Genomic DNA, 53,816 nt, shown 5'->3' on the forward strand with positions numbered 1-53,816 from the left:
GGCTAGACGTACGTTACAGTACTCAGCCTCAGGACGAGAGGTACCAGTCAGATGTTTTTTAGTCGCTCGAGGCCTTTCTACATCTTTATACCCCCTTTCATAGCATTCTATCTTCTCTCTCTTCCTTTATCTTCATAAATCGCCATACATTACCACCCGTTCATTTCGTGCGTTTATTTCATATTCCCTTTCCCATCTCTAGTCCAGTGTTGTATTCGTTATTTTTATACTTCTGACTGTAATATACGGGTAACACTCGCCTTAAGACGAGTAACACACCCTCTAATAATAATAATGGTTCATGGCAATTTTTCCCTTCAACTAGTGTAATTATAAACAATTATAGGGTTGGGCTTAATGGATTCTATACAAAGTGTAAAAAAACAAACATCACAAATCAAATCAATCATTCCATTTGAATTAATTCGATGTACTTCTTTTCAACTTTTTATGATATGTGTTTCGTTATCACCCATGGATTTATATAAATACTTGGTGGAAATTGGATTTATAGATAATACCTATGCATCTATTTGTAAGAATTGCAAAGGACAGCTTAGTATAGTAAGTAAATTATTTTTGTTACAATGATCAGACATTAATATTTTGTTGATAGATTTCGTTTACCAATGCCATTGACGGTATTATATTCAAATGTAATCACACGGTTTTTGCTGATGGTAGTAAAATTAAAAGGAAAAAATGTGACAAAAATATTCAATTCGGACTAATTCTTGGTTTTTTGGGTCCCATTTAACTATTTTTGAAATATTATCTTTAACTTACTACTGGTGGCACGAATTGCCTCTTAATTTCATTGTACATGAATTGAGTCTCGGTAGGTTAATTATTATACAATACTTTTCTACTGTATTACATTATACTGTTTTTGTTTAGCTCATGGAACTCCCATTGATTGGGCTAGTTTTTGCCGTGAAGTAGCGGAGGATATAGTAATTAACAATTCAGAGAAAATTGGAGGAGTTGGTGTAGAAGTAGAAATTAATGAATCTAAATTTGGAAAAAGTATAGTGTTATATATATGTTGTTGTCATTTGTTTGATATAATTACATACATCTTTATATAGGGAAATATAATCGTGGAAAAAGAGTTGATGGTGTTTGGGTTTTTGGTGGAGTGGAAAGAGGAACAGGAAGGTGTTTTCTAGTGGTTGTTCAAAATCGCACTGCAACCACTTTGCTAGCTGTCATTAAAGAGTGGATTAAGCCTGGAACCACCATAATTTCTGACTGTTGGAAGTCATATGACATCATCCAGTAATTTCTATTTATTTTATAATCGATTTTAATCATGGTTTTAATTACATTACTTTACTATATTATACTTTACTTACTAGGGATCATAATGATTACAAACACCTTACAGTAAATCACAGCGTTAATTTTAAGGATCCGATTACTGGTGCGCATACCAATCAAATAGAAGGTATTATCCTTATTAATTTCATAGTATCAAATAAATTAAGCAATTTTCTATTAGGACTATGGAATTTAGCAAAGAAAAGTTTGCCAGAAACTAATCGAAACAAAAAAATGTTTGCTGGTTATTTGGCCTCATTCATGTTGCACAGTAAGTGGAAAAAAGAGGATGGATATTCCATGTTTATGAATTACGCAGCCAAACTATATTCTAAAGATGAAGAAGATGATATTGTTAAACGTGCAAAAAAGCTATAATATATTCCAATAAACTGTATGCTTCAATCTTATTTTTTCATAACATTACTTTACTTTACTTAACTACAGTAATTTGAAATTCAGCAATGTTTATATTCATTGCTCGAGTCAAAACTTGATTGTGTTGTACTCTAAAATAATTTAAGAGATATTAAAGTTAACACTTTTTATACTAATTTCAAACTAATTATTTCACCTGACTATAATATAGTTAATTCATTGGTATAATGGTGTTGTTGTTTGTTTGATTTGAAGTATCATCAAAAAGTCTTGGCGAAGCAATGGATAAGCAATATGTGACTTCGATCGCCTAAGAAAGTATAATTTAGTAACGTACAAGAATATAAGAAACTAAAAAGAGAAAACAAACAAAATTAGTAAAAAAAGAGTGTTGATTTATTTGCTTTAATGTACTTGTTAATTTTCTGCATTTAGCAAATCTATAAACATTTCCCACGCAAAAAAAGAATTATATATATTTTTCTTATTAAATACTGTTCAAATAATCGCAAAAATTTAAATAATAGAGATTAAGATTTAAAGAAGATACGAGTAACCTGAGCCCCGTTCAAATCCGGGGAACTTTTGTCTAGCGTAAAGTCGGACTATTTTGCTATTCGCTTTTTTGTAGCTTATTCATCTGCCCGTAATAGATTTTATCGTGGAAAATCTGCCCAGTACCTTACTTGAAGATTTTGTCATCACGGCGATGCTATAGAAATCTGGTGGTGATGCTGGTTGTTGCGTCATCAAAGATTGCGTCATCACGGCGACGACATCTGGTGGTGATTTGTTTGGGCATGTTTGGGCATGTTCCATTTTGGGGGAGGAGCCTGTGTTGACACATTATGCGTGGCATGAATAAGCCCCTCCCCCAAAAGCTTGTTCTTTTATTATATATGGATTTTTATTTAAAAAATTTAATATACTATTGTGTCCATGTGTTCGTTGCAAATGTGCCTAGCTGTGGATGGAGATGAAGTGTGTAGTGGTGTATCATTTAGGAGTTCATGCAATTCGCTATCAAGTTGTTGTTGTCTATTTCTTTCTCCATTTATAAGAATCTGTAGATGATATTTAAATTTCAAAATATAATAAAGTTAGTGGTAACGATAAAACACTTACTGTATTTAGAGACTCTAACTACAGTAAGTGTTTTATATAGACACTCTAACTTAGAGTGTCTATAGTTGTAACTACTTCCTGAATTGTTTTAGGAGGTGTATTTAAAGTTAATTCATTCAGATGTTCGCTCACTAATTCTGTTTTAGTCAGTGCATCAATTAATTTCTATATTAGAAAAGAAGTATAAAAATGAAAGAAATGTGTCAAATTATTGTGACAAATACATGTACTATAGCCATATATTCGGTTCTCATTGTACACATTTCAGAATTTGCACACTTTAAACTTTCTGTTAAAAGTCCGTTTTCAATTCTCAACATACGTACTTCATCATTCAATTTAGTTGACCAGTGTACCTTTTTTTTAATTCTAATCAGATTTGACATTTTATTTTAGGGGTTGAGGCCTATACTGGTTACTATAAAAGAAATAACAAAGCACTTATTATGACATCTAGTGGTAATATAAAGTACCATACATGTTATTGTCAACACTATCAAAATTTATGTTTTTTAAAAATACTATTTTCAACTTTCAACAGTTTTAATTGTAAATAAATTTGTCTTTTGTTATTGAATCACAAATTGTATTCTTATTAGATCAAATGCAAATTGCTAAATTATTTTTTTTAAAGATATTTTTTTACTGTGGTTATTGAAAAATATAGTTAAAGCCCTGCTGATTTTTGCTTCCAAATTTGTGGTTGTTGATTGTGGTAATTTCATCCAATGCTTTGTTAATGTATCTAAAAAATAGTTGTTACTTCTAATCATGTATATATAAATTTATGTATGGATATACTTAAGACAAATGTGACAAGTTTGGGCTCCATAGCTTCTCTGACGATACTTCCTTTCTTCCCACCTTGTGCAGATTTCTTATGTTCTTTTGAAAATTATTAGATTGTTATTATTTATTAAATATTTATTTAGATTATTGTTATCGATTAGATATTTATGGGTGAAGGTTCCCAACATGAATTCATTCACAGACTTGTTGATGCTGTATTTTTGATCTCCAACATTTCCTATGTTGAGATTTTTGTCCGATAAAGTTTCATTAATTTTAGTCTTGATGTCAACAATCAAGATTTTGTTAACATGAATTGGGGATTTGTTTGGTTATAGCTAGATATTTTATAGAATAATAATAATTAGTTCCTGTTTAATAAAATTTTATAACTTATGATTTTTACTTCTCTCTCGTTAACAATGGAATGACTTTTGATTTTATCACTTGACAGTTCTTCAGAATCTTCAAAAGACTGTTATGCAAATAAAATATGTATGCTTTGTTACTTTTTATTAGATATTTATTTTAATTCAATTACCTTTTCAATTTGACTTTGTGACTCGCTTCCTTCTTCCCTGGACTTTTCATTGACTTTTTCACTTGACTTTTTCATTCGACTATTTGATTCTTCAGAAGACTGCTATATAAATAAAATATTTATGCATTGTTACTTGATATAACATATTTATTTTAGTTAAAGTACCTCTTCAATTTGACTTTCTGACTCGCTTTCTTCTTCTCTGGACTTTTCATTGACTTTTTCACTTGACTTTTTTACGCTACTATTTGACACATCAGAAGACTGTTATGTAAATAAAATATTTATGCATTATTACTTGTTATAGATATTTATTTTAATTGAATTACCTTTTCAAATTGACTTTCTGACTTGCTTGCTTCATCCATGGATTTCTCATCTCCCATCTCGTCATCTGAAATATAGCTTGTATCTGCAACCAATGCATTTAAATCAAGATTTTCCACCGTACTGCATGACATTGAACTTGCCTGTAAATATTTATATTGATGTTATTAAAAGATAGGTTAGAATAATAAAATTTATTTATATTACTGGTCTACTTGACGCTTGATCATTAAATTGCTCATGGTTGGATTGCTTGAATTTTGGATTCAGCATTTCTTCAATTACAATTTTATGACTGGCCTACACAGAAAAGAGGATACAAAATATAGTATCCTCAAAATCTTCAAAGCAAAAAAAATATTTTACCCTTTCTGCTTATAATAGAGCTTTAGATTGAGCCAGATCTGATTTCAAGTTCTGTAAAGAAAAGTCAATTTGATTTGACATTAGATTAAAATTAATGCTTACATTAATTTCAACGGATACTGTCCTTTTATAAGCCATAAATCCTTTAACAAGTTGTTTTTTTGTTAGATTCATTAGCTTTGATTATTTAGTAAAATTCGTTCGACAGAACTGTGTGTGACCATTTATATTCAACATTTTTATAGCAAGCCTGACTTGAAGTACGGCAACAGTGCCATACTAGAGAAAGAAAAGGAGGGTGTGGGTGAAGCCTATGAGGTTCCAAACGCGCTTAAACTATTCAGATCTTTTTTTTTTGCTCTAGCATAGCAAGCATGGCTAAGCATAGTAAGTCAAAGCGTTCTCGTAAGTCGAGTTCGAGTTCCGACTCTGACTCATCTTCGAGTTCCGCATCATCATCTAAATCTTTCTCAAGCACCTTTTCAGACATTATTAAGTTAAAGTCGAAAAGATTTGAAGTTAGCAAACGTAAGTCGTCGGTCCTCGCCAATTGGATTGTGAAGGGCATAGGTGAGAAGAACCTTAAGGCGGCTAGAGAGGCGTACAGGCCTGACGTCAAGCGTGACAAAAAGGCTAGTGTCAGTGCCTCTGAGCTGTTCACGAACCCGAAATTGGACGAGACTTTTTACGCGGCCCTTAAATCTACAAAAAATTCGAATGCATCGATGCCCAACATTGATCAGCTGGAAAAAGTGTACCGGAAGCAGACGGACGTCGTCCTAGACATGGCTAAACCTCTTCTTTTTCTCCTTGAGAGGAAAACTAAGAGAAGCGACAAGGACACCAAAGCATTAAAGACGCTGTCACTACTCTGGGCCCATCTTTTCCGTGAGATTACCCACTCCAGACGTCTCAACATCCTCACCCAGACTCACCCAAACCACATCGGCCTACTCTCCCGTGTAGCAGAGAAACTTCCTGTTGGCGGCGAGGACCTTTTTGGAACAGAGTTCGTGAACGAACTCATCTCCCAAGTCAAAACTGCTTCTTTGATGAACAGTTCTACAGCGGGGCCATCAGCTACTTCAACACCTGGAAAACGTAAACGTTCACCTCCCCCTCTACAAGACTCTCGCAAGGATAGGAGTAACTACAGCTTCGACCGGTATGTCAAACCTCCCTTTATTTCTAAAATTGATTTGCCAATTGCCGGTCGCACTGCCCATTTTGTTGATGCATGGGCCCATTTGACTAAAGATCCGTGGGTTTTATCTACTGTTGAGTATGTATTTGAGCTAGAATTTATTGCCGAACCTCCCTTTCAACATAGTATACCGCCGAACGCATCAATGGATGCCGTTCAGCTAGACCTTTGTTCAACTGAGGTGGAGTCTCTCATAAAAAAGGGCGCGGTAGTAGAGACAGAGGAGAAAGGGGGCTACGTCAGCCGATACTTTCTTGTCCCAAAGAAAGGACCGAACGAATGGAGGCCCATCATTAACCTTTAAATCAGTTTCTTTCTTGCCGCCATTTTAAAATGGAAGGGATTGCCACAGTTCGTCACACGGTGAGGCAGGGGGATTTTTTGGCTAAAGTCGACCTTACTGACGCCTACTTTACTATTTCGATTTTTCGAGGCCATCGGAAATATTTACTCTTTCGTTGGGGGCGTAAATCATTCGAATATACATGTCTACCTTTTGGTCTTTGTGCTTCACCTTGGGTTTTTACTAAACTATTGAAAGTGGCCGTGCACTTTTCTGCTGAGCCAATAACGACAATTTAGACGCCGTCATTTATTTGAATAAAATCGGCAAACCTCTACTTCTCTCACGTCCGGATATGCGCTTGTCCTCCGACGCTTGCCTCTCGGGCTGGGGGGCAGTTTGTCTCGACGTCAAGACGGGTGGGCCTTGGTCCGGTTCCGAAATTGCTCGCCATATTAACAACCTAGAGATCCTTGCTGCCCTTAAAGCCCTCGGAGATCGACAACACCACAGCAGTTAGCTACATTAACAAACTAGGCGGATGCCGGTCAAAGGACCTTTGTGAAGTCTCCCTACGCATTGCCAATTTTTGTGAAGAGAGGAAAATCTTTCTAACCGCCATTTTTGTCCCCGGCACTGCGAATGTTCTCGCGGACGCAGAATCAAGACGCTCCCTCTCGGCGGGCGATTGGAGACTCTCTCCAACAGCTTTCATGTCCATCTGCCTTCAGTGGCCAGTCCAAGTGGACCTTTTCGCGTCAGAATGGAACCATCAACTGCCACGGTTCGTCAGTTGGTTCCCACAACCCAAATGCTGGAAGGTAGACGCGTTCAGCTTACCATGGAAAGGGCTAGGCGCGTTTTGTTTTCCCCCGTTCAGCTTAATTCCATTCTGTCTGTCGAAACTGATGAGACCCGTACTGGCCGAGCCAATCATGGTTCCCGATCATAATGGACCTCGCCGTGGCCGTTCCGCGACTATTACGCCCGTCGCCGGACCTTCTCACATTTCCTCTGGGAGAGAGTCATCCGCTTGTACAAGACGATTCCATCCGCCTGATCGCCTGGAAACTCTCAGGCTCCGCTTTACTGAGAGCGGAGTTTCAGAAGACGCTTCAGCCCTCATCCTCTCCGCAACACGAAAAAATACAAACGCTGCATACCAGAGCGCTTGGAATTTTTTGAGAAATTGGTGTGCTACGAGGGAAAAGGGTCCCTTGTCTCCTAGCCCCGCAGATATAATTAATTTTTTGGCTGAATATAGCGTAGGAAGGAGCTACAGAACAGTCAATGTCGCCCGCTCTGCTCTCTCTTCTACGCTTGCTGTAAACCCGGGTAATGTTGCCGTCGGTGCTGACCCTCTTGTCAACAAACTACTCAAAGGCCTATACAACAAATCCCCCCCGACTGCCAGATATTCCCAAACGTGGAATCCTGACACCGTCCTTTCATATTTTGATTCCACAGCTGGGGCGACTCTTTCTCTCCTTGAACTATCTCGGAAATTATAGTCACTTTATTGGCTCTCTGTACGCTATTAAGAACATGTGAACTTTCTTCAATATCGTTGGAATCGATCGTCATTTCCGATACCAAAATGTCTTTTTCCCTGAGCCAACCAAGAAAGGCTCAGCACTCCGGACCCCTTCATCGAATTTCCGTCGACGCCTGGCGTCTTAATGTTTCAATTTGTCCTGTCAAATGATTGGAAACTTATTTAGACCGTACTGCAGCGTTGCGCGATACAACAAACTCCTCCTCTCTCTTGCTCAGCAGCAACAAACCCCATGGCCCGGCCTCTGTAGCTACAATCGGCCGTTGGATTAAAGAACAACTCAAAATAGCCGGTATCGACACGTCTATCTTCTCAGCACACTCGACTAGAGGGGCAGCAGCATCCAAAGCGGTCTTATCTGGTATACCGATTCAAACTGTCTTAGACGCCGGCCATTGGGCCAGGGAGTCTACATTCAAACAGTTCTACCACAGGGAGGTGGTCAATGGACCAACCAACCTGATCACTAGTTCCGTCCTTCAACCACCATCAATTTAAACGCCGGTTAACCCTCTGCTGTGCTGTGGTTTTCTCGCCCTTCTTTTCGTAACTCGTCATCATCTTATTTTTTCTTTGGCTTTGAATACACAGTCGAACGAATTTTAATAAATAATTGTAAAAGTGTTCGAGCGCTAGCGTTGAACGATTAGGATTATTTAATAAAATGAAAAGAGAGACAGAACTGTCTCTCCCACCCACCCACCGCTGCTTTTCATGTTTATTAATATTCGAACTCGTTTTCTGTTATTTTTCAGTGGAAACAATAACGGTTACCGCGGCCGGAAGAAGGGACGAGACAGCAACAACAATTCAGGCAACTTCAATAACAACGACTCAAGTTTCAACAAGAAGTGATCATGTTTACCTTCGTCGTTGTATCTCCTCCGTGTGGCTTTATATCCCCGTGCTTCTAAAATCTGAATAGTTTAAGCGCGTTTGGAACCTCATAGGCTTCACCCACACCCTCCTTTTCTTTCTCTAGTATGGCACTGTTGCCATACTTCAAGTCAGGCTTGCTATAAATATGCTGAATATAAATGGTCACACACAGTTCTGTCTCTCTTTTCATTTTATTAAATAATCCTAATTGTTCAGCGCTAGCGCTCGAACAATTTTACAATTCTGTTAGATCGTTCATTTTTGACATTTTTGAGCAAGATAGTGTAGCAACTCACACAAGTAAAATATGACTTAATTTTCAAAGAATTAACGTCTAAGTAGTGCATTACGGATTATTTGTTTAAAAGAAAATAAGTCAGTGCTCACAGCAGAAAATTGAATAATCTTTATATGCCAGTAAGAATTTTATGAATTATTAATCAAATTTGTTATCTGTGTAAGGATTCTGAGATGCGCCTTTCTATTTTTGATCTGGGTCAAAGTTGATCCAAGTGCCTTTCTCTTTTGTGACCTGTTGTGACCTACCAATTTCCCTTTCTCTTGGCCTATTATTTCTCACTTTCCCTTTACTTGTTTTTGGTATAAAACCCAACGCAGAGTCTCATTCTTTAGCTCAGTCTTTCTGGCTCATTCTGTAGTTCAAGTTGACTCTGGTTATGTAGACGAGATGAGGCCCCAGTCAGTATACTCTGGGATGCTATTCCTAGTCTATGTAGCTATTGGAAACTTACTATGTTCTATACCTTTTTCTTCATTAAATGTATTGATTATTATTTGTATGTCGGCTTGAAGAGCCTAAGTACCATGTTGGCTGATCAACTTTCATGTAAGAACAATACAAACTAATTACTTTCAACAAAGGATCTTTTAGTTGACGATTGAGTAGAAAAAGCCACACGGCCTATCTGCTTGATTCGTTACATCTGTAGTTAAGTTGCTTTGCTGATTGATCCAGAGCTAAGTAAGATATTCATGGGTTTAAATTTAGTAAAGTAATGTGTATTTGAGCAGATTTTGTATTAATTATACTGTAATTACACTATACTGTATTGCGGTTATATATTATTGCGGTTATATATTTTATGGTATTTTTGCTTTACTTTATTATACTTTACCCACCCGAAACCCCTATATTTCCTCGCTACGCTCAGGCTCATTCCCGTTAGGTTACTTAACTATATTACATTAAGTAAAGTAAAAGTAAAGTAAAAAGTGGGTTGTTAAAATAGACTTTTACCCTTTATTCAAATAGCAACACTCAAAAGACATACTACAATTGCATAAAGAGATACAAGACTCTCATTTTCCATTCAATGGAGAAATGCTGTCATAATGCAAATGGCACAGTGGGCTAAGAACAGTTCTCCAAATACTAATATTGCTACATCCTATTGACGACCTTTACCTGTATCTGTATGTTAAGGAGGGGAAGGGGGATGAAATAATCTATTTGTCGAAACGAACTGTTTAAAACAGATTCAATTTAACTCAAAATACGCAGTTTTAGCATAGAAGAAGTAGACTTCCGACGTAGTAACTAGAGAACTGACCGTTACTGTGATGAATAAGCGTTGCCAGTTTGATATAAACAAAAACAGTGATTTATAAAAAATTCAACTTGTTTTTGTAAACAAAAATTACTCGACATTGTGTGCGTAATTTTTAATTAAATTAAATTAAAATAATTTTCGGAACAAGCATTGTCGGTAGAGATGATTGTTGGTAAATAATTCAAGGCAGGAATCGATCTCGATAAGAGTAAGGTATCGATTGCAAACCCATGGTGGCGCAAAGTTGAAACTAGACCACAGTAAAATAAAAGCAGAGATATCTGAGTAAACTCAATCAGTCAGACTCAGAACTCTCAGAACTTGGGAGTGGACATCACCACGCAGAACAGATGGGAAAGGAACGAAAGTAAAAAATAAGAAAAGCAGAGAAAATGTCATGGTGTTGGGAGCGGCCACCCCCCGTTGAAAAAAAAAAGTAAATTTGATGTGAATGAGCTGCAACTTCCGGTCCGTCTAGACTAATCGCCCAATAGGGTAAAATATTAATCTAGCGATCAATCGCATTGAAGATTAGAATTGTACTGCAAATTCACATAAATGGTCAGGTGGGACGTTTTCTTCATTTCCTAGAATTTTGAAATATTTCCTTTCTTTCTAATCGACTCTAATCAAGCAGGGACTGTAGAAATGCATCTACCAATTCTACACTATAGCGTTACCCGATAATCAAATGTTTCTTTCACAAATCGACCAGAAGAAACGTCATAAGAAAAGCTTTCGGGGATAATTGAAATAACATTTTGTTAGTCGAGGCGCAAGTGTTATCACTTTTGTATTATACATTTTTTTTAAATATGAAAATAACTCACGTTTTGTAGGGTAGCTCATTTTTATTGATTTGATTGATTTTCAGATTATTATCCAGTTGGTTCCACTGCAAAATTTTCTTCCGGATCAGATCACCAGCGTCTCTTTTACGACGAGGTCCAGCTAGAGCTACTGGACGCAGAGTTCACCAGGGATTCGTGCATTCATGCAGGGCACCACATAAGCATTTGGCCACAACTACCACGTAACCTAAAGTAATTCAACCTTGAGTTGGTTATACAAAATGAAAATAAATCATTATTACAAAGATGGTCTAATTACATGGCAGGACTTCTAACACACCTCTTCCATCCTAGAAAAATCTTATGACGTTCAAAAATTGATGGAAAAAACCATATACAAGATAAGATAAGTAAAAATTCGTGTCGTGTAAAATACTTGGTCGAAAGAATGCTAAAGCATGAATGCAACATGACAGGCATCGTATGCGACTGCGCGCGCGCGTTAGGAGAGAGGCTGCCGATGGGACCAAAGTGTCTGAAAGTGGCAACCAGAAACAAGTTGGTGCCAAACCGGAGGATATCGGGACCGTGTCCAAGGGCTCCTACTCGTTCACGACTCCCGACGGCGTCGTCCTCACCGTCAATTGGGTAGCCGATGAAAACGGATTCCAGGCCACCGGCGACCACCTCCCCACTCCTCCACCCATGCCCGAGCACGTCGTCAAGATGCTCGCAGATCTGAAGGCGGCCGGACTACTGTAAATAATTGCACATTATTTTCTTTCAACCGGATGTACATAACGCTCACATACCCCAAGAACTTTGACACGAGTTGGTCTTGAGTCAACGACAAAATTACTTTAAATCAAACGAGAAATGAAACTGTTATTTCTTCTTGGAAAATTTCAAGTTAATTTATACAATATCGTTCCTGGAAATTCAAAGCCCATGGTCAGGTCTAAATTACAAAAATTACTTTAGGGCGAATTCGTTTAACTGTAACGGTAATTTTTTTTATTCAATTGAAACATACGTATCGTAATACGTTAGACAACAGAAAAATTTCATCGTCAGTGGAGTGCGAAAGAAGTGCGAAATAAAGTTATGCAACTTCACACATGGCATGAAACCAGCAAACAACAAATATTTATAATATTTGATGAATATTTATTGCGAGCCCGAAGGGCGAAGCTAATAATCGCATACGCAGAAAAAAAAAAGCCATGTCACTTTGTCTGTATGTATGTATGTATGTATGTATGTAACGCTCCATAGCTCGGGCTTTTTACGACACATTTCAGACTTTTTGGTCTTGAAAATTAAACAAAAAATATGCGGTGCGACCAGAACAAAAATAATTCCATTTACTTAATTAGTTCTCCTGTAATTAATGAAAAACTGCTAAAATAACAGCTTAATGACTAGTGACATCTGGCGGTGGCGACTACAACTTTCTTACTTTAGGTCAAAATAAATCACCACCAGATGTCCATAGCATCGCCGTGATGACGCAATCTGTGATGTCCCAACCATGACGCAATAACCAGATTTGCATTTATGTTTTGCAGTAATTAAACTAAAGGGTGGTTATTTATAAAATTATTTATTATTTATTTATTAAATTTCAATCACTGAACTTTATGTGTAAAAATAGGAAAATATGAGTTGAGCAAACTAAACGTAATTAACTTGCAAGGATATTGAACAGTGACGGAAAAATCCCGTTTTAAGACAAAAAGTCTGTGAAGAAAAGTGTGTATAACAGATTCACAACAGATTTCGGACTTTTTGGTCTTAAAAATTACACAAAATATATGTGGTGCTGCCAGAACAAAAATAATTTTATTTACTTTGATAATGGATCGAATTAAAATACGAAAAATAGATTTTTGGTTATAGCGCTGGCTTGATAATGAAGAGGGTCATGGTTCAAGTCTCATTATAGATTTACTTTTTTTTGAATAAAAATATTTTTTTGACCCATCCCCTTTCTTAACCATGACTTAGACAAATCAAAATTTCCCGATAGAATTTTTTTTCCAGAAAATTTCAGAGAAAAAACATAGAATTTACAGAAAAATTCTGAAAAATTAGGAAGGCATTTAGCAAAAAGTCAAACTTAACAATAGGCCCTGAATTTTTCTTTTAAGACAGTTTTCAACTGGCTTACGACTATCCCTTCGCGGCGAGCTGATAAGCTTGCTTTTCTATCTTAACCGCATACGCAGAAAAAAAAAAGCCATGTCACTTTGTATGTATGTATGTATGTGTGTATGTAACGCTCCATAACTCGTGTGTTTTACGACAGATTTCGGACAATTTGGTCTTAAAAATTACACAAAAAATATGCGGTGCGACCAGAACAAAAATAATTTCATTTACTTAATTAGTTTTCCCATAATTAATGAAAAACTGTTAAAATAATTGCTTAATGACTGGTGACATCTTGCGGTGGCGACTACAACTTTTTCACTTAATGACTGGTGACATCTTGCGGTGGCGACTACAACTTTTTCACCTTAGGTTTAAATTCCACTTTCCATTCTTAACGTGCTTGTCATTTACTTAACGTTTTAAGTCTAAAATAACGTGTTAAGTTTAAAATTAATTCTTTCTTGTCGAATATTTTTTATTGAAATATACCAAAAAGTATGTGAAGAAAGGTGTGAATTGTGAATAAGTCCGACTTAACAATAGGCCCTGAATTTGTCATTTAAGACAGTTTTGAACTGGCTTACGACTATCCCTTCGCGGCGAGCTGATAAGCTTGCTTTTCTATCTTAATACGAGTAACCTAAGCCCCGTTCAAATCCGGGGAACTTTGGTCTAGCGTAAAGTCAGACCCTTTTGCTATTCGCTTTTCTGTAGCTTAATCATCTGCCCGTAATAGAATTTATCGTGGGAAATCTGCCCGGTACTTGAATCTGCCCGCTGGTTGTTGCGTCATCCAAGATTGCGTCATCACGGCGACGACATCTGGTGGTGATTTGTTTGGGCATGTTTGGGCATGTTCCATAAAAGCTTTTGGGGGAGGAGCCTGTGTTGACACATTGTTGACACAGACACAGGCTCCTCCCCAAAAATGTCCGTGACATGAATAAGCCCCTCCCCCAAAAAGCTTGTTCTTTTATTATATATGGATTTGATGAAGGTTAGATGGGTGTTTTACCCATCTAACCTTTGATGTGGTTAGAGGGGTAAAACTCATGATCTCCAAATTAAAATTCGTTGATGTAATCGGAAGTAACTGAGTTGACAAAAACATGAACTTTCCATAACGCAATATTTATCTTGGAAACGAAAGTGTATCGTATCCCGATAAAAAAACCCTGTCCATCGACGAAATAAAGAATAATTAGCCTATCTGCTAAATAATAATCAATTATCTGCTCGAAATTTTACTTGAAATCAGTCGGGAAGTTGGGAATACAAAGACAAACACAATTTGTTGAACGAGTCAAAAACGAAGGAATCGTTCACTAAAGACGACGAGGAATAATAACAGTTGACACATCTCGAGTGAATCTTATTTCATCGGTTTGGCAGTTCCATTTAAATGAATATGCGCGCATGAACTGGGTGGAAACCGGCTATAAGTTAATAACTCACTGGGTTCTAAGTTTTAAGTGAACACGACAGCAGGAATCCCACCACACTGCATGAAGGTTGGAGAACCAGCATCTTTCCAGCACCTAAATATTTGTAAGATTGGGTGGTGCAACTCATGAAAATCGCAATCAGTTACAGTAACGGGAAATGTGTGGACAGGGATTTTGATTTTCCTTGTTGGTAACTCACAACCTTCGTAGTTCACACCCACAAAATCCAAATGTTTCACGAAAGGAAAAAAAAAAACACTAAATCAAGAATGGAATATCTCATATTCACTAACATTTTGGAACAAAAGAGACTAGATGGGGCATGGAATCAAATTGACGCGTTCAAAAATTTCAGTTCCCAAATTTTGATGGCAAAAGAAATTTGATTTTTTTTTTGGTACAGTTGTCAATTTCAGCGTTGAAAAATAAACATTTACAACAGAAGTCTTTTAAGTGTGAAACGTATAGAATCACTCGACTCCGTCGCGGTAGACACGGCTCGAGAGACCGACGCCAATTAAGTTATAAATAAAAACGGACGAGAAATGTAATATAAAGACCTAAAAAGTAAAAATGGATCAAACTTAAAATTGGCCCGGCCTGTGCGTTGAAACTGGGCGCGGGAACCTTTCTATTTCAAAGTCGTAAAACATGGAGGGATTGAGTTATCGGCCTGTCGGAAAAGCGTACCAATCTTAAAAGTCGAGAAAAATGTTGAAATCGACCATTATAGGGTGTAAAATTAATTATGTGTGAAAAAAACTTGAGACGCCTGATTCAAATCATACTAATATACGTAAATTGTTCGGCATTTCTTTGATCCCAATTGAAAACTTTCGCAATTTGTACTAAGCTATTATCAGCACTTGTCTCTGTCACTATCTAGGTTGTTTCCGATTAGAGATGTCTTTAAAGGTGAAAAGCTACTTGACGCTAGCTACATTTAGTTGATTAACTTTCAGACTAGGACGTTGTAATACTAAAATCCTCACCAAAGAATTGCCAAGTAAGTCATTTTCCAGTACATTTTGCTTTGACCGAAAAGATTTCGTCACGTTATTACATTTAATTTGATAATTTTTTTCTTTCTATGGAAATAAATTTAAGGGCAGGAGTTTCGCGTATAAAAAAATGAGAAATTCTTTTCCGTCGAAATGGATGATAAAATCCCTGATTGCATTTCTTTTACTTTGTGTTGGAGTTTTCTGCCAATCAGACGAGTCGACATCTTCGTGGGCCAAACTCCAAATTTCACCCAGCGAACTCTGTTCAATGCCCCACGGCAGTTTCAGAGTCAACATTTACGAACACGCAAAAAATCACAAGGCAACGACGACAAATGCAAGTGCCAAAAAATATTTTTACGCCCCCGTCGCCATGCTGGACCACAGAAGCGCAGCGAGTTTCTACAACAACGTCACGAAACAGCCCGAGGTCCGTTTCCGCATCGAAATGTGGAACCCAAAAGTCGAGAGCAAAGTCGTCAATTATTTGACCGAATTTCTCCGTCAGCCAATCGATTCCCATCAGGTTCAAGTCATCCCATTCGATAAAGTAATCCTAGCCAGCACGTCACCGTCCACCACCTTCTCACTGAAATCAAATTGGCTCCCGTATCAACTGGACAAGTCGCTCCAGTTGACACTTTCCTGTTTCCACCAACGGGATTGCAACCAACTGGCGGCCGCTATGCGGACCAAACCTCAGCAATTCAACGACTTCAAACTCCTTTTTAGTTTGTCTTCGCAGACGTCGCAAACCAAACAGACGGTCATCCGCATCGACAGTATCGTCTCCGGACAAATGATGACGCAACTCTTGCAGAAATTCGACGAAAACACCAAAGAAGCTCTGCTAACGGCCACCGATGAGAAGAAACTGCTGACGGAATCGATGACCAACGTCTTGGTCGATACTTTCGACGACTCGGACGTCGTTTCCCAAAATTCAGAGTCGCAAATCTACAACATGTTGAAGAGTTTGCTCGTCTCTTCGAGGACGACCATCAAAGAGCAAAGCGACAAAATGTGGGACTCGGTTTTTTGGAACGACGACAACTACCGACCGGACAAGACATCGAAAACTATGAACGACATTTACAACAAATTGGACAAGGAAGACCAGAAAAAGTTGATTGACACGTTCCAAAACACCGACACATTTGAATTCAGCACAGGGGGTAGTGTCATGGGCATTGCTTCGATCGAATCAAGATTCAAAACTGAAATTTCCCGCCACGGTTCGACAACAAAGGAAGACATCAACAAACTTCTCCAGGAAAGTAAAAATCACGGCGAATGGGAGGGAGAGAAATTTGTTCCCAAAGCGCTGGACCTCAGCAGAGTCAATTTGGCGCAATTAAGAGACACGCAATCCTTCCAGGATCGCAAAGTGAGCGTCCGTTACTCGACCGCCGTCCTGTCAACTCCCATCCATTTCATACAAAACTCTGAGCTGACAGCCACGGATGAATGGCAAGAGTTGAAAGACGAATTAAAAGGTATTTCTATGAATATTTCTGTGTAAGATTCGATTAATTGTCGTTATTGATAAAACATGTTTTGCAATTTTCCACAGAAACACAAAAGCGTTTATCATACGCTTTGAAACTTTTAACAAAGAGGCGCATCACTTTCGAAAAATTAGAAAAGCAGCTTAACAGTACAGATTACAAATCAAACGACTTGGAAAACAAATTTGAAGGTATTATTTGTGTTAAACAGTTTCTAAAAAAATTAAAAGTTGTCAACGTTTGACATTTACAGCAACAAGGCAAGATCTGGCAAATTCGAATATTACGATCGCAACAGTTAAAGCAGCTTTAAATGGTTAATATTAACAATAGTAATAATTTTTCGATTACTTAACATTTTGAACATAACAAATTTGTTTCAGCTTTACAGACATCAATGGCAAGGCTGGGCCTGCAATATAGTTGCACTAAGAAATCGACAAGTTTTGAGTTAATGGGAAGAGGAGAAGGTGGTGTGGTTTATCTTGATCGGCAAGCCGTTGGGTGCGATTACAACGAATTCATCAAATATTTCAGACCAGAGCATAATAATAATCGAGTCAGATATAACTACGAGTGTTGCAGATATTATTTACAAAAATAAATCTTGACACTATGCTCGGAGCACCAGTGACAATCGCAGATTATATGCAATAGAATGACTTCCCTCGACCTCCTTGGTTCGCTAGAGTTTGTGTAAAAAGTCACTACAGTACTTGTCTGCATGCATCTGATAGTCAAAGAAAATCCATTGTACGCACATTTTATGATTCTAATTCAATATTATTTTAAGTCTAATTGGGAATGCACAATCGGAAATGGGACCGATTCTTTGATCGAAGAATAATGATCGATTAATATTATCAATAAGATGCCAACGTCGCAAAACAGCGGTTCTGGCTCAAAAAATTGTAGATCCGGGCATAACTTCATGATATAGAGAAAAGATGGACACGAAATCCAACACAATTTAGTAAAACTAATCTATCCAGAAAACAAGCCAATATACCGAGTTCAGTATACTCTTTGACTTATTGCAAGCAGCACCATAGGCATCAAGAAATCGAAGATTTAAATTCTATTATTTATCGAACTAAAATTACTCTTTTTTTAGGCATGAGACATTGAGAAGAATAAGAGGCTCGTGATAATCGCAATAAATACTATCTTTGACTTTCTTCCTACCTCCGTGTCGCTGTTCACCCATCAGCAAAGAATACGAGAATTGATGGCCACACATTTTATTCATCCAGCGTCTAGGGGCTTGGTAGATAAAGATGCTAATCAGATAAATTTGCGTAGCTGCACTGGTCGTAGTAATATTCGGAATTACTTCAAAGTTAACTCTCTCACACTGCAAACAATTCAGTCAAATTGGATGTATACTGGTCGTGAACTCCAAACTCGTGGTAGTAATTGGATTTAACTGGTAGCTGAGCCTTAAGGTAACTAGTAACTGATTCAACGTACGTATCACTTTCGAAAAATTAGAAAAGCAACTAAATGGTAACATTTAAATGCGACTACATAAAATGATTGAGAAAACTTTGTAACTACGTTAAAACACCCTAGACATTTCCGGTACAAAAGTCAAAGGGTGAAGGTTTCAAGAAATATTTGCGATTTAGAAATTCCGCGTATTGTATGACATTTTTTAAGCAGACACGAATACATAAACTGTTTAACATTTATATCCTTTTTTAATTGGAATCAACCTTTTTGCCCATGAAACAAACGAGTGCCATTGTGAACATTGGTTAAATGCCCGCGTCCTGTGCCGACCTCCGAGAAATATCGGACACATTAAAAGCGGATTCTATATTCCATCATGGGGAAACGCAACATGGAAACTGTTCACTGCAACTTTGCGAAGCAACACCACGATCCGGGTAGGCCTACAAAAATAATTTTTATTCATCGTCTCCCGCGTCCCGTCCCATCCACATTGAATTGTTTTGTAGATTTCCACAAAGTGATCGGCATCGTCGTTGTTAAATCAGGACCCATTTACTTCCACGCTCAATCAACGACCAGAATTAAAAGTGATTTATCAACTACAATTCCCTTTAACCATATGATACAAAATATGGGCAATGCCATGAGTTCGAGTGGATTATTCGTAGCTCCGAAATCGGGAAAATATTTATTTGCTTTATTAGGAATAAGTAAGTGGGATTCTTTTGCTCGAGCTGAATTTCAGATGAGGGCTGGTGTTACATCGAATTGCATAAAAATAACGGAATGCTATTAAACGCTGGCGATAGAACTGCTCCATCAACCAAGACGGATCAATGAAATTTCTGTGATAGGGACGAATAAGTTAAATGATGAGCATTGGTGTGAACAGTTTCATCTTTGAAAAGATGTAGAAGAAAATCTCATCTGGGCAGAACTTGTAAAAAAATCAAACGACAAGCATCTTTCCCAAATTGCACCATGAGAAAGAAACGATATTTGTGTGACTTAATTTTCGATTAAACAGAAAAGGATTTTTGGATGGGAATCGTGGGATGCAGTCAATATTTCCAATAAAAAACTACTTTCTTTTTTTACTTTATAATCTATCCCCTCCTGTTTTATGCCAAATTTTACGACTTAGAAAATGTAACCTGCATCATTCCATTGTTAATAAATTGAAGTAGGCTATGGAGAGAGGAACGTACTAACACAACAAACATCTATGTAGATTAATGCTTAACATTCCTGATTAAACAAATAATTAAATCGACAAGATTATTATTACCAGTGGCTTGGTGAATGTCTGTTACTTTCACTTCAATATGAATTTTTTATGGTAATCTGCACCTAAAGGTTTCGAAAACAAATAATACATAGCAATTAAAACAAATTTTATGCCAAGAGAAAAAGGTAGTCTTCCGCCAAGGCATAAAACACCTGTGATCTTTGGTGGGCAGGCAGATTCTAATCTTCCTAATTCCTTATCCTAATTCCTTTTTTTAACGCTGACAAATCAGGTTTTCTTTTTTAACTTTCTTCCATGTTCCATCCAGGTTCCATCCATCGACAAAGATGAAACAGTTTGGCGGAGAAAATTTATTATTCGTTTATCAAACAATGTGCGCATACATGTGCTGCCGAGTTAAAATGTACAAATTGTCGATGACGGTTCATCGGTTTTACGTTGGAATGAAATTACCCACATCAAAATGAAATGACTGAAATGATTTACAAAGATTAATGAATTATTTTGAAATTTGAACGGAGAAAAAATAATGTCGGAAAAAAGAAATAGTTTTAAAAAGAATCAGGGGAAGTGTATGTACAAAATTCCGGAGAATAGAAATGAAATTCGATTAAATTTCAAAATATTTCATCGTTTTATCAAATCGTTTAGTAATAATGAGCTGTGAGGATCAATAATGAGGAGAGAAAAATGCTGAAGGGCGTCGTCGACTTGCGACTGGTATTAGGTAGGGCGTCGGCCGACAGATGGCTCCCGTGATACATCAACATGGGCCGTGATTTGACGTTGACTCCCGGCTCGGGACTGAGCGTCAGAGCCGTCGAGCTCCAATAGACGGAGCCGACGGCGGCCGTGCAATTAAAAACAATGTCAGCAGCGTCGGCTGTTAACGATTCTCCGTGAGCTCCGCCAGATGGCAATTTCCAAACGAGTCCCAGCACGGACTTTTCCAGCATTGTCGAATTGTGTCCATCGTCGTCGATAAACGGGGCGTACTCCATTAAATGCTCTCCCTTCACCTGTTTATATTTTTAATTCATTTAATTATTGGAATTTTTATATCACAAATTATTGGATTTTAATTCACCTTGAAACCGTTGACGTACCAATGAAGTTCGGCGGCCGCACAGCAGCGGCAAACTACTTAATTTGACCCTTTTCAGTAGTTTAAAACTGCTGTATTAATAAGTAGTTTAGGAAAAGTAGGATTTATCCTACTTAACTCGGAAAATGCCTACTGAATGGTGATTCTTCCTACTTATTTTTGTTAACATACTTAAATTTGAACAGAAAATTAAAAAAAAAAGTAGTTTACCCCAATTTAAGTTACTTAGAAAAAAAAGTAGTTTTGATATGCCTACTTATTTCAAATTTTCATACTTTTTTTTTAAATATTTAATTAGTTATAGCAATCCAGTAGTTTACAAACTAAACTACTTAAATTATTCATACTTATTTTATTTTTTATATTGCAGTTCAGTAGTTTGACTACTAAACTACTTAAATTATTCATACTTAAATTTAAAAAGCTACTTTTTCCCGTTATCGATTGATAAGCTAAGAATTGATTTGTGGACTTGGTAAAAAATACTCAAAATTATTTTGTTTGGATCAGGAAGCAGACAACGAGACTTGCAGACGAGTTACTCAGTTGTTCATTTGTGTTTATTTGATAGATCATTGAGATCATATCACCACTTAGACGGAACAGCTTCAGCTTACCAATTAATTCTCCAAGTTTTTAGAAGAAGGATTTGACTTGGCTAGTCAACAACACAAGCCAAGGTATAAAAATTATTTACACGATAGTTACTCAGTTGTTCATTTGTGTTTATTTGACAGATCATTGAGATCATATCACCACTGTTAGACGGAACAGGTTCAGCTTACCAATTCTCCAAGTTTTTAGAAGAAGGATTTGACTTGGCTAGTCAACAACACAAGCCAAGGTATAAAAATTATTTACACGATAGTTACTTAGTTGTTCCTTTGTGTTTATTTTATAGATCACTGAGATCATATCACCACTGTTAGACGGAACAGCTTCAGCTTACCAATTCTCCAAGTTTTTAGAAGAAGAATTTGACTTGGCTAGTCAACAACACTCCAAGGTATAAAAATTGTTTAGACGATAGTTACTCAGTTACTCATTTGTGTTTATTTTATAGATCATTGTATTCATATCATCACTGTTACATGGAACACCTTTAGTTTTTGTAAAGATGCTGCCAGCTATCCAGCTAATGTTGAAGGCATGCAGTCTCAATCGATCATCATAAACTAGTTAGCTCTGCCAACATCAGTGATATTGTTTGTACCAAACACACTCAGGCATGCCTTAGTGTGAACTGAGTTCATTGTAAGTGCCCCTCCAATAACTCAGTGCAATTTTAATGTGGTGATTTTATACTTTTTTAATTAAGTTCATTTCTTCATTTGTACTTAAATAGGAGTTTTTATTTTATTTATTATTTTGTTATTTCACATTTTCATGACATGGCAACGTCATGAAAATTTGCACATTTCAAACATATCGGCAACGTTTAGAGTGTCGAAGACGCTCATTTCTCCTAGCACTTCACGAGAGCACTTCTCTCGTGGTGAAACCGTGAAATAGTGTTTTATTAATGTGAAATAAGAAGCCGTCAAGTCGATATTCGGTAAGCAGTCTTATCTGATTCTGTGCTGGTTACTTAAATTTAGCTTTTGCTTTCCTTGTAGAAATTTTCCGTCACATAAAAGTTCCAAACTCTTCATCTATGCGATGGAAATCATTCAGTGGGGTGCTTCTGAAGTTAGGCAAGCTTTGGAAGCAGAAGGATTTGAGTTGGATATCTGCAAAACTTTGTGTGAGTCTTTAATTTACTCGTAGTGAGTCTTTCAATTAAGCTGCTGTATTTTTCTAATTTCAGGTACGCTCAGAGAATCTCAATCCAACATGTTCAAGTCAAGCTGAGACAGTGAACACCAATGCTGGCAAATCATTCATTTCTTAAGATTAGTAGACAGATTTTAAGTAGGTAAAAAAGTTAAGTATGCGTAAATAAATAAGTATGGTGAAATACAGTAGGAGTAAAAATAAGTAGCCTGCCAAGATAATAAGGGAATATTTCAGTAGTTTTAAACTACTTGTTAAACTACTTATTATAGAAGATACTTTAAAAATAAAGTATGTTGATGAAATAAAGAAGGGAAAAAAAATAAGTATGAAGGGCCTACGATTAAGTAGTTAGAATTAAGTAGTTTGCCGCTGCTGTGCGGTTTGGAACGATTCGACGTGCAATTGATTTGAATTTCTTCGTCGTCTGCTGTTGCAGATGACGTCATCCTTTTCGAATAATAGGAATGAAGCGATCGGTGATTGTTGTTGCCATTTTTATTAGCCGAATTTGAATCGAATGAAAAAATTCCTTTCGATGTGATCCGGGGCCCAAATTCCGGCAGAGCTTAAAATAATAAAATTAAAAATAAAACAATTATTGATTACGTAATTAGAAAAAATATACTGATTGATTCATTTGTTTCATTTCTCTTTTAGAAATAAAAATAAAAAGAAGATTTGTATTACGTCCGTCTGCTCTGCGCTGTAGGCCTAAATAACAATGGGCGGGAGTCGGAGCTTTTACACACGCGCGCCACATCATTACAAAATGGGAGAAACGTACATATAGAGAAAGCCAGTCATGTTGTTACACATTTCCGACCGAAAATTATAGAACTATAGTTGGGGGGACACGAGATTTTTTCGGGACAAAGTGGCGACTCACTTGACATTCCGCGTTTCTCTCTCCTTTCTTATATAGAACTGTAAAACACCGTCTGGCCCGAGGGCCTCACGTAAAACGGATCACATTATGGATAATATTGCGGCAGCCCTTGTGTCACTCTCGTCTTCAAAATGGGCCAATTAGGCCACAAATAACTGCCATTAACTTTGATACACTCTCGTCCTTTTTTAGGCTACATATTTGTAGCTGGTGTACAAATTCGTCTTTGTACACCTTTTGTACACCTTTTGTATATACTGTAAAGGAAAAAACGATTTGTACGCCTCCTTTACAAGTATGCAAATTAGGTTTTTTCGAGTTTTTCACTCTTTAAGCGAAAGGAAGAGACCCAAAAATCTTTTTTTCTCTCTTCGTTTCTTCGTTTCTCTCCCATCCCTAACCGCCCTAATCTCAAGTTCTTTCTTGAAAAGCCGCGCGATGGAAATCCATAATGGCGGCTAAAAACGAAAAATGTTTCTAAGTCCCATCACCGAAATTCAATGGTGCTTTTAGATGAAAACTCGATAAGTTGTTGGCTTAATATATTGTTAGCAAGCTCTTTAATTCAACAATGATTGCAATCAATAGCAATCTTGAAATTAGAAGTTTCTTTCTCTGCCCTAAGAATTAATTGGTATTACAAGCTTCCCAACTTGATATCAATAGCTGGTGGCACAGCGGATAAATACTGGCTAGTAAATCTGAGGTTCCGGGTTCGACTCCCGATAAAAGCAAATACGTTAATGGCAATTGGTGAAAGACATTAGAAAGCCATAAATTACAGATTGAGAAGGAGGAAAATATGAGATTAAATGAAGTAAAGGTTAATAGAGATAAAATAGAGGGAAGCAAAAATTTTTTCCTTTCATTCTTGAAAGTGGGGGATGGGTGAGAAAAACGGTGGTCGCGCGAATTTGATAAAACAAAGACGTTATGACCTCGTGCCGGGTATACAAAAGGTGTACAAAAAAAATATGTACACCTTATGTACACCCGGGTGTACAAGCTTGTACCCACTTTCATTTAACACCAAGTATGTACACCCTTTGTACGCCCAAAAAGGACGAGAGTGTATGTACGCCAATATAGAAGAGTTAAATACGTAATGTGTTGTGTGCTATGTACAAAGAGCTTTGTGCGTCAAACTGTGACGGCCTTTTGCTCCAAATCCAATCGGTGCTCTCCCCTTTTACAATCTGTTGATGGATGTGTGTGTCCAGTTTGTTCCTTCCTTTATGACGTCATATCATCGGCAGACACACACGCAAAGGCATTTCCGTACCGCTAATTGTAAGCCCTTTTGCTTATTCTTGATCTGCGCGACTCGTGAGTTTTGATAAAATTAAACAGTGAACCAGAGCGCAACCAGAGTTGACGCGACGACCATAAGCCTATTTATGCAATTTTTGTTTTGTTTTGCCTTTACTTTTTTGTTCGTGCAGCCAAGTATGTTTCCAAAAACGCTATCGTTCCGTTTTTTTTTAGAATCTTATTAAACTTCGTCTCTTTTTTCGAAACTTTGACACAAAAAGAGAAAGCAGACGACACTAATATTCTAATTAGTCATTCTTAAGAATGGATAGAAAAATCGAGCATCCCCCTTTAAAATCCAAACCGCTCAAAAAATGCTCAAAGCCTCAAACGTTATAAATCCAATGATAGACTATTTTGCTTAATGGATCAAAACAACTTATGCTAAAGAGAAGGTGCAAAGGTAAGACAAATAAATTTCGATTGAAAAATGTAATTTTCAAGTACATCTCACATCTTGAATCTTACTTCACCATAGCCTACTTCAGTAAGTTCAGCAATACAACTAATAAGTAACAACATCCCGGAAAAAGGTACTGGCCCTCATCAGATCCGAATGGATGGCGTGAATTCTTCGACAATGGAACAATTTCTTCACTTCATGTACACGGGCGAGTTCACCTTCAACACTAGACAACGAATAAGAGCTGCTCAAGTTAGCCGAGCATTAGGCCTATCAGCTTACAACTCTGACTAGCCTGTGCAAAATGGCGCTAAAGAAAAGCGATGACGCCCTGCAGATGGTGAGCATCGTGAAAAGTTTGCATAACGAGTGCGATGATGGAACATTGTCTTCTCCCAAAATCAGGTTCGTTCTCCTTAAAAAGTTAGACCCTTAGAACAATATTTGTATTAATTGTTGTTCATTATTCTCGTATTTGATTTAGTCCTAAAAAAGACACGGAAATATTGTTTAATCGCACGGCGTCTATACTTTCCGGTGTAGGCCTATTTGGAAATTTCCCATGCTTGAATCGGTCAAACCCAGGCCAATTACCAGAACGAGAGACTTTTTTTCGCTTACGTCATCCCTAAACCGATGAGTGATGACATTCACTTTTCATGTGCTAAGCTCAGAAACCCTGGCGTGAAGGTGGAGGATATTTATACCGGTTCGTTGGTGGCATCCGCCAAAAATCAGCAGCTTCTACCTTTGGCCACAATGTACGAAGTGGAGACTTTGAAAAACGTCTGCCAATATGCTAATCGTCCTCCTAAAGATGTGGAAGATCTCACCAACTCTCTGCTAGAGTTGGTGTAAGTAAATTCGGTTTAAGTCGTTACAATTGTCTATGCCTGTAAACAAACTATTGTTCAAAATCAAATTACTCAATGTTACCGAACTTTTGTGAATCTTTGTTGCGTTACATCTCGCGGAATTTTCAATACAGAAACATAATTTTTGAATGCCGTTTACCTGTTTATTGAATATTCAGGACATTATGTTTTTCGCTAACTTTTAACGTGTCACACTAAATTAGTGAGAAACACCTATCGGTAAAAGGAATTAAATTGTTCTTATAGTAAAGTAGTAGCCAGTTGTTCAGCGTTGAGTATTAGATTTATGTTGTGACAGAGTTTTGAACCATATATTTAATATATATTTAAAAAAAATTCAGAATGTGCTGTATTCATTATGAGATATTAGATCATGTATCTGTTAGTGTTATAAACCATTGCGAAATAAATTGAAGGGGTTGTATCCGGGTTGTATCCCTCGCATGTTCTTCAATGTTGTGAATTGGAGCCGACGCTATGAGAAGAAGGTCATAGGCGTCACAGCCGTCGATTAGAGGTCGGTCATTGTGACTTGATGAAATTCACATCGAGATGTGCACTCAACGCTCAACGGTCATCATCTTCGCATCTCACCAATAAGACCCGTGTTCGATTCCCACCCAATTGTGTAATACTCCCATTGAAATCGTGTATATGATGTGTGTCTTGAATGATATGAATATGCTCTTCATCAATATACAGTCTTCAATAATAATATACGAGTCAATAGTAAACAAATGAATTAATAAATTAATCTCACTTCTAAACTCACCTCCCGATCTATTAGACGCCCTGTTGCTATAAAGGACGTCTATCATAAGGATCGTAACCCCAGCACAAAACCCCGGTTTCTCGACTTGCTGGTCACAATCTGAAGTTGTGTCCGTTAGTCTTACGCTTAGCCCCTGACGATAGTCGACGGTTGTCGTTCACTCGGTAACACTAGATGGTCGAATTAAGGCCCTGTAGGCAGCCAATGAAGTAAGAGCGTGACCTCAAGTTAGTTACCACTCCCAATACCTTCCCTTTTAAGGTTCATTCAAATATTTTTTTAACCCCTTGGTTTCCACGTGCATAACAATTTTTAAAACAGAGAGAATTGTTTTTCTTTGATGCGCATATTTGTTAAGCTAAAATTGCCTGGAGCGGTGAAGCCACAGCAGAAAAATGTTACGTTCTGTTTGTCGTTTCTTGCAATCGATGAGGTAATGTTTACCTGCTACTTTTGTGCCACCTACTTCCAAAATATAGAGTCACAAACTTTAAATATTGTTGAAAAAAAATCTGCGCACATCACGACTCTCAGCGCGTCAACAGGTCTTCAATCCGCAAGATCCCTTTAAAAACTGGGAGGATACGGTCGGGATAGAAATTCAACACCATTAAAATAACATTGCCGTTTCAGTGTTTGTCAAAGAATTCTTATAGCCTCAGACTAGTCAATTTAATGAGCGGAGAAGTGTTCGGTGTTTGTGTTCCACCACTAACGTTTCAAATTTCTTCTTCAGATTCAGAACTGACCACTCACATCGCAGGGTCCGACGCAGCAGAAATAACCTGGTTCAATGAAAACTCTTATTTGGGGTCCAAGAGATGTTGTGGCTAAATGGCTAAATAAACTCTCGTAGTGAATTTGGCTTTTTTCGTTTGGTTTTCCAACGCTTTTCCAACGAATGTATAGTCGACAGTGAAAACATTGTGAGAATTAATTAGTAACAAATTTTATTCAAAAATTATATACAGTACTAAGCCCTAATTTTATTCCTCTTTCCTTTTTTTTAAGAACCTGAAATAGTGTGTTTTCCAGAGCAAGGAGAAGATGCCAAAGGCGCGTATTTATTCGGATGTTTGAATCTTTTTGCCGCGGTATTTTTAGTCGCCAACTTATTGGTTTATTCAATTCTATACCAAAATTGCGCAACCTCCATGGTGTTATCGTCATGTGTTACTTGGCCTCCATGACATTCAAGAACGTCTTTCATGCCATTCTCATGCTCGTGAGAGGCAGCGATATGCCGCCCGGTCAACGTTATAAGAAGTGCGTTCAGAAGTGCCGAATCATCGCAAGTGACCTCTATAAAGGCCAAAAGTATTATTCGTAGCCATAATTTACTGGCGTTTGCCAACTAATCGTTAATGAATGGTTCACCCAAATTGCAGATTTCAAGTGATCCTGATGAGTCTCTTCTTGTCGATGGGCGTTCCCTGGACAACCGAAATTATTACTTTCATGGCGATGCCAGTTTTGAAAGTGTCACCGACATTTTCAACATCATCTCACCATTTTTCATTTTCATCATTTTAGTCTGTAGGCCGAGTGAAAAAATCGTTTCCCGTATTATAATTCCCAAGAAAATTAACCGCCATCAACATGGCCATCAACTCGCTAGTGATAAAGAAAGCTGCGCAATTCAAACACGAATGGTAACACGATTGGCATCAGTAGGCTAATAGTTACAAAACTTCCCAGCAAACTCTATGGTCCAAATCGACAGACCCGAAACAAGTTTTGGAATTACCTAGCTTTGACGTGTTTGTAAAATAAAAAAATAATAAAAAAAGCTTCAAGTTAATTAAACTTGTTTTTTAGTTTATAAGTTACAACAGACTATCATTTTTTTCTGTTTTCTGAGTAAGGATTGACAGGTTGGTTGACAGAGTCATACGGCCAAACTCAGATGTTGATTCTACAAAAATTAGAATATTGCTTAGTCCAAAAATGTTAAGATTGCTAAATCATTCCACCTGCCGATATAGATCTCTGTATACCGGGAAATAAATTTGGGGTATTTTAGATAAACAAGTCTTGATCCTTTTATTCCTTTTATATAAACATAGCGACTTTTAGCGAGTATTATGTTTACATATAACAGCGTAAATAATCATGGCATTTTCAGTCGAAGGCATGCGAGATGTGTTGTTCATGAAACGATTAAACGATACCTTTTGCGTGTTCCTGAGTAATAATACAAAAAACGAAAATTTGTTTTTGAAAAGAAATTTTGTATTCATCGATATCAAAGGTAATCCATTTACCTTTGATATTAAAGACAAAAAGAAATTGACGGTCCAATATGTTGGTCAGCTCCGGCGTTTATCCTTTCCACTAGCGTGAAGGATCGTCGGCTTTCTTCTGATACACCAAGCTGTTCAAGCCGCAATAATCAGTTTTGTCGGCAATCGCGAACGATTGCCGACAAAACTGATTATTCAAATGTTCCTATGTTGGAATTCAAACTAAAAACTTTAAGAAAAATCGTAATTCTGGTGAAAAGAAATACTGGATAGCTGAAAAATAATTTAAGAATTGCAATCTTTTTTTTTCTCTTTAAATGGAGTCAAATCAATATAATCAAATGTAAAATTGATAGTAATTAAAATAAAATTTTGATTGTATTATTCCGAAAGTATTACACAGATATCGCATCAATTTCAAATTACATCTTCATTCTTCAGCTTCACAATCTCATATTCAGTTGACGAGTGGATCTTCGAGGCTTTCAGTCGTATAGTTAACTTAATCGAAGGCTGGGCTGCAGGTGTTGTAAGGACTGATGAGGTAGGACTCCAATTCGCCTCTTTCTTGATAGTTGGTGCTTTCGATTTCATGGCCTTGGCGATTTCAGCCGCTACTGCCGCCTTCGACTCGGTCTTCAGGACTACTCTATTAGTAAGCTTATTCTTCTGGACCTTTGACTTGGTTGGTGTCATACGTTCTTTTTTCAGTGACTTGATGTCAGTCATCATTTGGTCCTTGAGAAACGGCTTCTTTTTCTTTCCTTTCGGCACAAGGTGCATTCGACTGATCGATGGCATCACCAGGTCAACAACGGGAGTTGTGCTGCATCGCATGTACAGCGATGGCGGTGCAACAGCGGTGACAACTTTATTTTCTCTCCGTTTGTATGATCTGATCCTCTCTGGCCTGGTCGGATTTCTTGTTATAAACTTTTCAATGTCATAGATCGCGTGGGCAGGGACATAGTACGGTGTGCGCAACGGCTTCAACGGCCTCATCGGTAACCTCGGCATTTTCGTGAATTATTTTCGTGAATTATTTGAAAGGCGGAAGGTCGGTGGCAAGTTTAATTGGCGGAGTGGTTCACCTAGCTACGACGACAGATATCGGTAGTTCAGCGTTGAAACTTTGCGACAACAAACTCGGTAAGACGATTTCTTTCAATGGATACCACGTAATGCTAGGACTACGCGCGACTGTTCATCCTTAAGAAGGTCAATGACCCTTGCCCGTGCAGTCTGTACACCGTCCGGCGAATTTTATTCATTTTTATTTGCTCAAATTCGCCTTGGCTCGGTTTTATCCGCCACTCGCTTCCCCGTCAGTGGGGGGTGGGACCGTCTGCGTGAGCAATCGCAGACCGTCATTTGGGCAATTTACACTTAAGGACCCATTGCAGCCCAGAATTCCCCTTGAAATTCTGAGTAGAGCATGCTGCAGTCAAATCTCACCTGAAGCGCACAGGTATCGTCTTGAGACTGACCCCATACCGCAGCGATTACGCTACGGTCAAAGACTCTTTTAATTATTTTTCTTTTTTTTATGGATGTACCCGGATGTGGAATCGAACTCGGGGTCAAGTTGTTAGTACATTCGTACTACTAACTGACGCCTTATCCGACTACCCCACCCGTTCCCCTATGACAATGTTAATCCGCTAGATGGCTATGTCGTCTGCTACCAACAGTTTAAAGTGTCAAACAACAACAAACAAACTTTTAAACTTCTCGAAACCATTTTCTCTGGGGACAGGTGGTCATGGGATCATCATATCATCGTGGTGCAACGAAATTTTCGTTGCAATAGCCAAAATGGCTAGTTAGTGCAACGAAATATTTCGTTGCAATAGATTTCACCGCTGATACCAAGAGGCTACTGGGGTTGTTGATTGAAGATGTCCGATTCACAAGAGATTGCAGTGTTAACAGCAATATATCTCTTCAAGCCACTGTTCCAAACCCAGTTGAAACAAATAGAGTCAATCTGCTTGAAAAAATCTTACCCATTCTGACATCATTTGTTCAGGTTGGTGGAAATGTTTGTTTTGAACCATGTTATCTAATAATTTAAACCTCTCTTTTTTTAATTGTTAGTTTATGTGTGTCTCCAAAAGCAATGTGACTATAGTAGCCCAGTTGAACAACAAGTTGGTCCATGCTTTTGTTAACAATCTGAGTTTAGACGGCAGCATTTTACCACGCTCACAGATTGCACGCTAAGGTCTGATAGATGTGTTTTCATGTCAAATTCTTCAGACCGTAGCTTCTACTGAAAGGTTAGCTATTTTCTTTGTGGTACTACCAAATCACCGTAACTGATTTAACACTATTTCAATCTAGAGATGGAAAGGTCAACCAGCAATCACAATTTGTCGAATCACGAACGAAAACTTGGCAGCCGTGTTTAGCAGAGTTTTCAGTTGGAGTTCAAACAGAAATTCACGTTGACCCAGTTTTACCGGCCATCACGGTAAGTGTAATTGAATAATTATCTTCAATAGTAAAATATTAAAGGGCTCATGTGTTTAGAATTTGTTTAAATGTCTTTGTAGATGATTCACGAGCAATGGTCAGCGGACATCCAAGAACTAGTTTCGAGTTGAATTTGCCACGCTGCGCATTACTTTTTGACGGACATTCCATCATTGAAGCTGAAGGATTAAATATTAGCTAGCTGATAACGATCTTGATCTTAAACAGGAAAGAATCAGTTTCGATTGCGAGGTAACTATTTTCGTAAAATGTGATTTTTCCTTCGTGAAAACGGTTATTTAACTTTGATTACATCACATAATAAAGGCTGCCACAAACAAATGTGGACTAGTCATCAGCATTGCGCGTTTGCTTCCCCTACCGTTACCAGTTTTCCGAAGCCTGCCAACAGGAGATGGTGAGCGTCTTCAAGTGGCTAAAATCGCTGCACAAAAAGCCTCGGCTTCCTGGACAAATAGAGCCACTTTATCGTGACGTTCGTCTGTCAGTTGCACTATTTTCTATGGTGCTTTGTGACGACCCATTTGAAGTCAAGCTCCGTGATAACTACGAATTGCGCGAAGATGAATTTCATGAGAGTCTCAAACGTAAGCGTACGTTGGACGCTAAAATTGAAGAACTCCGAAGAACGCACCCACCTCTGACGCAAGTAAGTCTCCTAATCAACCCTTAAATGTTTCGTCCAATACAAATTTCGTTCACAGGGTTAAATGAGGCCATGAAAGTAGCCCCACCTGGTAGGGATGTGCGAAAGGTTTTGCTGAAAGCCATCGAAGAGACCGAAAGTGCCCATCAACGGCTCCCTGGAACTTCCACCCTGGCCTTAATGGAAACATCTTCTGACACCATCCAAGACTGCTGCAGCAGCGGAGTTGGTTCCAGTTCGACCTCCACTTCCGAACGAGGTTAACCCCCTTTGCTGGGCACCACTGTTCGTTTGACCGTGCCTCTAGTGAAATAATTGTTAAGATATTTAGTTGAATGTAATTTTCGTCTTATAACTTACCGTAAATCTTGTAATTGGCGTGCTTCGTTCTTCGAGATAATTTGTTTTCTTCATCTGCTTTGGCGTCGGATCAAATTCTCAGTAGACGTCTTATAACTGAAATTCTATCAATTTTAGAACCAGCTCTTGATGATTATTAACTTATTGGCGATTCAATCAAATAATGAAATTTTTAAAAGGTATCTTATATTAAAAAAGCGTGACGGTTTATAGAAACAAAATGTTTTCATTAAGTGACATGTAAAAGAAATCAATGAAATTATAGAACTGAGTCGCATGGACTAGGGTGTAGTTATTCTCAGCAGCCTTTTGAAGTTGATTAAAAGATTTAATCGGATCGTAGTAAAAAGTGTATTTCGAACAATAATCATTAATTGATTACGATGATTGCTGTTGATCAAATATTCAGAGAATAAAGGCTACGGTTATAACTTTATAATGGGTGTAGTTGCCGGTGGTGTGCACACAGTCTGCCTTACTAGTAAAGGTAAGTTTACAATTTACTCGTTTTTTGTTTCTCGGATTCAGTCTAATTTTCTTATTTTTTTTTTAGGCGAACTTTACACTTTTGGATGTACGGTAATAATGAAGGAGCCTTAGGTCGTCGTGACACTAGCGAAGAAGCAGCGAATTTGAACCTTGCTTGCTTTAGCTCAACATCTTGGTCCTACAACCTACAATCAACTTGGTACTTGGCAAACAAAGCCCTTAAACAATCAAACAAATGAATAGGCGAAACAATTTATTTTATTTTAATGAAATTTATTGAAATCAACTGACAGAACAGTGACGACAAGTATCAAAAGTAAAACAAAAGAACCAAACACATGAAATTTCATCTTCCATCGGAAATATCTTATTAATGTCGCTGAATGAAGGTTTGTAGAGTGGGTGGAACCTTCTCTGCATCATCGAATGGAATTCCACTTTGGCGTAAGACTCGTGTAGCCAAGCAGCTCAGAGGCAGTGTCAGAGCGTCTCTGATGAGCAAATGGAGGTTAAGCTCGTTATCCTCATCACGGTCGATTATTTCGTCTGGCCATTCCTGGGAGAGCAGGCTTTGCCATTCCTGGAAGAGCATCAAGGGGGTCGTACTTGTGTTGTCCGTCTGGTCTATGTGAGCCCCGTATTCCAGCAGCAGCCGACCTTGAGCAGCGCTGCCACGATTCAAGGCCACCAAGTGGAGAGGAGTTGCTCCGTGCGAGTCGGCCGCGTTAGGATCGGCTCCGAGTCGAAGGATCCACTCGGTCACAGACAGCTGGAAATCCTCGTCTGGATCATCGTCGCTTTCGTCGTCTTCGTCGCGAAAATCTCGAATCAGTTCAAAGTCCTCGTCGTCACTTTCGTCCGCAGACATCACTTCGTCGTTTCCGTGCCCACACGACGAACATCCGCTCACGTTATTGTTGTCACTGTAATCACTGAAGCTATCTTCATCCTTCAACGCACAAATGATGTCAAAGTCAAATTGGCTCCCGCCGGCAGGGTCATCATTCATGTCGTCATTGCTGTCCAACAGATCGTTCACCGTGTCGCTGTTGTTTTCAAATTCGCCATGATTCAAGTCGCTTGTTTCATCCAGGTCGCTGCTGCCCATGTCTTCGCTAGTCACAGAGTCGCTGTCTCTGTCCATCAACTCGTGAATTTCAGCGAACGTGTGACTCGTACTCTCCAGATGGCAAATCGTGTGGAGAAGATTCTGATTGGCGTTTCCCCATCGGTGGTCTTTGGCTATGAAAAGGGACAGGCTGCGCTGGAACTGTTGACGATCCACGACACTCCATTGCGGCACCAGCTCGTGGGCCCAATAAATCAATCCCACGATGAAACTTGCCAGACCGAGTCGAGTGCTCGGGTCAATCTTTTGTTGTCGGGGATTTTCTTGCAGATGCGCCATGTACTGAGTGGCAAAATCGAAGGTGGCCATCAGACTAGCAAACGGAAACTCGTCTTGTTCCGGATTCTCTTGCAGATTGGTGATGCTCGACAACATGATGTCCAGGGCCCAGTTGATGATTCGACTCGTCTTTAATCCCTTCCACTCAAGTGATTTTGATTGCTGCAGAACGAGCGTCAGTATGTGGATGGCGCGGCCGCTCTGCCCTTGGCGGAAGGAACACATCGAAGCCCATTGGGACAAGAAGGTGAGATTGAAGATATGGACACCAGGACGGACCATGTCCAGGACTCGCTGGCTGACCAAAATTGCTTGGGTGAAGAGCTCGAGTCTAGACAGCTGCTCCAGTTGTTCTAATGTGGTAAACTCGGAAGTCAAGCCGAAAGCCGAGCCATAAGCGTCCGATGGAAGAATCGTTTTAGGTATTAGGTCCGGTTCACCATCGACCGTCGACTGGCGAAGATGCGTGGCTGCCCTCCAGTACATGAGGCCGTTTTGCGGGGCTGGATGCGTTTCGTAAAAGTAAAAATTGACTGCACCCATCAGTTCCAGAATGTTGATCTTTTCCTGTCGGCCGTTGGGACTTGAGACGATGGATTCGATCATTTGGGCGGTTTGTTGATCCGATTCAAATTCCATGGAAAGGAGATAGGCGGCAATGTCCAACTCTCCGCAAACGACAGCCGCGTATAGTGCTGGAACGTCCAGGTATTCGACACCATTCCACACCATTCGTCCAATTTGCTCGATAGGAACGCCCAGTTTGCCGACCAAGAATTTGACCATGTCCAAGTTTCCTCGGCGGATGGCCACCAGAAGAGGGGTCTGCCCATGTTCGTTGTACGATTTTGACAATTCGGTAGTCACTTTCGGTCCGTGGATGTTGAGAGTTTTAATCAAATCCTCCCTGGAGCCTCTGGTTACAGATTCGAAAAATGCCTCGCAGTCCGCGTAAGTTATCAGCTGAGGATTCGTCGCGGGGTGCGGGTACGAGGATGGTGGCGAATAATTTTTCGGGACTTGTTTCATCACTCTTCTCCATTTCTTGACCAATCCTGATCCCATATCCCAGTCGAAGTACCAGAATCTTTTCCAAACCTTTCTCCATACCATTTCAACATTCGCTCGAGATTCCATTTTGCTTGCTGGTTTTAATCACAGTAACTTTATCTAGAAGGCGTAGAAGTGTAATACCCGGCTGGGTGATTACAGAGAGACCAGTAGAGCGGTGACAAGCGAGTGTATTCGTCTGTGCAGCAGGAGGGGAGTACAGCCAGAGAGAGATAAGGGGGAAGAAGCGGTAGCTTATATGCTAGGGGATTGCTGCGTCGGCATGTCTTCCGGTCAGTCCGGGCTGTCTTCACGGCCGGCCTGGGTTGTAACGCCGGCTGGTCCGAGCGTGAGTGAGGGCCAGTCCGGCTGGGACGAGTGCTGACTCGTTGCTGAGTCCGCGTTGTGTCCGGCGTGACGTCGGTTATCACATCGGGGGGTGATGCCGTGGTGTGACGTCAGTGTTGCTGGTCGTGACGTCCTAGCGTGACGTCATTGGAGTGACGTGGAGAGGCGGGGCCAATAGGCTCCGCGGGGCATTACATTATCGTCCCTTTTAGAGACGACTCTCGGAGTCGGCAATAACTTTGGGTGCACATGTACATTAGGAAATTTTGAGGTGTGGAGACATTACGCATCATCTGACACACACGATACACCACAAGGAAGACTTGCTTCACGACGTGTGTAAAAACCTGAAGCTGGGTCTGTTGGTTGTTTTTCGTTTTTGCTGGTAGTTTTCTTCTTTTCCCTTCGAGTGGCTTGTGATTGGTTTCCTTTACTGGGTATGGTATTTCATCTTCTGGTTGAGAGCTGCTGGTTCTTTCGTCCCAGCCGAAGTTTTTTTCAACGATCGTCGATTCGACCGGACGGCGTTGTAGTCCGTATTATCTTTGTGCTTTTTCCTTTCATTTTTGCTGATATGGCCTTGTTTCGCTGCTGGTAATGTTGGCCTGCTCGTTCGTCTCGGTTCGCTTTCTTTTAGCGTTCTTATTCACGACAGCCTATCGTCGTCGGATAGCGCGCTAGGATATATGTTCTGCACTCAAACTCCGCATTACATCAGTTGCACAATATTTAGAAGAAAATGTCCGTGTACATTAAAGGAGGATAATTTGAGGGGAAACATACACTTCCCCACCCCTCCCCCCCTCAAAAAAAAACAAAGGAATACAACTTAAGTATGGATGCTACATAAAATGGGAACTACGTAAAACAAAAAAAAATATGTTGGATTAGGAGGATCGCAATGAAAAAAAAAATAGTCTGTGGGGGGCAAAGTGGTTAGGGGGAGAGATTCAATGTACGTGGTATAATAAAAAAAATGGGGAGATGTTCTCGCGATGCGCCCTTATTCCTGACGGCCTCATCGTCGTCGGACAGTACGCTAACTAGTTGATTTGGCACAGGAAAACGTACATGGGTTTACGAACAAATATACGTGTAACTCGAGAGGGGGAAAAAAAAATTTCATGTGGGGTTATACATATTTTACGATTGAACGGGGTGAATGATCGTGGCCAATGAGTAGCTATATATTAACAAATAAACGGGGTTTCTACTGAGTTTTCTTGGTACAAACGTTAGTGGGAAGAATGGTTGCATGTAAATATTTTCTACGGGGGCTGAAGGAGGGGATAAGAAAAATGATACACTTACGGGGGAGAAGGTGCAATTTGTATAATAAAACTGGGTACAAAAAAATGTAGGAGAAAAATGAATTTGAATGTGAAGTTGGGTAAGGAATTGAAAAAGTAAATTTGGAATTGTCAGCCGTAATGGTTCAGGAACCAGTGGCACCAATAACTGTCTGTAAATATTATTTAATGGAGCGAGGGGGGGGGACAAAATGTTATATGTCGGTTCTGTTTCTGGAAACAAGTGTTTTTAACTTGAACGATAGGGTAATATTTATGGGTCAGCAGTGATTTTGTGGGAGAAAGGACAGTGGCTGTAAAAAAAAATTGTTTGGGTCTCGTGTCGTTAACTAACCGTCAAATGCTCCCATATGACTGTCAAGTCCAATTTGACTTCTGCTTAACCATGTGGTACAAAATTGGAGCGACTATATGGGGAAATCATTTTTAAATATTGTCATCATTTTTTTTTTCGAATTTGCTTGTAGGGGACCTTTTGTACGTTGAATATTGAACCGAACATGACAGTACAACCCCTCCCTCCTTCTAAAACGCATTGACTTTTAAAATAGAATCACTTCCCAGTACATTTTATTCTTTTTTCAAAGGATATTTACGAGTTGGTGGGCGCTAGTGGGAATACTGTACGCGGGGGGAAAAAGAAAAAAAAATAATCTTGTGGGAGTTCGATTTTTCCTAATTGAATTGATTCCCTTTTTTTTTTTTTTTTTTTTTTGAAAAAAAAATTTAATAATGAGGTATAAGTGTGTGGTCTATAAGTATGGGATTTGTTACAAATTGAGCTCTAGTTTCCAGGCCACTTTTAAACTAAAAAAAAATGTTTCTGAAAAGGTGAATAATAACAGGGGATGAATCTACTGCTCCTTCTTGTTTGATTGGTACCTTGATGATACTCTGTCCTTTGCAACACTCTTATTCAGCCGCTGGCCTAACAGGTATTGAAAAGGTCGTATCATATGCGTTGAGAAAATAAAAATCAAATCGCCCGTGGCATCAGTTTGCGTCACCGTTATCTGATACTACTTTCAGCTTACGCTGCTATATTTTAAACTACTATACCTCTTTCAATAAAAAAAATGAAATTCGATTTTACGAAGAACTACAAAAAAAAACGCAATTAAAATACATTGTAGTTTGTCTCAAAGCATCTTCAGAGCGGAAGGAATCTTCCCGTCCCGCAAGCCAATTGCCTTGGGAGTTTTGCAGTCGCAAATAGAAATATTTACTCCTGTTACCGTGGCAAAAGCTTGTATCGATCGAGTTTACTGTCCAGCTTAAAACATTTATATTTATTAATTACTATATATTTCTGGGGTTTTTAATTTTTTGTTTTTTTATTATATCTATGATGTACTACATTCTGCTTTGGTGCAACTCGCGCTTTGGACTTTGTCACTTTGCCGGGTGCTACGACGTTAGTGGCCCGAGGGCTTTCTCGGCCTTGGGATGTTTTCTCATGCGATCGGCATGTACTGCCATTAGTTTCTTCCCGTTATTTGATCCACTTTTACAACTTACGTTGCTTTTCTTTTCCAACACTGTGTATGGTCCTTCTTCTTTTTTTTTTCGGGCACGATGGCCAACTGCTTAAAAATAAAAATTCTGTCGCCTATTTTAAAATCAGTTCTTCCTTTGCTGTTCTATCGTAAAATTTTTTTTTTATTTTCTCTTTTGCTTCGTTTATTCTATCTTTTTCTATTTGAATCGCGTCGTACCATTGCTGTGAAAAAAAAATCATACCTTAGAAAAAAAAATGGCTTTATCCCGTGCTTGAATGGACTGCGGTATTATAAACAAAAGCTGCTACATCTAAACAAGTCTGTCCATTTATGGGGATTATCTTTAACATAACAAGAAATTGTCGGCAAGCGTTCTATTTGCACGTTCGGCCATACTGTCGCACTGAGGGCGGTAGGCCGACGTTTGAATTGCTTCCACGCCACACTGCTTAAAAATAAAACAATTCCTTAATAAAAAAAAATTTGGCCTTGATCGGTCGATACCGTCTCTGGCGCGCCGTGACGCGTTATAACATTTTTATAAACGGCTTTAGCTGTCGATTCTGCTGTAACATTTGGCCTTGGTGCAACTGTTATATATTTAGTTAAATATTCGCTCATTCCTGTTGGGTAAATGGGTCTACAATATCCATAGCCATAAATTGCCATACGTGATCTGGGAGAGGGATTGGGTTCAAACGAGACTTGTTGTCTCCACCGACTTTTCTCTTAGCGCATAATTCACATTTACGTATATAATCTCTAATTTCTTTTACCATAAACGGCCATTTAAAACGTCTTTGAATTCTCGTCGTTGTCTTTTTTACGCCTAGATGCCCCGCGAATGGGCTATCATAAAATTTATTAATATTTTCTCTCTTCATGATTCTGGTACCAATATTTTTCCGTCGGCCGTGCCGATTAAGCCATTATTAAATTCTCTTAACTGTTCCTGTTCGTCGAGGTTGTCTTCATACTCCATGTTTTCGTTTTCGCTACATTTCTTTCTGCATTATTTTTCGTCGCCTACAACTGATGAATAATCTTCCATAACTGGTTTCGTCGTTGCTGTTCTTTTACGTATTTTCTATCGCTTTCTTACAAAAATTTTTTCTTTTTCCTGTACTTGTAAAAACATCTCTGTTGTTCAGGTTTTTATACTTTGTGTCTGGCCAGACATTGTTACTAATCCTTCGGCTCTGGTATCTTATTAGCCCGTCGGCATTTTAGTTTGCTATACCAGGCCTAAAGATAGTACGTAATCAAGTACTTCTGTAAAATCCTCTGACTGAATCCCGTGACATATTTTCTGTATTCCTAATTTCTCATTTAATTCCGGCGTACATATTCTTCTTTCTTTTCGTGAATTATATCTTATTTTCATTAGTCTTATTTCGTATTCTATGTCTGTCTATTTAACCTGCGTAAAATCCATTACGTTCTGCGATTTCTTTGCTAAAGTTTCCCATGATTCTGTTAACTGTAAATCTCGTAACTCGTAAAAATATTATTTTTCTCCGTGCGTTTTTTATTTTACATTATATTTTCCGTTGATTCGCTTCTCGTTGCTTAATTGTCTAACATAATTCTTCGGGGCCCCATCTAGATTCTTCTTTCTGTCTCGTTAAAATCGTGAGTGTTTTCGTTTTTGTTCGCGTAATTCATATAAAATTTCTATTATATTCTGATAATCCCACAAAACTTTCCACGTGATTCTTATTCTCTGGCTTCTGATAGTTTCTGATTGCTTCCGTTAACTTCGGATCTGGCCTCAAGCCATCTTCTGATAAAATCTGTCCCAAATACTTTACTGTTGCTTTGCAAAAATTTTTTCGATCATTTAATTTTCAATCCTCCCTCCCTTAACAGATTTAGTACGCATTGAATGTGTTTTTTGTGTTCGTCGATTGTTCGAAATGAATAATTACGTCGTCCAAGTAAACTAGTGCAAATTTTGAATAACCGGTTGTAATAAATTAAATTCATTAACGCTAAAAAGTTGCTGGTACATTGGTCAATCCGACTAGCATACGATTTAATTCATAATGACCCTGACTGCTGTTAAAATCTGTTTTACTTGTCGGCTTTCCGATTTCTATCTGCCAAAACCCGCTGATCAGGTCGAGTGTTGGGACATAATAAGCGCCACACAAATATTTCAAATTACGAAAGTCATTTCAAAAGCGTTTTGGTGCTATCCTTTTGTCAGTCAAATGGACCGGTGAACTATATGGACTTGGGCTCGACCTAATTAAATTTATACTTCGACATCTCGCTCACTTCTTTTTTTATTACGGCTAGGTTTGTTCATGCTCGGGTCTAGGTCGCATATATATAACTTTTCCTGTCGTCTCAATGTGTTGTCTAATACCTTTAGCTTGACCTAACTCGCACAATTTATCTGCTATTAAGTCCTTTTTTAATTTTAACAGTTTTCTATCTTATTTTATACATTTCTGAATTTACGTCATTGATGATTACTCTGGAAACAGGTTTTGTAAGTCGCCCGACGGGTTTCTCCATCAAGTACAAGCGCATTTTCCGTTATAAAATCGATGCCTAATTTTACGTTTCTGTCAATTGGGTCACAACACAAAAATATCTGCTGTACTACTTCAGCGTTATCATTTAAGCTAATATTTAATATGTATACTCCTAAAATATCCATACTGTCGCCGCATATACTGCGAAAGTTATCATTATTATTTATTTTATTTATGTTTACATTTTTTCTTAATTTTTTAAAGAAATAATCTGAAACTGTACTAACGGGGTTCCTATGTCTGTTAAAGCGTCTGTGTATGACATTATCTATCTTTACTGGTACATGGGAAAGGAAAAAAAAACTTATATTGCGTACTAGCTACATCGTTCTGCACTAAAAAGTTGAATTTAATTCTGGTTTGAACTACGTATGGATAAAAAAAATTTCTTAATTAAAGGTTTCCCATATACTCTGTCTGTCGTACTACTGTACTGTAATTTCAAGATTTTGAAAGAAATACTTCTATATGACATTTAAACGCGAATTATTAATCGTAATTATTTAATCTATCTTGTAGGGGAGGAAAAAAAAACTAATAATAATAATAAAAAACAAACATGATTTTAGACTTCTAATTAAACTTCAAGTACGTATCTACAATAATGATTTACAGCTAAGGATCATTAAACTTGAATTTGACTTTCAATCCCTTAAATCTAGAACTCAATTTAGCCTGTAAGAACATCCTTGAAAGAGTACGATAATATAATATGTTACAATATTATCACTGTCTTGCTAGAATTCTTCTAAAATTAGAGAAAAAAAAAAATTGGTCAACAATTCGGATTCATGTGTTCCTACCTTTAGATTCCAGGCGTCGAGAGGCACGTTCACCAAATGTAATACCCGGCTGGGTGATTACAGAGAGACCAGTAGAGCGGTGACAAGCGAGTGTATTCGTCTGTGCAGCAGGAGGGGAGTACAGCCAGAGAGAGATAAGGGGGAAGAAGCGGTAGCTTATATGCTAGGGGATTGCTGCGTCGGCATGTCTTCCGGTCAGTCCGGGCTGTCTTCACGGCCGGCCTGGGTTGTAACGCCGGCTGGTCCGAGCGTGAGTGAGGGCCAGTCCGGCTGGGACGAGTGCTGACTCGTTGCTGAGTCCGCGTTGTGTCCGGCGTGACGTCGGTTATCACATCGGGGGGTGATGCCGTGGTGTGACGTCAGTGTTGCTGGTCGTGACGTCCTAGCGTGACGTCATTGGAGTGACGTGGAGAGGCGGGGCCAATAGGCTCCGCGGGGCATTACAGAAGCTTACAGATGGTGTACAATGGAATCATATGCGGTGGCGATCCCTTATGTATGAAAAAGAAGGGCAAATCTTTGTTCGCAAGTCGACTTCCTCCTACAATTACGACTATATCTCGAAATTGTGTCAACCAATTAACTTGAATTTTGTTGCAGTGATTCCGTTTTAATTATTCAAATATTCATCAGTTGTTTTATTTAAGGTAGAGTAATACATTTTTATTTGATTATCGTTTCGATTCAAGATTCGTTCAGTTAATTCGCGCCGATCGTTATAGTGCGTAATATGCCCGCTTGGGGTGAATTGTGCAACAATTACGACATTATGTCAGTGCATTTCCAATTTACTCAAACAGAAAGCGATTACAATTTTGTGTTGATTTTAAGAAAGTAGAAACAAATTAGTGTGTTTAATCACACATTCACACATCATGCCTGCTTTCTACAGTCTGGTATTTGGTAATAGGAATTAGGACAACACGCTCATTAACGACATTCGCATTTCGCAGTTCGGATTTTGGAAGGTCGTCTGCACTCTGCAGGACTGCAAAAGCTGTTTTTGTAAGGTTTAGGTGTCAACAGTCACACTCACAGCAACACAAACAGCATTGACGGTAAGGCTGGCATGAGCTTTGTATTGCTGCCAAGTTGCAATCTGAGTTGTATGATGCTAGTGAGCATTTGGTATAACGCGGCCACGGGTGTCTCGTTATACCTTCTAAATTCTAACGTGATTGTAAAACAATCAAATGAAGTAAATGTTTGCAACGGCCCATGTTCAGGTCACATTGGTGTAAGAAGTGAGGCATGAATTATTTCACCTGCATTATTGGATCTCCCCTAAATTGTGCTACAAGAAGATTTATTTTTGTTTTGTGTGTTTTTATTAGGTAAAAATCATCCTACCACTAGGCTCCAATGAAACAAATCTAAGCTTTCAAGTGCAGTGTGACTGCCAAAGTTACCTCTGCCCATGGAGACGCCAGCAATGTAGAACAAATACTTAAAGCTATACCAACACTCATCTATATGTGGACTGCCATCAGGACGTTTGCCTGAAACAAGAAGAATTCCAATCTCCAGTCTACATGGTGATTGGCGTGGATTACAGTTCCACTATCAGCAACAACAACAAAATCTGTTGAAGAAAAGACACTGAGAAGAACGTCAATACTCGTGTGGAATCGTCGATACAGGCAACCCAGTTTTGCTTAAGTGTTTAAGATTCAACGGAAAAAAATCGGGATATTCGTTCAACATCTTCTACAGACATCCCTTACAATGTGAATAACAATATTATTGAGTAAGAATTCAGAACTCGTGATTGTGTGATTTGATGAAAATAACCTTTTTTTATATTTTAGCGAAATTCCTTATTTCTCATTTCAGACTCTGTAATCTTTGATTACGACCGTCTTGGAAGCGAATGCTGGTTCATTGCAAAACGCTTATTTGGCAATTTGTTATTTGTGATGGCGGTTTTTTTGGGGAAAACTATGCTGTAGCTATTTTCAACAAAGAAATCACAGACTTGGTATTTTAATTGTGAACTAAACCCTAATGAAAAGGCTATTTGTTACTCTAATTTAATGTAATTTTTTTTGTTTTCTCAACTTTTGTAGGTCATATGCTATTTTGATTTTAATTGGAATTGCCGCCGCCAGCCGAGCCGAGTTGGATGGAATTCGGAGCTGCTAATACCCTTACCGGTCTCCAATCCGGTGCTCATTCGCATACTCATCTACAACCGTCATCGAGATGTCGGGGCCATTCCCTTAGAATCGGAATCGTGCCGCCTTCTCATTCGTTTCTTGGAAGTATCGGTCACACTTTCTCGAAGAAAAGAGTAAGTTTTAATCCATGTGTATTCATGGCACAATTTTCCTTTAACGAATTTCTGTTCGTTTAATTTCCCGCCATAAAAGAAACACAATATTTCGTCCACCCATGTTGCTGGATGATGCGGCCAGCAGAAGCCCAGCAAAACCCAAACCTTTACTGGGCAGTTCGGGATCGGATCTGGCTTTGTCACAACCTTCACTGGCAGTTGATTTCTCCAACACACCCAGCACTAGCCCCTCACAGCACGACACACTCGTTTCTATTGCCCAGGACGGAACTCTTTCGTTGGTCGGTACACTCGTCTCGGAGCACGCTTCAGTCGATATTGACATGGGCTTAAACCAGGAAAATATTGCGCAGTAAGTCAAGAATTTAGAAAACAACTTGAGACAGTTCTAAAAAAATTCATTTCTTTGGCAATTTTATTTTCTAGAAGTTTATCAGCTTCTAGAGATGTTGATGCAGATACGGCCGTACTACCGAAGAGTCTAGGTTCAACCTTAGCTCGAGCCGCCGACACGTTGCGCATGGCTCTTTTGGGTATATAGGTGGAAATGTGAGTTTTGAACCATGTGATCAAATAAATTAAACCTCTCTTTTTAATTGTTAGTTTATGTGTGTCTCCAAAAGCAATGTGACTATAGTAGCCCAGTTGAACAACAACAAGTTGGTCCATGCTTCTGTTAACAATCTGAGTTTAGACGGCAGCATTTTACCACGCTCACAGATTGCACTCTAAGGTCTGATAGATGTGTTTTCATGTCAAATTCTTCAGACCGTAGCTTCTACTGAAAGGTTAGCTATTTTCTTTGTGGTACTACCAAATTACCGTAACTGATTTAACACTATTTCAATCTAGAGATGGAAAGGTCAACCAGCAATCACAATTTGTCGAATCACGAACGAAAACTTGGCAGCCGTGTTTAGCAGAGTTTTCAGTTGGAGTTCAAACAGAAATTCACGTTGACCCAGTTTTACCGGCCATCACGGTAAGTGTAATTGAATAATTATCTTCAATAGTAAAATATTAAAGGGCTCATGTGTTTAGAATTTGTTTAAATGTCTTTGTAGATGATTCACGAGCAATGGTCAGCGGACATCCAAGAACTAGTTTCGAGTTGAATTTGCCACGCTGCGCATTACTTTTTGACGGACATTCCATCATTGAAGCTGAAGGATTAAATATTAGCTAGCTGATAACGATCTTGATCTTAAACAGGAAAGAATCAGTTTCGATTGCGAGGTAACTATTTTCGTAAAATGTGATTTTTCCTTCGTGAAAACGGTTATTTAACTTTGATTACATCACATAATAAAGGCTGCCACAAACAAATGTGGACTAGTCATCAGCATTGCGCGTTTGCTTCCCCTACCGTTACCAGTTTTCCGAAGCCTGCCAACAGGAGATGGTGAGCGTCTTCAAGTGGCTAAAATCGCTGCACAAAAAGCCTCGGCTTCCTGGACAAATAGAGCCACTTTATCGTGACGTTCGTCTGTCAGTTGCACTATTTTCTATGGTGCTTTGTGACGACCCATTTGAAGTCAAGCTCCGTGATAACTACGAATTGCGCGAAGATGAATTTCATGAGAGTCTCAAACGTAAGCGTACGTTGGACGCTAAAATTGAAGAACTCCGAAGAACGCACCCACCTCTGACGCAAGTAAGTCTCCTAATCAACCCTTAAATGTTTCGTCCAATACAAATTTCGTTCACAGGGTTAAATGAGGCCATGAAAGTAGCCCCACCTGGTAGGGATGTGCGAAAGGTTTTGCTGAAAGCCATCGAAGAGACCGAAAGTGCCCATCAACGGCTCCCTGGAACTTCCACCCTGGCCTTAATGGAAACATCTTCTGACACCATCCAAGACTGCTGCAGCAGCGGAGTTGGTTCCAGTTCGACCTCCACTTCCGAACGAGGTTAACCCCCTTTGCTGGGCACCACTGTTCGTTTGACCGTGCCTCTAGTGAAATAATTGTTAAGATATTTAGTTGAATGTAATTTTCGTCTTATAACTTACCGTAAATCTTGTAATTGGCGTGCTTCGTTCTTCGAGATAATTTGTTTTCTTCATCTGCTTTGGCGTCGGATCAAATTCTCAGTAGACGTCTTATAACTGAAATTCTATCAATTTTAGAACCAGCTCTTGATGATTATTAACTTATTGGCGATTCAATCAAATAATGAAATTTTTAAAAGGTATCTTCTATTATAAAAGCGTGACGGTTTATAGAAACAAAATGTTTTCACTAAGTGACATGTAAAAGAAATCAATGAAATTATAGAACTGAGTCGCATGGACTCGGGTGTAGTTATTCTCAGCAGCCTTTTGAAGTTGATTAAAAGATTTAATCGGATCGTAGTAAAAAGTGTATTTCGAACAATAATCATTAATTGATTACGATGATTGCTGTTGATCAAATATTCAGAGAATAAAGGCTACGGTTATAACTTTATAATGGGTGTAGTTGCCGGTGGTGTGCACACAGTCTGCCTTACTAGTAAAGGTAAGTTTACAATTTACTCGTTTTTTGTTTCTCGGATTCAGTCTAATTTTCTTATTTTATTTTTAGGCGAACTTTACACTTTTGGATGTACGGTAATGATGAAGGAGCCTTAGGTCGTCGTGACACTAGCGAAGAAGCAGCGAATTTGAACCTTGCTTGCTTTAGCTCAACATCTTGGTCCTACAACCTACAACCAACTTGGTACTTGGCAAACAAAGCCCTTAAACAATCAAACAAATGAATAGGCGAAACAATTTATTTTATTTGAATGAAATTTATTGAAATCAACTGACAGAACAGTGACGACAAGTATCAAAAGTAAATCAAAAGAACCAAACACATGAAATTTCATCTTCCATCGGAAATATCTTATTAATGTCGCTGAATGAAGGTTTGTAGAGTGGGTGGAACCTTCTCTGCATCGTCGAATGGAACTCCACTTTGGCGTAAGACTCGTGTAGCCAAGCAGCTCAGAGGCAGTGTCAGAGCGTCTCTGATGAGCAAATGGAGGTTAAGCTCGTTATCCTCATCACGGTCGATTATTTCGTCTGGCCATTCCTGGGAGAGCAGGCTTTGCCATTCCTGGAAGAGCATCAAGGGGGTCGTACTTGTGTTGTCCGTCTGGTCTATGTGAGCCCCGTATTCCAGCAGCAGCCGACCTTGAGCAGCGCTGCCACGATTCAAGGCCACCAAGTGGAGAGGAGTTGCTCCGTGCGAGTCGGCCGCGTTAGGATCGGCTCCGAGTCGAAGGATCCACTCGGTCACAGACAGCTGGAAATCCTCGTCTGGATCATCGTCGCTTTCGTCGTCTTCGTCGCGAAAATCTCGAATCAGTTCAAAGTCCTCGTCGTCACTTTCGTCCGCAGACATCACTTCGTCGTTTCCGTGCCCACACGACGAACATCCGCTCACGTTATTGTTGTCACTGTAATCACTGAAGCTATCTTCATCCTTCAACGCACAAATGATGTCAAAGTCAAATTGGCTCCCGCCGGCAGGGTCATCATTCATGTCGTCATTGCTGTCCAACAGATCGTTCACCGTGTCGCTGTTGTTTTCAAATTCGCCATGATTCAAGTCGCTTGTTTCATCCAGGTCGCTGCTGCCCATGTCTTCGCTAGTCACAGAGTCGCTGTCTCTGTCCATCAACTCGTGAATTTCAGCGAACGTGTGACTCGTACTCTCCAGATGGCAAATCGTGTGGAGAAGATTCTGATTGGCGTTTCCCCATCGGTGGTCTTTGGCTATGAAAAGGGACAGGCTGCGCTGGAACTGTTGACGATCCACGACACTCCATTGCGGCACCAGCTCGTGGGCCCAATAAATCAATCCCACGATGAAACTTGCCAGACCGAGTCGAGTGCTCGGGTCAATCTTTTGTTGTCGGGGATTTTCTTGCAGATGCGCCATGTACTGAGTGGCAAAATCGAAGGTGGCCATCAGACTAGCAAACGGAAACTCGTCTTGTTCCGGATTCTCTTGCAGATTGGTGATGCTCGACAACATGATGTCCAGGGCCCAGTTGATGATTCGACTCGTCTTTAATCCCTTCCACTCAAGTGATTTTGATTGCTGCAGAACGAGCGTCAGTATGTGGATGGCGCGGCCGCTCTGCCCTTGGCGGAAGGAACACATCGAAGCCCATTGGGACAAGAAGGTGAGATTGAAGATATGGACACCAGGACGGACCATGTCCAGGACTCGCTGGCTGACCAAAATTGATTGGGTGAAGAGCTCGAGTCTAGACAGCTGCTCCAGTTGTTCTAATGTGGTAAACTCGGAAGTCAAGCCGAAAGCCGAGCCATAAGCGTCCGATGGAAGAATCGTTTTAGGTATTAGGTCCGGTTCACCATCGACCGTCGACTGGCGAAGATGCGTGGCTGCCCTCCAGTACATGAGGCCGTTTTGCGGGGCTGGATGCGTTTCGTAAAAGTAAAAATTGACTGCACCCATCAGTTCCAGAATGTTGATCTTTTCCTGTCGGCCGTTGGGACTTGAGACGATGGATTCGATCATTTGGGCGGTTTGTTGATCCGATTCAAATTCCATGGAAAGGAGATAGGCGGCAATGTCCAACTCTCCGCAAACGACAGCCGCGTATAGTGCTGGAACGTCCAGGTATTCGACACCATTCCACACCATTCGTCCAATTTGCTCGATAGGAACGCCCAGTTTGCCGACCAAGAATTTGACCATGTCCAAGTTTCCTCGGCGGATGGCCACCAGAAGAGGGGTCTGCCCATGTTCGTTGTACGATTTTGACAATTCGGTAGTCACTTTCGGTCCGTGGATGTTGAGAGTTTTAATCAAATCCTCCCTGGAGCCTCTGGTTACAGATTCGAAAAATGCCTCGCAGTCCGCGTAAGTTATCAGCTGAGGATTCGTCGCGGGGTGCGGGTACGAGGATGGTGGCGAATAATTTTTCGGGACTTGTTTCATCACTCTTCTCCATTTCTTGACCAATCCTGATCCCATATCCCAGTCGAAGTACCAGAATCTTTTCCAAACCTTTCTCCATACCATTTCAACATTCGCTCGAGATTCCATTTTGTTTGCTGGTTTTAATCACAGTAACTTTATCTAGAAGGCGTAGAAGCTTACAGATGGTGTACAATGGAATCATATGCGGTGGCGATCCCTTATGTATGAAAAAGAAGGGCAAATCTTTGTTTGCAAGTCGACTTCCTCCTACAATTACGACTATATCTCGAAATTGTGTCAACCAATTAACTTGAATTTTGTTGCAGTGATTCCGTTTTAATTATTCAAACATTAATCAGTTGTTTTTTTTTTAAGGCAGAGTAATACATTTTTATTTTATTATCGTTTCGATTCAAGATTCGTTCAGTTAATTCGCGCCGATCGTTATAGTGCGTAATATGGCCGCTTGGGGTGAATTGTGCAACAATTACGACATTATGTCAGTGCATTTCCAATTTACTCAAACAGAAAGCGATTACAATTTTGTGTTGATTTTATTTAAGAAAGTAAAAAAACAAATTTGTGTGTTTTATCACACATTCACACATGCACATCATGCCTGCTTTCTACAGTCTGGTATTTGGTAATAGGACAACACCGCTCATTAACGACATTCGCATTTCGCAGTTCGGATTTCGGAAGGTCGTCTGCATTCTGCAGGACTTACAACACTCCATTCATTGTGAAGTTAACCATCTTGGCTGGAATAATATCTGGGTTAACTCGAAATCCTCCCATGGGATGGGTAAGTTGTAGGCATCAAAGTTACACAAGTTATAGGATTTATTTCAAATTTGATCAACTTTCAATGGAAAGGTTTTGGTGTAATACAGACTGCAAAAATGATCCCGAAAACTGCAATATTAGGTATGCATTGTTTAACACAGTACTTTTTCGTTGACACAAGTTTTTTTTTAGTTTTTTAAGATTTACTTCAACATTGAACATTTAGTGAAAACTTTTATGGAAATGACTGCCATCAAAGTATCTGAAGGATATTTAAGTACTGGCATCAATATAATATCATTGGATGAATGTTGCCTTGATCATAATCGCTCAGAGAATGGGCAATTCAAGCTGATGCCTCAAGTGGAATCAAAGCTGCCTTGCTGACTATGTGAGTTGACCAATTTTTATACTATTTGGTATTCTGCCATCATCTTTTTTTCCCCATAGTCATACATTTTTTTAAGTTTCATTCGAAAGGTTTACAATTTGGAATGTATTGAAAACTACTGAAGTAACGGAACTTTGACGACATCGATGATTCGTGGGACGTGGGTCAAGCATCATTGATTATTATGGTGACAAGCAAGATAGTTTGATCCCGGTTGCTGGACCTGGCCACTGGAATGATCCTGAAATCATTGTGAATATGGTTATACTTAACCTTAGCGAATATTCTCTAATTGTGTTCCAAAATGATTCCTTGAATTCTTTTCTTCTTCATTTTGACCGATTCGAACCCGAAACCATAGACAACCGATCCGATGGTTTCTCGTAATAATAACTTAAACTTACTTAATTGATAGTCTTATATTTGATTGATAGTTTAACATCATTCGATAGAGAATTTTCACGTGTTTCCAGTTATCCTCGCGTGAACTTCCAATTATTCTCTACTATGTTTCGCATTTAATAAATCGCTAAATAATTGCATTAAATTAAAAAAAAATAACAGAAATAAATGAAGCTGAGGTTAAAAAATAGTCTAGCGTGTGCCAGGAGTTGAACCACCGACATGTATTGAACATCTCAGATTCGTCCCTTTTCTATACGAGACAATCTATTTGAAGAAAAAGATTTTTTTTTTGTTTCATTTTTCTTATTATTAACCCCCCTTCATATTTACAGAATATGTAAAGAAGTCACGAAAAAAAAAAACGAAAAAAAAAACAACTAATCAAAGCAAGGCATGTAAGAAATTTGACAACGTTCGCCCTGGGCTACTGGTCTTTTATTGGTTCTTGACTTTGTGTGCCGGTTCGTGCATTAAACTAATGTCTAATGGCGTCAATGAAGTTCACATCACTTTTTAAGTTTTCTGTTGGACGTTCAGATTTTCACTCGAGGTTTTCGAATATTGTAAACGGTAAGTTAAATCGACAAATCGTAGTGTAATGTAAGAGGCTAAATGCATTTATGATAGTAGTCAATAAGTCAATAACTAGGTATCCAAACTTGCCTTGGTGATTCTTTTCTCCAAGAGATTCTTATTCTTTTCAAGTATTGCATGGCGGCTTCGTCATTTTATATTATTTCAAGTTTTATAAAAAAAAATAGACCATACAGGTCTGAAATTTTTGCTTACCACATTGCTTGATTCTTAGTTTCTTGTTTCACACAGTTAATGGTACTGATTTCAGTAACGAGTTTATCTGCATCATATCATTTTAGAGGAGTGAGCATCTGGTAGCAAGGATTTATACATGGCAAATGCTAGTTATGTCTTTGATTAAAAACCTTAACAATTGGTCCCCAAAAACCAATTGGAATATAGGCCTTAAAAGCAAGTTGTAGAAGCTTCAAACATTTGTTTCTAATTTGATAACAAGATTTTTTAAATGAAGTCAAAATAGAATGTATTCGAGCATTGAAAGATGTAGGAAGTGATTGACAGTTTTCAAGCAAGTTTTGACTTGGGTCTAAAATCTTTTGAACGGATGGACATGTCCAATAAACTTCAAGAACATTGTGTTAACTGGAGACCCATAAAAAAGCTTGCAAGTAAAATGTGCTTAAATTCTATTTAATTATTAACAGGGATAGACGTACTAGTTGGAGTTGTTGTCTTGGAGCAGTCCATCATTGGCGAACTCGGTTATAAGATGCTGTCTTTTCCTTCACTATGATCTCCAGAATATGCAAGGTGAGATATGCTATTGCATCATTATTGGATTAGTATTTGCCTTCAATTAATTGGTATATCTATGATTTGTTTTGTCCAGGAGATTAAGGAAAGGCCCTGTTGACCGACTTGTGAAGGCTAAATCCGGGCTAAATCACTAGGGACAGAATCACCTGCAGAAGAAGATGAGCCATCGAATTTACTTCTGCCCTGATCGTCACCTGCGGCCATGGGTAAGGTTATACACACTTTAATGTAATGTTTCCACTTTCTTGTGATTGTTACCGTTTGACACTGCACTTCTCCGTTTGATTTCCCATTTCCCTTGTGTCATTTTGTGATGTTGAATTTTCCCATTGGTTTTCTGTTGGTGATGTTTAGAATGGCGCAACGTCTTGCGTGTTTTCAAAAGCCTACATCCATTCCGCGCGCGTTGAATTGTTACGATAAAAGGTCATCTGTTGATGGCATCTCCATTGTTTTTCGCTCAAAGGAAATTACTGCTGTAAATTGCCGACAACTCTTTAAGATAGCCATAATCCCAAAATTGTATTCCCAAGTTCCCATAGTCCTTATAATCCCCTCCAGCAGACTGCGATTATTCTATTTTTCGCCAGACGGTTTTTCTGTTTGTATCGTTCCATCACCGTCCAGGAAAGTCTCATCATGAAAAGAATGCACAACATTTTCACAGTTCATCGAAAAGCTGAAAATTGTGGGCGTATGTTAGGAATATATTTGGCAACATTTGTTAACTACCAAGTTTTTCTTCTATTAGCTTACACTGAGAATTCTCTCCAGACTGTCGTACACAAGGCGAAAACTTTTTCTAAAATTGTCATTTTTATCTTTTGTCTGTTTGTTTACAACGAAGTAAATCGAACTTCCTTGTTTTCTTAAAGTTGCCGCCAACAACCGCTAGAAGTAACCATGTCGTCATTTTCACTTTTTTTTTAATTAAAAAATTCGATAAATTGAAAATTCAATTTAACTGAATTTTCAGTAAATGTTATCTTAAAATCGGTAATAATTTACAATGGAGTAAAGGATGGGAAAGTTGCACCAAACTCAAATAGAGTAAGCAAAAATGCGATTAAAGATACCTTAAAACGCCATCGTCCTTTCTGGAAGTCAAAGAACTGTATATGATGCCGCCTTTATGTTTTAAAGTTGGGCTGAAGTGATGCAAACAGAGGTGCGAAACCGACAGTACTCTTAATAAGCGAGAAATTTGGGTTATTTTTGGCATGAAAAAAAAGCGCCCATTAAAAGTTTTCGGGTCAACTGATTTGCACTTAAATGAACGACTGTTAAATGGATAAATGAAGTCATGTGCTCAGTAAGAACAATCTTTACGGTACTACCGTTTACGTTTAAGATCCATTTAGGAACTGAATCTAGGGAACTGCCACAAGAATTTGCCTGTAAA

General features: G+C 38.9%; 4 protein-coding genes and 4 long non-coding RNA genes across 23 annotated transcripts; 6 read left to right on the forward strand and 2 right to left on the reverse strand.

Annotated features, from left to right (window-relative positions):
* Positions 1-3,808: 3,808 nt before the first annotated feature.
* LOC124189913 (transcriptional regulator ATRX homolog) lies at positions 3,809-4,722 on the reverse strand. The gene is made up of 6 exons (XM_046582426.1): positions 4,696-4,722; positions 4,483-4,623; positions 4,319-4,417; positions 4,154-4,255; positions 4,019-4,087; positions 3,809-3,850 (listed from the first exon to the last, which is right to left on the reverse strand). The coding sequence occupies exons 1-6, from the start codon at positions 4,720-4,722 to the stop codon at positions 3,809-3,811; spliced, it is 480 nt and encodes a 159-aa protein (XP_046438382.1).
* A 498-nt stretch (positions 4,723-5,220) lies between these two features.
* LOC124189916 (probable serine/threonine-protein kinase nek1) lies at positions 5,221-8,952 on the forward strand. Its single transcript, XM_046582427.1, has 2 exons — positions 5,221-6,011; positions 8,644-8,952. Exons 1-2 carry the CDS (start codon positions 5,221-5,223, stop codon positions 8,741-8,743), a joined length of 891 nt encoding a protein of 296 aa, XP_046438383.1. The 3' UTR covers positions 8,744-8,952.
* A 6,759-nt stretch (positions 8,953-15,711) lies between these two features.
* On the forward strand, positions 15,712-18,931 carry LOC124190189. The gene is made up of 5 exons (XM_046582759.1): positions 15,712-15,734; positions 15,841-17,228; positions 17,306-17,431; positions 17,494-17,556; positions 17,624-18,931. The coding sequence occupies exons 2-5, from the start codon at positions 15,860-15,862 to the stop codon at positions 17,842-17,844; spliced, it is 1,779 nt and encodes a 592-aa protein (XP_046438715.1). The 5' UTR covers positions 15,712-15,734; positions 15,841-15,859; the 3' UTR covers positions 17,845-18,931.
* A 1,559-nt stretch (positions 18,932-20,490) lies between these two features.
* Positions 20,491-23,426, reverse strand: LOC124189820. Its single transcript, XM_046582294.1, has 3 exons — positions 23,205-23,426; positions 21,032-21,069; positions 20,491-20,963 (listed from the first exon to the last, which is right to left on the reverse strand). Exons 1-3 carry the CDS (start codon positions 23,269-23,271, stop codon positions 20,592-20,594), a joined length of 477 nt encoding a protein of 158 aa, XP_046438250.1. The 5' UTR covers positions 23,272-23,426; the 3' UTR covers positions 20,491-20,591.
* LOC124189821 lies at positions 21,553-23,005 on the forward strand. 2 transcript variants are annotated; one of them, XR_006872672.1, is made up of 7 exons: positions 21,553-21,729; positions 21,787-21,893; positions 21,951-22,055; positions 22,113-22,303; positions 22,395-22,604; positions 22,666-22,793; positions 22,857-23,005. It is a non-coding gene; the product is annotated as an uncharacterized LOC124189821 (long non-coding RNA). The 2 variants fall into 2 exon arrangements; XR_006872673.1 differs by having other exon boundaries at positions 21,554-21,729; positions 22,492-22,604; positions 22,857-23,002.
* A 7,565-nt stretch (positions 23,427-30,991) lies between the features above and the next one.
* Positions 30,992-33,121, forward strand: LOC124189863. 3 transcript variants are annotated; one of them, XR_006872701.1, is made up of 6 exons: positions 30,992-31,344; positions 31,413-31,594; positions 31,659-31,794; positions 31,871-32,042; positions 32,118-32,460; positions 32,516-33,121. It is a non-coding gene; the product is annotated as an uncharacterized LOC124189863 (long non-coding RNA). The 3 variants fall into 3 exon arrangements; XR_006872700.1 differs by having other exon boundaries at positions 31,659-31,788; positions 31,848-32,042; XR_006872699.1 differs by having other exon boundaries at positions 30,994-31,344; positions 31,659-31,788.
* A 10,018-nt stretch (positions 33,122-43,139) lies between these two features.
* LOC124189862 lies at positions 43,140-46,875 on the forward strand. Of its 10 annotated transcripts, none has more exons than XR_006872694.1 (11): positions 43,140-43,325; positions 43,602-44,014; positions 44,076-44,245; positions 44,334-44,557; positions 44,637-44,912; positions 44,987-45,093; positions 45,164-45,348; positions 45,413-45,548; positions 45,625-45,796; positions 45,872-46,214; positions 46,270-46,875. It is a non-coding gene; the product is annotated as an uncharacterized LOC124189862 (long non-coding RNA). The 10 variants fall into 10 exon arrangements; XR_006872691.1 differs by having other exon boundaries at positions 43,141-43,325; positions 45,413-45,542; positions 45,602-45,796; XR_006872692.1 differs by having other exon boundaries at positions 43,143-43,325; positions 44,987-45,109; positions 45,184-45,348; positions 45,413-45,542.
* Positions 46,876-49,944: 3,069 nt separating this feature from the next.
* On the forward strand, positions 49,945-53,270 carry LOC124190121. 4 transcript variants are annotated; one of them, XR_006872833.1, is made up of 8 exons: positions 49,946-50,045; positions 50,130-50,284; positions 50,356-50,406; positions 50,492-50,656; positions 50,733-51,631; positions 52,303-52,408; positions 52,488-52,620; positions 52,769-53,270. It is a non-coding gene; the product is annotated as an uncharacterized LOC124190121 (long non-coding RNA). The 4 variants fall into 4 exon arrangements; XR_006872835.1 differs by having other exon boundaries at positions 49,945-50,045; positions 50,458-50,656; positions 52,488-53,270; XR_006872832.1 differs by having other exon boundaries at positions 52,488-53,270.
* The last annotated feature ends 546 nt before the right edge of the window (positions 53,271-53,816 follow it).

The sequence above is a fragment of the Daphnia pulex genome, chromosome 3, assembly GCF_021134715.1.
Source record: "Daphnia pulex isolate KAP4 chromosome 3, ASM2113471v1".
NCBI classification, from domain to species: domain Eukaryota; kingdom Metazoa; phylum Arthropoda; class Branchiopoda; order Diplostraca; family Daphniidae; genus Daphnia; species Daphnia pulex.

Coding starts and splice junctions, on each gene's coding strand:
- LOC124189913 (XM_046582426.1), bottom strand. CDS start 4,722: ATGAGCAATTTAATGATCAAGCGTCAA. Junction 4,624..4,695: donor ATTTAATGATCAAGCGTCAA/GTAGACCAGTAA, acceptor AAATATTTACAG/GCAAGTTCAATGTCATGCAG. Junction 4,088..4,153: donor CACAAAGTCAAATTGAAAAG/GTAATTGAATTA, acceptor TTTGCATAACAG/TCTTTTGAAGATTCTGAAGA.
- LOC124189916 (XM_046582427.1), top strand. CDS start 5,221: ATGGCTAAGCATAGTAAGTCAAAGCGTTCTCGTAAGTCGAGTTCGAGT. Junction 6,012..8,643: donor AGTAACTACAGCTTCGACCG/GTATGTCAAACC, acceptor GTTATTTTTCAG/TGGAAACAATAACGGTTACC.
- LOC124190189 (XM_046582759.1), top strand. CDS start 15,860: ATGAGAAATTCTTTTCCGTCGAAATGGATGATAAAATCCCTGATTGCA. Junction 17,229..17,305: donor GTTGAAAGACGAATTAAAAG/GTATTTCTATGA, acceptor AATTTTCCACAG/AAACACAAAAGCGTTTATCA. Junction 17,432..17,493: donor CTTGGAAAACAAATTTGAAG/GTATTATTTGTG, acceptor TGACATTTACAG/CAACAAGGCAAGATCTGGCA.
- LOC124189820 (XM_046582294.1), bottom strand. CDS start 23,271: ATGACGTCATCTGCAACAGCAGACGACGAAGAAATTCAAATCAATTGC. Junction 21,070..23,204: donor CACGTCGAATCGTTCCAAAC/CGCACAGCAGCG, acceptor GCCGCTGCTGTG/CGGCCGCCGAACTTCATTGG. Junction 20,964..21,031: donor GGTACGTCAACGGTTTCAAG/GTGAATTAAAAT, acceptor AAATATAAACAG/GTGAAGGGAGAGCATTTAAT.